Genomic DNA, 72,089 nt, shown 5'->3' with positions numbered 1-72,089 from the left:
CCGAAGCCAGAAAAACAGGCGAAGGGTTACAAAAATAGCTCTAGTTACAGATTGGTAGACCCGATTTGAAATCCGACTTGTTGCTTGAAAAGCTGAAGATTAGGGGTAGATTTTATATAGAAAACATTTTTTTCTGTAAAATGTTGGGAAAGGGGTCAAAACGGCAGATTTTGTGAAAGTTGTTTTGAATTTAATGAATCTGCTAACTTCTGACATTTTTTACCGAAGCCAGAAAAAACAGGCGAAGGGTTACAAAAATAGATCTAGTTACAGTTTGGTAGACCCGATTTGAAATCCGACTTGTTGCTTGAAAAGCTGAAGAGTAGGGGTAGATTTTATATAGAAAACATTGTTTTCTGTAAAATGTTGGGAAAGGGGTCAAAACGGCAGTTTTTTTGAAAGTTGTTTTGAATTTAATGAATCTGCTAACTTCTGACATTTTTTACCGAAGCCAGAAAGACAAGCGAAGGGTTACAAAAATAGCTCTAGTTACAGATTGGTAGACCCGATTTGAAATCCGACTTGTTGCTTGAAAAGCTGAAGACTAGGGGTAGATTATATATAGAAAACATTGTTTTCTGTAAAATGTTGGGAAAGGGGTCAAAACGGCAGTTTTTGTGAAAGTTGTTTTGAATTTAATGAATCTGCTAACTTCTGACATTTTTTACCGAAGCCAGAAAAACAGGCGAAGGGTTACAAAAATAGATCTAGTTACAGTTTGGTAGACCCGATTTGAAATCCGACTTGTTGCTTGAAAAGCTGAAGAGTAGGGGTAGATTTTATATAGAAAACATTGTTTTCTGTAAAATGTTGGGAAAGGGGTCAAAACGGCAGTTTTTGTGAAAGTTGTTTTGAATTTAATGAATCTGCTAACTTCTGACATTTTTTACCGAAGCCAGAAAAACAGGCGAAGGGTTACAAAAATAGCTCTAGTTACAGATTGGTAGACCCGATTTGAAATCCGACTTGTTGCTTGAAAAGCAAAAGATTAGGGGTAGATTTTATATAGAAAACATTGTTTTCTGTAAAATGTTGGGAAAGGGGTCAAAACGGCAGTTTTTGTGAAAGTTGTTTTGAATTTAATGAATCTGCTAACTTCTGACATTTTTTACCGAAGCCAGAAAAACAGGCGAAGGGTTACAAAAATAGCTCTAGTTACAGATTGGTAGACCCGATTTGAAATCCGACTTGTTGCTTGAAAAGCTGAAGATTAGGGGTAGATTTTATATAGAAAACATTGTTTTCTGTAAAATGTTGGGAAAGGGGTCAAAACGGCAGTTTTTGTGAAAGTTGTTTTGAATTTAATGAATCTGCTAACTTCTGACATTTTTTTCTGAAGCCAGAAAAACAGGAGAAGGGTTACAAAAATAGCTCTAGTTACACATTGGTAGACCCGATTTGAAATCCAACTTGTTTCTTGAAAAGCTGAAGATTAGGGGTAGATTTTATATAGAAAACATTGTTTTCTGTAAAATGTTGGGAAAGGGGTCAAAACGGCAGTTTTTGTGAAAGTTGTTTTGAATTTAATGAATCTGCTAACTTCTGACATTTTTTACCGAAGCCAGAAAAACAGGCGAAGGGTTACAAAAATAGCTCTAGTTACAGATTGGTAGACCCGATTTGAAATCCGACTTGTTGCTTGAAAAGCTGAAGATTAGGGGTAGATTTTATATAGAAAACATTGTTTTCTGTAAAATGTTGGGAAAGGGGTCAAAACGGCAGTTTTTGTGAAAGTTGTTTTGAATTTAATGAATCTGCTAACTTCTGACATTTTTTTCCGAAGCCAGAAAAACAGGAGAAGGGTTACAAAAATAGCTCTAGTTACACATTGGTAGACCCGATTTGAAATCCGACTTGTTTCTTGAAAAGCTGAAGATTAGGGGTAGATTTTATATAGAAAACATTGTTTTCTGTAAAATGTTGGGAAAGGGGTCAAAACGGCAGTTTTTGTGAAAGTTGTTTTGAATTTAATGAATCTGCTAACTTCTGACATTTTTTACCGAAGCCAGAAAAACAGGCGAAGGGTTACAAAAATAGCTCTAGTTACAGATTGGTAGACCCGATTTGAAATCCGACTTGTTGCTTGAAAAGCTGAAGATTAGGGGTAGATTTTATATAGAAAACATTGTTTTCTGTAAAATGTTGGGAAAGGGGTCAAAACGGCAGTTTTTGTGAAAGTTGTTTTGAATTTAATGAATCTGCTAACTTCTGACATTTTTTTCCGAAGCCAGAAAAATAGGAGAAGGGTTACAAAAATAGCTCTAGTTACACATTGGTAGACCCGATTTGAAATCCGACTTGTTGCTTGAAAAGCTGAAGATTAGGGGTAGATTTTATATAGAAAACATTGTTTTCTGTAAAATGTTGGGAAAGGGGTCAAAACGGCAGTTTTTGTGAAAGTTGTTTTGAATTTAATGAATCTGCTAACTTCTGACATTTTTTACCGAAGCCAGAAAAACAGGCGAAGGGTTACAAAAATAGCTCTAGTTACAGATTGGTAGACCCGATTTGAAATCCGACTTGTTGCTTGAAAAGCTGAAGATTAGGGGTAGATTTTATATAGAAAACATTGTTTTCTGTAAAATGTTGGGAAAGGGGTCAAAACGGCAGTTTTTGTGAAAGTTGTTTTGAATTTAATGAATCTGCTAACTTCTGACATTTTTTTCCGAAGCCAGAAAAACAGGCGAAGGGTTACAAAAATAGATCTAGTTACAGTTTGGTAGACCCGATTTGAAATCCGACTTGTTGCTTGAAAAGCTGAAGAGTAGGGGTAAATTTTATATAGAAAACATTGTTTTCTGTAAAATGTTGGGAAAGGGGTCAAAACGGCAGTTTTTTTGAAAGTTGTTTTGAATTTAATGAATCTGCTAACTTCTGACATTTTTTACCGAAGCCAGAAAAACAAGCGAAGGGTTACAAAAATAGCTCTAGTTACAGATTGGTAGACCCGATTTGAAATCCGACTTGTTGCTTGAAAAGCAAAAGATTAGGGGTAGATTTTATATAGAAAACATTGTTTTCTGTAAAATGTTGGGAAAGGGGTCAAAACGACAGTTTTTGTGAAAGTTGTTTTGAATTTAATGAATCTGCTAACTTCTGACATTTTTTACCGAAGCCAGAAAGACAAGCGAAGGGTTACAAAAATAGCTCTAGTTACAGATTGGTAGACCCGATTTGAAATCCGACTTGTTGCTTGAAAAGCTGAAGACTAGGGGTAGATTATATATAGAAAACATTGTTTTCTGTAAAATGTTGGGAAAGGGGTCAAAACGGCAGTTTTTGTGAAAGTTGTTTTGAATTTAATGAATCTGCTAACTTCTGACATTTTTTATCGAAGCCAGAAAAACAGGCGAAGGGTTACAAAAATAGATCTAGTTACAGTTTGGTAGACCCGATTTGAAATCCGACTTGTTGCTTGAAAAGCTGAAGAGTTAGGGGTAGATTTTATATAGAAAACATTGTTTTCTGTAAAATGTTGGGAAAGGGGTCAAAACGGCAGTTTTTGTGAAAGTTGTTTTGAATTTAATGAATCTGCTAACTTCTGACATTTTTTACCGAAGCCAGAAAAACAAGCGAAGGGTTACAAAAATAGCTCTAGTTACAGATTGGTAGACCCGATTTGAAATCCGACTTGTTGCTTGAAAAGCAAAAGATTAGGGGTAGATTTTATATAGAAAACATTGTTTTCTGTAAAATGTTGGGAAAGGGGTCAAAACGACAGTTTTTGTGAAAGTTGTTTTGAATTTAATGAATCTGCTAACTTCTGACATTTTTTACCGAAGCCAGAAAAACAGGCGAAGGGTTACAAAAATAGCGCTAGTTATAGATTGGTAGACCCGATTTGAAATCCGACTTGTTGCTTGAAAAGCTGAAGAGTAGGGGTAGATTTTATATAGAAAACATTGTTTTCTGTAAAATGTTGGGAAAGGGGTCAAAACGGCAGTTTTTGTGAAAGTTGTTTTGAATTTAATGAATCTGCTAACTTCTGACATTTTTTACCGAAGCCAGAAAAACAAGCGAAGGGTTACAAAAATAGCTCTAGTTACAGATTGGTAGACCCGATTTGAAATCCGACTTGTTGCTTGAAAAGCTGAAGATTAGGGGTAGATTTTATATAGAGTGTAAAATGTTGGGAAAGGGGTCAAAACGGCAGTTTTTGTGAAAGTTGTTTTGAATTTAAAGAATCTGCTAACTTCTGATATTTTTTACCGAAGCCAGAAAAACAGGCGAAGGGTTACAAAAATAGCTCTAGTTACAGTTTGGTAGACCCGATTTGAAATCCGACTTGTTGCTTGAAAAGCTGAAGATTAGGGGTAGATTTTATATAGAAAACATTGTTTTCTGTAAAATGTTGGGAAAGGGGTCAAAACGGCAGTTTTTGTGAAAGTTGTTTTGAATTTAATGAATCGGCTAACTTCTGATATTTTTTACCGAAGCCAGAAAAACAAGCGAAGGGTTACAAAAATAGCTCTAGTTACAGATTGGTAGACCCGATTTGAAATCCGACTTGTTGCTTGAAAAGCTGAAGATTAGGGGTAGATTTTATATAGAGTGTAAAATGTTGGGAAAGGGGTCAAAACGGCAGTTTTTGTGAAAGTTGTTTTGAATTTAAAGAATCTGCTAACTTCTGATATTTTTTACCGAAGCCAGAAAAACAGGCGAAGGGTTACAAAAATAGCTCTAGTTACAGATTGGTAGACCCGATTTGAAATCCGACTTGTTGCTTGAAAAGCTGAAGATTAGGGGTAGATTTTATATAGAAAACATTGTTTTCTGTAAAATGTTGGGAAAGGGGTCAAAACGGCAGTTTTTGTGAAAGTTGTTTTGAATTTAATGAATCTGATAACTTCTGACATTTTTTTCCGAAGCCAGAAAAATAGGAGAAGGGTTACAAAAATAGCTCTAGTTACACATTGGTAGACCCGATTTGAAATCCGACTTGTTGCTTGAAAAGCTGAAGATTAGGGGTAGATTTTATATAGAAAACATTGTTTTCTGTAAAATGTTGGGAAAGGGGTCAAAACGGCAGTTTTTGTGAAAGTTGTTTTGAATTTAATGAATCTGCTAACTTCTGACATTTTTTACCGAAGCCAGAAAAACAGGCGAAGGGTTACAAAAATAGTTCTAGTTACAGATTGGTAGACCCGATTTGAAATCCGACTTGTTGCTTGAAAAGCTGAAGATTAGGGGTAGATTTTATATAGAAAACATTTTTTTCTGTAAAATGTTGGGAAAGGGGTCAAAACGGCAGATTTTGTGAAAGTTGTTTTGAATTTAATGAATCTGCTAACTTCTGACATTTTTTACCGAAGCCAGAAAAACAGGCGAAGGGTTACAAAAATAGCGCTAGTTACAGTTTGGTAGACCCGATTTGAAATCCGACTTGTTGCTTGAAAAGCTGAAGTGTAGGGGTAGATTTTATATAGAAAACATTGTTTTCTGTAAAATGTTGGGAAAGGGGTCAAAACGGCAGTTTTTGTGAAAGTTGTTTTGAATTTAATGAATCTGCTAACTTCTGACATTTTTTACCGAAGCCAGAAAAACAAGCGAAGGGTTACAAAAATAGCTCTAGTTACAGATTGGTAGACCCGATTTGAAATCCGACTTGTTGCTTGAAAAGCAAAAGATTAGGGGTAGATTTTATATAGAAAACATTGTTTTCTGTAAAATGTTGGGAAAGGGGTCAAAACGACAGTTTTTGTGAAAGTTGTTTTGAATTTAATGAATCTGCTAACTTCTGACATTTTTTACCGAAGCCAGAAAGACAAGCGAAGGGTTACAAAAATAGCTCTAGTTACAGATTGGTAGACCCGATTTGAAATCCGACTTGTTGCTTGAAAAGCTGAAGACTAGGGGTAGATTATATATAGAAAACATTGTTTTCTGTAAAATGTTGGGAAAGGGGTCAAAACGGCAGTTTTTGTGAAAGTTGTTTTGAATTTAATGAATCTGCTAACTTCTGACATTTTTTATCGAAGCCAGAAAAACAGGCGAAGGGTTACAAAAATAGATCTAGTTACAGTTTGGTAGACCCGATTTGAAATCCGACTTGTTGCTTGAAAAGCTGAAGAGTTAGGGGTAGATTTTATATAGAAAACATTGTTTTCTGTAAAATGTTGGGAAAGGGGTCAAAACGGCAGTTTTTGTGAAAGTTGTTTTGAATTTAATGAATCTGCTAACTTCTGACATTTTTTACCGAAGCCAGAAAAACAAGCGAAGGGTTACAAAAATAGCTCTAGTTACAGATTGGTAGACCCGATTTGAAATCCGACTTGTTGCTTGAAAAGCAAAAGATTAGGGGTAGATTTTATATAGAAAACATTGTTTTCTGTAAAATGTTGGGAAAGGGGTCAAAACGACAGTTTTTGTGAAAGTTGTTTTGAATTTAATGAATCTGCTAACTTCTGACATTTTTTACCGAAGCCAGAAAAACAGGCGAAGGGTTACAAAAATAGCGCTAGTTATAGATTGGTAGACCCGATTTGAAATCCGACTTGTTGCTTGAAAAGCTGAAGAGTAGGGGTAGATTTTATATAGAAAACATTGTTTTCTGTAAAATGTTGGGAAAGGGGTCAAAACGGCAGTTTTTGTGAAAGTTGTTTTGAATTTAATGAATCTGCTAACTTCTGACATTTTTTACCGAAGCCAGAAAAACAAGCGAAGGGTTACAAAAATAGCTCTAGTTACAGATTGGTAGACCCGATTTGAAATCCGACTTGTTGCTTGAAAAGCTGAAGATTAGGGGTAGATTTTATATAGAGTGTAAAATGTTGGGAAAGGGGTCAAAACGGCAGTTTTTGTGAAAGTTGTTTTGAATTTAAAGAATCTGCTAACTTCTGATATTTTTTACCGAAGCCAGAAAAACAGGCGAAGGGTTACAAAAATAGCTCTAGTTACAGTTTGGTAGACCCGATTTGAAATCCGACTTGTTGCTTGAAAAGCTGAAGATTAGGGGTAGATTTTATATAGAAAACATTGTTTTCTGTAAAATGTTGGGAAAGGGGTCAAAACGGCAGTTTTTGTGAAAGTTGTTTTGAATTTAATGAATCGGCTAACTTCTGATATTTTTTACCGAAGCCAGAAAAACAAGCGAAGGGTTACAAAAATAGCTCTAGTTACAGATTGGTAGACCCGATTTGAAATCCGACTTGTTGCTTGAAAAGCTGAAGATTAGGGGTAGATTTTATATAGAGTGTAAAATGTTGGGAAAGGGGTCAAAACGGCAGTTTTTGTGAAAGTTGTTTTGAATTTAATGAATCTGATAACTTCTGACATTTTTTTCCGAAGCCAGAAAAATAGGAGAAGGGTTACAAAAATAGCTCTAGTTACACATTGGTAGACCCGATTTGAAATCCGACTTGTTGCTTGAAAAGCTGAAGATTAGGGGTAGATTTTATATAGAAAACATTGTTTTCTGTAAAATGTTGGGAAAGGGGTCAAAACGGCAGTTTTTGTGAAAGTTGTTTTGAATTTAATGAATCTGCTAACTTCTGACATTTTTTACCGAAGCCAGAAAAACAGGCGAAGGGTTACAAAAATAGTTCTAGTTACAGATTGGTAGACCCGATTTGAAATCCGACTTGTTGCTTGAAAAGCTGAAGATTAGGGGTAGATTTTATATAGAAAACATTTTTTTCTGTAAAATGTTGGGAAAGGGGTCAAAACGGCAGATTTTGTGAAAGTTGTTTTGAATTTAATGAATCTGCTAACTTCTGACATTTTTTACCGAAGCCAGAAAAACAGGCGAAGGGTTACAAAAATAGCGCTAGTTACAGTTTGGTAGACCCGATTTGAAATCCGACTTGTTGCTTGAAAAGCTGAAGTGTAGGGGTAGATTTTATATAGAAAACATTGTTTTCTGTAAAATGTTGGGAAAGGGGTCAAAACGGCAGTTTTTGTGAAAGTTGTTTTGAATTTAATGAATCTGCTAACTTCTGACATTTTTTACCGAAGCCAGAAAAACAAGCGAAGGGTTACAAAAATAGCTCTAGTTACAGATTGGTAGACCCGATTTGAAATCTGACTTGTTGCTTGAAAAGCAAAAGATTAGGGGTAGATTTTATATAGAAAACATTGTTTTCTGTAAAATGTTGGGAAAGGGGTCAAAACGGCAGTTTTTGTGAAAGTTGTTTTGAATTTAATGAGTCTGCTAACTTCTGACATTTTTTACCGAAGCCAGAAAAACAGGCGAAGGGTTACAAAAATAGCGCTAGTTATAGATTGGTAGACCCGATTTGAAATCCGACTTGTTGCTTGAAAAGCTGAAGAGTAGGGGTAGATTTTATATAGAAAACATTGTTTTCTGTAAAATGTTGGGAAAGGGGTCAAAACGGCAGTTTTTGTGAAAGTTGTTTTGAATTTAATGAATCTGCTAACTTCTGACATTTTTTACCGAAGCCAGAAAAACAAGCGAAGGGTTACAAAAATAGCTCTAGTTACAGATTGGTAGACCCGATTTGAAATCCGACTTGTTGCTTGAAAAGCAAAAGATTAGGGGTAGATTTTATATAGAAAACATTGTTTTCTGTAAAATGTTGGGAAAGGGGTCAAAACGGCAGTTTTTGTGAAAGTTGTTTTGAATTTAATGAATCTGCTAACTTCTGACATTTTTTACCGAAGCCAGAAAAACAGGCGAAGGGTTACAAAAATAGCGCTAGTTATAGATTGGTAGACCCGATTTGAAATCCGACTTGTTGCTTGAAAAGCTGAAGAGTAGGGGTAGATTTTATATAGAAAACATTGTTTTCTGTAAAATGTTGGGAAAGGGGTCAAAACGGCAGTTTTTGTGAAAGTTGTTTTGAATTTAATGAATCTGCTAACTTCTGACATTTTTTACCGAAGCCAGAAAAACAAGCGAAGGGTTACAAAAATAGCTCTAGTTACAGATTGGTAGACCCGATTTGAAATCCGACTTGTTGCTTGAAAAGCTGAAGATTAGGGGTAGATTTTATATAGAGTGTAAAATGTTGGGAAAGGGGTCAAAACGGCAGTTTTTGTGAAAGTTGTTTTGAATTTAAAGAATCTGCTAACTTCTGACATTTTTTACCGAAGCCAGAAAAACAGGCGAAGGGTTACAAAAATAGCTCTAGTTACAGTTTGGTAGACCCGATTTGAAATCCGACTTGTTGCTTGAAAAGCTGAAGATTAGGGGTAGATTTTATATAGAAAACATTGTTTTCTGTAAAATGTTGGGAAAGGGGTCAAAACGGCAGTTTTTGTGAAAGTTGTTTTGAATTTAATGAATCTGCTAACTTCTGACATTTTTTACCGAAGCCAGAAAAACAAGCGAAGGGTTACAAAAATAGCTCTAGTTACAGATTGGTAGACCCGATTTGAAATCCGACTTGTTGCTTGAAAAGCTGAAGATTAGGGGTAGATTTTATATAGAGTGTAAAATGTTGGGAAAGGGGTCAAAACGGCAGTTTTTGTGAAAGTTGTTTTGAATTTAAAGAATCTGCTAACTTCTGACATTTTTTACCGAAGCCAGAAAAACAGGCGAAGGGTTACAAAAATAGCTCTAGTTACAGTTTTGTAGACCCGATTTGAAATCCGACTTGTTGCTTGAAAAGCTGAAGATTAGGGGTAGATTTTATATAAAAAACATTATTTTCTGTAAAATGTTGGGAAAGGGGTCAAAACGGCAGTTTTTGTGAAAGTTGTTTTGAATTTAATGCTATCTTCTGACATTTTTTAACGAAGCCAGAAAAACAAGCGAAGGGTTACAAAAATAGCTCCAGTTACAGATTACTAGACCCGATTTGAAATCCGACTTGTTGCTTGAAAAGCTGAAGAATAGGGGTAGATTTTATATAGAAAACATTGTTTTCTGTAAAATGTTGGGAAAGGGGTCAAAACTGCAGTTTTTGTGAAAGTTGTTTTGAATTTAATGAATCTGCTAACTTCTGACATTTTTTACCGAAGCCAGAAAAACAGGCGAAGGGTTACAAAAATAGCTCTAGTTACAGATTGGTAGACCCGATTTGAAATCCGACTTGTTGCTTGAAAAGCTGAAGATTAGGGGTAGATTTTATATAGAAAACATTGTTTTCTGTAAAATATTGGGAAAGGGGTCAAAACGGCAGTTTTTGTGAAAGTTGTTTTGAATTTAATGAATCTGCTAACTTCTGACATTTTTTACCGAAGCCAGAAAAACAGGCGAAGGGTTACAAAAATAGCTCTAGTTACAGATTGGTAGACCCGATTTGAAATCCGACTTGTTGCTTGAAAAGCTGAAGATTAGGGGTAGATTTTATATAGAAAACATTTTTTTCTGTAAAATGTTGGGAAAGGGGTCAAAACGGCAGATTTTGTGAAAGTTGTTTTGAATTTAATGAATCTGCTAACTTCTGACATTTTTTACCGAAGCCAGAAAAACAGGCGAAGGGTTACAAAAATAGATCTAGTTACAGTTTGGTAGACCCGATTTGAAATCCGACTTGTTGCTTGAAAAGCTGAAGAGTAGGGGTAGATTTTATATAGAAAACATTGTTTTCTGTAAAATGTTGGGAAAGGGGTCAAACGGCAGTTTTTTTGAAAGTTGTTTTGAATTTAATGAATCTGCTAACTTCTGACATTTTTTACCGAAGCCAGAAATACAAGCGAAGGGTTACAAAAATAGCTCTAGTTACAGATTGGTAGACCCGATTTGAAATCCGACTTGTTGCTTGAAAAGCTGAAGAGTAGGGGTAGATTTTATATAGAAAACATTGTTTTCTGTAAAATGTTGGGAAAGGGGTCAAAACGGCAGTTTTTTTGAAAGTTGTTTTGAATTTAATGAATCTGCTAACTTCTGACATTTTTTACCGAAGCCAGAAAAACAAGCGAAGGGTTACAAAAATAGCTCTAGTTACAGATTGGTAGACCCGATTTGAAATCCGACTTGTTGCTTGAAAAGCTGAAGATTAGGGGTAGATTTTATATAGAGTGTAAAATGTTGGGAAAGGGGTCAAAACGGCAGTTTTTGTGAAAGTTGTTTTGAATTTAAAGAATCTGCTAACTTCTGACATTTTTTACCGAAGCCAGAAAAACAGGCGAAGGGTTACAAAAATAGCTCTAGTTACAGTTTGGTAGACCCGATTTGAAATCCGACTTGTTGCTTGAAAAGCTGAAGATTAGGGGTAGATTTTATATAGAAAACATTGTTTTCTGTAAAATGTTGGGAAAGGGGTCAAAACGGCAGTTTTTGTGAAAGTTGTTTTGAATTTAATGAATCTGCTAACTTCTGACATTTTTTACCGAAGCCAGAAAAACAAGCGAAGGGTTACAAAAATAGCTCTAGTTACAGATTGGTAGACCCGATTTGAAATCCGACTTGTTGCTTGAAAAGCTGAAGATTAGGGGTAGATTTTATATAGAGTGTAAAATGTTGGGAAAGGGGTCAAAACGGCAGTTTTTGTGAAAGTTGTTTTGAATTTAAAGAATCTGCTAACTTCTGACATTTTTTACCGAAGCCAGAAAAACAGGCGAAGGGTTACAAAAATAGCTCTAGTTACAGTTTTGTAGACCCGATTTGAAATCCGACTTGTTGCTTGTAAAGCTGAAGATTAGGGGTAGATTTTATATAAAAAACATTGTTTTCTGTAAAATGTTGGGAAAGGGGTCAAAACGGCAGTTTTTGTGAAAGTTGTTTTGAATTTAATGCTATCTTCTGACATTTTTTAACGAAGCCAGAAAAACCAGCGAAGGGTTACAAAAATAGCTCTAGTTACAGATTACTAGACCCGATTTGAAATCCGACTTGTTGCTTGAAAAGCTGAAGAATAGGGGTAGATTTTATATAGAAAACATTGTTTTCTGTAAAATGTTGGGAAAGGGGTCAAAACTGCAGTTTTTGTGAAAGTTGTTTTGAATTTAATGAATCTGCTAACTTCTGACATTTTTTACCGAAGCCAGAAAAACAGGCGAAGGGTTACAAAAATAGCTCTAGTTACAGATTGGTAGACCCGATTTGAAATCCGACTTGTTGCTTGAAAAGCTGAAGATTAGGGGTAGATTTTATATAGAAAACATTGTTTTCTGTAAAATGTTGGGAAAGGGGTCAAAACGGCAGTTTTTGTGAAAGTTGTTTTGAATTTAATGAATCTGCTAACTTCTGACATTTTTTTCCGAAGCCAGAAAAATAGGAGAAGGGTTACAAAAATAGCTCTAGTTACACATTGGTAGACCCGATTTGAAATCCGACTTGTTGCTTGAAAAGCTGAAGATTAGGGGTAGATTTTATATAGAAAACATTGTTTTCTGTAAAATATTGGGAAAGGGGTCAAAACGGCAGTTTTTGTGAAAGTTGTTTTGAATTTAATGAATCTGCTAACTTCTGACATTTTTTACCGAAGCCAGAAAAACAGGCGAAGGGTTACAAAAATAGCTCTAGTTACAGATTGGTAGACCCGATTTGAAATCCGACTTGTTGCTTGAAAAGCTGAAGATTAGGGGTAGATTTTATATAGAAAACATTTTTTTCTGTAAAATGTTGGGAAAGGGGTCAAAACGGCAGATTTTGTGAAAGTTGTTTTGAATTTAATGAATCTGCTAACTTCTGACATTTTTTACCGAAGCCAGAAAAACAGGCGAAGGGTTACAAAAATAGATCTAGTTACAGTTTGGTAGACCCGATTTGAAATCCGACTTGTTGCTTGAAAAGCTGAAGAGTAGGGGTAGATTTTATATAGAAAACATTGTTTTCTGTAAAATGTTGGGAAAGGGGTCAAAACGGCAGTTTTTTTGAAAGTTGTTTTGAATTTAATGAATCTGCTAACTTCTGACATTTTTTACCGAAGCCAGAAATACAAGCGAAGGGTTACAAAAATAGCTCTAGTTACAGATTGGTAGACCCGATTTGAAATCCGACTTGTTGCTTGAAAAGCTGAAGACTAGGGGTAGATTATATATAGAAAACATTGTTTTCTGTAAAATGTTGGGAAAGGGGTCAAAACGGCAGTTTTTTTGAAAGTTGTTTTGAATTTAATGAATCTGCTAACTTCTGACATTTTTTACCGAAGCCAGAAAAACAGGCGAAGGGTTACAAAAATAGATCTAGTTACAGTTTGGTAGACCCGATTTGAAATCCGACTTGTTGCTTGAAAAGCTGAAGAGTAGGGGTAGATTTTATATAGAAAACATTGTTTTCTGTAAAATGTTGGGAAAGGGGTCAAAACGGCAGTTTTTGTGAAAGTTGTTTTGAATTTAATGAATCTGCTAACTTCTGACATTTTTTACCGAAGCCAGAAAAACAGGCGAAGGGTTACAAAAATAGCTCTAGTTACAGATTGGTAGACCCGATTTGAAATCCGACTTGTTGCTTGAAAAGCAAAAGATTAGGGGTAGATTTTATATAGAAAACATTGTTTTCTGTAAAATGTTGGGAAAGGGGTCAAAACGGCAGTTGTTGTGAAAGTTGTTTTGAATTTAATGAATCTGCTAACTTCTGACATTTTTTACCGAAGCCAGAAAAACAGGCGAAGGGTTACAAAAATAAATCTAGTTACAGATTGGTAGACCCGATTTGAAATCCGACTTGTTGCTTGAAAAGCTGAAGATTAGGGGTAGATTTTATATAGAAAACATTGTTTTCTGTAAAATGTTGGGAAAGGGGTCAAAACGGCAGTTTTTGTGAAAGTTGTTTTGAATTTAATGAATCTGCTAACTTCTGACATTTTTTTCCGAAGCCAGAAAAACAGGAGAAGGGTTACAAAAATAGCTCTAGTTACACATTGGTAGACCCGATTTGAAATCCGACTTGTTTCTTGAAAAGCTGAAGATTAGGGGTAGATTTTATATAGAAAACATTGTTTTCTGTAAAATGTTGGGAAAGGGGTCAAAACGGCAGTTTTTGTGAAAGTTGTTTTGAATTTAATGAATCTGCTAACTTCTGACATTTTTTACCGAAGCCAGAAAAACAGGCGAAGGGTTACAAAAATAGATCTAGTTACAGTTTGGTAGACCCGATTTGAAATCCGACTTGTTGCTTGAAAAGCTGAAGAGTAGGGGTAGATTTTATATAGAAAACATTGTTTTCTGTAAAATGTTGGGAAAGGGGTCAAAACGGCAGTTTTTTTGAAAGTTGTTTTGAATTTAATGAATCTGCTAACTTCTGACATTTTTTACCGAAGCCAGAAATACAAGCGAAGGGTTACAAAAATAGCTCTAGTTACAGATTGGTAGACCCGATTTGAAATCCGACTTGTTGCTTGAAAAGCTGAAGACTAGGGGTAGATTATATATAGAAAACATTGTTTTCTGTAAAATGTTGGGAAAGGGGTCAAAACGGCAGTTTTTTTGAAAGTTGTTTTGAATTTAATGAATCTGCTAACTTCTGACATTTTTTACCGAAGCCAGAAAAACAGGCGAAGGGTTACAAAAATAGATCTAGTTACAGTTTGGTAGACCCGATTTGAAATCCGACTTGTTGCTTGAAAAGCTGAAGAGTAGGGGTAGATTTTATATAGAAAACATTGTTTTCTGTAAAATGTTGGGAAAGGGGTCAAAACGGCAGTTTTTGTGAAAGTTGTTTTGAATTTAATGAATCTGCTAACTTCTGACATTTTTTACCGAAGCCAGAAAAACAGGCGAAGGGTTACAAAAATAGCTCTAGTTACAGATTGGTAGACCCGATTTGAAATCCGACTTGTTGCTTGAAAAGCAAAAGATTAGGGGTAGATTTTATATAGAAAACATTGTTTTCTGTAAAATGTTGGGAAAGGGGTCAAAACGGCAGTTGTTGTGAAAGTTGTTTTGAATTTAATGAATCTGCTAACTTCTGACATTTTTTACCGAAGCCAGAAAAACAGGCGAAGGGTTACAAAAATAAATCTAGTTACAGATTGGTAGACCCGATTTGAAATCCGACTTGTTGCTTGAAAAGCTGAAGATTAGGGGTAGATTTTATATAGAAAACATTGTTTTCTGTAAAATGTTGGGAAAGGGGTCAAAACGGCAGTTTTTGTGAAAGTTGTTTTGAATTTAATGAATCTGCTAACTTCTGACATTTTTTTCCGAAGCCAGAAAAACAGGAGAAGGGTTACAAAAATAGCTCTAGTTACACATTGGTAGACCCGATTTGAAATCCGACTTGTTTCTTGAAAAGCTGAAGATTAGGGGTAGATTTTATATAGAAAACATTGTTTTCTGTAAAATGTTGGGAAAGGGGTCAAAACGGCAGTTTTTGTGAAAGTTGTTTTGAATTTAATGAATCTGCTAACTTCTGACATTTTTTACCGAAGCCAGAAATACAAGCGAAGGGTTACAAAAATAGCTCTAGTTACAGATTGGTAGACCCGATTTGAAATCCGACTTGTTGCTTGAAAAGCTGAAGACTAGGGGTAGATTATATATAGAAAACATTGTTTTCTGTAAAATGTTGGGAAAGGGGTCAAAACGGCAGTTTTTTTGAAAGTTGTTTTGAATTTAATGAATCTGCTAACTTCTGACATTTTTTACCGAAGCCAGAAAAACAGGCGAAGGGTTACAAAAATAGATCTAGTTACAGTTTGGTAGACCCGATTTGAAATCCGACTTGTTGCTTGAAAAGCTGAAGAGTAGGGGTAGATTTTATATAGAAAACATTGTTTTCTGTAAAATGTTGGGAAAGGGGTCAAAACGGCAGTTTTTGTGAAAGTTGTTTTGAATTTAATGAATCTGCTAACTTCTGACATTTTTTACCGAAGCCAGAAAAACAGGCGAAGGGTTACAAAAATAGCTCTAGTTACAGATTGGTAGACCCGATTTGAAATCCGACTTGTTGCTTGAAAAGCAAAAGATTAGGGGTAGATTTTATATAGAAAACATTGTTTTCTGTAAAATGTTGGGAAAGGGGTCAAAACGGCAGTTGTTGTGAAAGTTGTTTTGAATTTAATGAATCTGCTAACTTCTGACATTTTTTACCGAAGCCAGAAAAACAGGCGAAGGGTTACAAAAATAAATCTAGTTACAGATTGGTAGACCCGATTTGAAATCCGACTTGTTGCTTGAAAAGCTGAAGATTAGGGGTAGATTTTATATAGAAAACATTGTTTTCTGTAAAATGTTGGGAAAGGGGTCAAAACGGCAGTTTTTGTGAAAGTTGTTTTGAATTTAATGAATCTGCTAACTTCTGACATTTTTTTCCGAAGCCAGAAAAACAGGAGAAGGGTTACAAAAATAGCTCTAGTTACACATTGGTAGACCCGATTTGAAATCCGACTTGTTTCTTGAAAAGCTGAAGATTAGGGGTAGATTTTATATAGAAAACATTGTTTTCTGTAAAATGTTGGGAAAGGGGTCAAAACGGCAGTTTTTGTGAAAGTTGTTTTGAATTTAATGAATCTGCTAACTTCTGACATTTTTTACCGAAGCCAGAAAAACAGGCGAAGGGTTACAAAAATAGCTCTAGTTACAGATTGGTAGACCCGATTTGAAATCCGACTTGTTGCTTGAAAAGCAAAAGATTAGGGGTAGATTTTATATAGAAAACATTGTTTTCTGTAAAATGTTGGGAAAGGGGTCAAAACGGCAGTTTTTGTGAAAGTTGTTTTGAATTTAATGAATCTGCTAACTTCTGACATTTTTTTCCGAAGCCAGAAAAACAGGAGAAGGGTTACAAAAATAGCTCTAGTTACAGTTTGGTAGACCCGATTTGAAATCCGACTTGTTGCTTGAAAAGCTGAAGATTAGGGGTAGATTTTATATAGAAAACATTGTTTTCTGTAAAATGTTGGGAAAGGGGTCAAAACGGCAGTTTTTGTGAAAGTTGTTTTGAATTTAATGAATCTGCTAACTTCTGACATTTTTTACCGAAGCCAGAAAAACAAGCGAAGGGTTACAAAAATAGCTCTAGTTACAGATTGGTAGACCCGATTTGAAATCCGACTTGTTTCTTGAAAAGCTGAAGATTAGGGGTAGATTTTATATAGAGTGTAAAATGTTGGGAAAGGGGTCAAAACGGCAGTTTTTGTGAAAGTTGTTTTGAATTTAAAGAATCTGCTAACTTCTGACATTTTTTACCGAAGCCAGAAAAACAGGTGAAGGGTTACAAAAATAGCTCTAGTTACAGTTTTGTAGACCCGATTTGAAATCCGACTTGTTGCTTGAAAAGCTGAAGATTAGGGGTAGATTTTATATAGAAAACATTGTTTTCTGTAAAATGTTGGGAAAGGGGTCAAAACGGCAGTTTTTGTGAAAGTTGTTTTGAATTTAATGAATCTGCTATCTTCTGACATTTTTTAACGAAGCCAGAAAAACAAGCGAAGGGTTACAAAAATAGCTCTAGTTACAGATTACTAGACCCGATTTGAAATCCGACTTGTTGCTTGAAAAGCTGAAGATTAGGGGTAGATTTTATATAGAAAACATTGTTTTCTGTAAAATGTTGGGAAAGGGGTCAAAACTGCAGTTTTTGTGAAAGTTGTTTTGAATTTAATGAATCTGCTAACTTCTGACATTTTTTACCGAAGCCAGAAAAACAGGCGAAGGGTTACAAAAATAGCTCTAGTTACAGATTGGTAGACCCGATTTGAAATCCGACTTGTTGCTTGAAAAGCTGAAGATTAGGGGTAGATTTTATATAGAAAACATTGTTTTCTGTAAAATGTTGGGAAAGGGGTCAAAACGGCAGTTTTTGTGAAAGTTGTTTTGAATTTAATGAATCTGCTAACTTCTGACATTTTTTTCCGAAGCCAGAAAAATAGGAGAAGGGTTACAAAAATAGCTCTAGTTACACATTGGTAGACCCGATTTGAAATCCGACTTGTTGCTTGAAAAGCTGAAGATTAGGGGTAGATTTTATATAGAAAACATTGTTTTCTGTAAAATATTGGGAAAGGGGTCAAAACGGCAGTTTTTGTGAAAGTTGTTTTGAATTTAATGAATCTGCTAACTTCTGACATTTTTTACCGAAGCCAGAAAAACAGGCGAAGGGTTACAAAAATAGATCTAGTTACAGTTTGGTAGACCCGATTTGAAATCCGACTTGTTGCTTGAAAAGCTGAAGAGTAGGGGTAGATTTTATATAGAAAACATTGTTTTCTGTAAAATGTTGGGAAAGGGGTCAAAACGGCAGTTTTTGTGAAAGTTGTTTTGAATTTAATGAATCTGCTAACTTCTGACATTTTTTACCGAAGCCAGAAAAACAGGCGAAGGGTTACAAAAATAGCTCTAGTTACAGATTGGTAGACCCGATTTGAAATCCGACTTGTTGCTTGAAAAGCAAAAGATTAGGGGTAGATTTTATATAGAAAACATTGTTTTCTGTAAAATGTTGGGAAAGGGGTCAAAACGGCAGTTTTTGTGAAAGTTGTTTTGAATTTAATGAATCTGCTAACTTCTGACATTTTTTTCCGAAGCCAGAAAAACAGGAGAAGGGTTACAAAAATAGCTCTAGTTACAGTTTGGTAGACCCGATTTGAAATCCGACTTGTTGCTTGAAAAGCTGAAGATTAGGGGTAGATTTTATATAGAAAACATTGTTTTCTGTAAAATGTTGGGAAAGGGGTCAAAACGGCAGTTTTTGTGAAAGTTGTTTTGAATTTAATGAATCTGCTAACTTCTGACATTTTTTACCGAAGCCAGAAAAACAAGCGAAGGGTTACAAAAATAGCTCTAGTTACAGATTGGTAGACCCGATTTGAAATCCGACTTGTTTCTTGAAAAGCTGAAGATTAGGGGTAGATTTTATATAGAGTGTAAAATGTTGGGAAAGGGGTCAAAACGGCAGTTTTTGTGAAAGTTGTTTTGAATTTAAAGAATCTGCTAACTTCTGACATTTTTTACCGAAGCCAGAAAAACAGGTGAAGGGTTACAAAAATAGCTCTAGTTACAGTTTTGTAGACCCGATTTGAAATCCGACTTGTTGCTTGAAAAGCTGAAGATTAGGGGTAGATTTTATATAGAAAACATTGTTTTCTGTAAAATGTTGGGAAAGGGGTCAAAACGGCAGTTTTTGTGAAAGTTGTTTTGAATTTAATGAATCTGCTATCTTCTGACATTTTTTAACGAAGCCAGAAAAACAAGCGAAGGGTTACAAAAATAGCTCTAGTTACAGATTACTAGACCCGATTTGAAATCCGACTTGTTGCTTGAAAAGCTGAAGATTAGGGGTAGATTTTATATAGAAAACATTGTTTTCTGTAAAATGTTGGGAAAGGGGTCAAAACTGCAGTTTTTGTGAAAGTTGTTTTGAATTTAATGAATCTGCTAACTTCTGACATTTTTTACCGAAGCCAGAAAAACAGGCGAAGGGTTACAAAAATAGCTCTAGTTACAGATTGGTAGACCCGATTTGAAATCCGACTTGTTGCTTGAAAAGCTGAAGATTAGGGGTAGATTTTATATAGAAAACATTGTTTTCTGTAAAATGTTGGGAAAGGGGTCAAAACGGCAGTTTTTGTGAAAGTTGTTTTGAATTTAATGAATCTGCTAACTTCTGACATTTTTTTCCGAAGCCAGAAAAATAGGAGAAGGGTTACAAAAATAGCTCTAGTTACACATTGGTAGACCCGATTTGAAATCCGACTTGTTGCTTGAAAAGCTGAAGATTAGGGGTAGATTTTATATAGAAAACATTGTTTTCTGTAAAATATTGGGAAAGGGGTCAAAACGGCAGTTTTTGTGAAAGTTGTTTTGAATTTAATGAATCTGCTAACTTCTGACATTTTTTACCGAAGCCAGAAAAACAGGCGAAGGGTTACAAAAATAGATCTAGTTACAGTTTGGTAGACCCGATTTGAAATCCGACTTGTTGCTTGAAAAGCTGAAGAGTAGGGGTAGATTTTATATAGAAAACATTGTTTTCTGTAAAATGTTGGGAAAGGGGTCAAAACGGCAGTTTTTTTGAAAGTTGTTTTGAATTTAATGAATCTGCTAACTTCTGACATTTTTTACCGAAGCCAGAAAGACAAGCGAAGGGTTACAAAAATAGCTCTAGTTACAGATTGGTAGACCCGATTTGAAATCCGACTTGTTGCTTGAAAAGCTGAAGACTAGGGGTAGATTATATATAGAAAACATTGTTTTCTGTAAAATGTTGGGAAAGGGGTCAAAACGGCATTTTTTTTGAAAGTTGTTTTGAATTTAATGAATCTGCTAACTTCTGACATTTTTTACCGAAGCCAGAAAAACAGGCGAAGGGTTACAAAAATAGATCTAGTTACAGTTTGGTAGACCCGATTTGAAATCCGACTTGTTGCTTGAAAAGCTGAAGAGTAGGGGCAGATTTTATATAGAAAACATTGTTTTCTGTAAAATGTTGGGAAAGGGGTCAAAACGGCAGTTTTTGTGAAAGTTGTTTTGAATTTAATGAATCTGCTAACTTCTGACATTTTTTACCGAAGCCAGAAAAACAGGCGAAGGGTTACAAAAATAGCTCTAGTTACAGATTGGTAGACCCGATTTGAAATCCGACTTGTTGCTTGAAAAGCAAAAGATTAGGGGTAGATTTTATATAGAAAACATTGTTTTCTGTAAAATGTTGGGAAAGGGGTCAAAACGGCAGTTTTTGTGAAAGTTGTTTTGAATTTAATGAATCTGCTAACTTCTGACATTTTTTACCGAAGCCAGAAAAACAGGCGAAGGGTTACAAAAATAAATCTAGTTACAGATTGGTAGACCCGATTTGAAATCCGACTTGTTGCTTGAAAAGCTGAAGATTAGGGGTAGATTTTATATAGAAAACATTGTTTTCTGTAAAATGTTGGGAAAGGGGTCAAAACGGCAGTTTTTGTGAAAGTTGTTTTGAATTTAATGAATCTGCTAACTTCTGACATTTTTTTCCGAAGCCAGAAAAACAGGAGAAGGGTTACAAAAATAGCTCTAGTTACACATTGGTAGACCCGATTTGAAATCCGACTTGTTTCTTGAAAAGCTGAAGATTAGGGGTAGATTTTATATAGAAAACATTGTTTTCTGTAAAATGTTGGGAAAGGGGTCAAAACGGCAGTTTTTGTGAAAGTTGTTTTGAATTTAATGAATCTGCTAACTTCTGACATTTTTTACCGAAGCCAGAAAAACAGGCGAAGGGTTACAAAAATAGCTCTAGTTACAGATTGGTAGACCCGATTTGAAATCCGACTTGTTGCTTGAAAAGCTGAAGAGTAGGGGTAGATTTTATATAGAAAACATTGTTTTCTGTAAAATGTTGGGAAAGGGGTCAAAACGGCAGTTTTTGTGAAAGTTGTTTTGAATTTAATGAATCTGCTAACTTCTGACATTTTTTTCCGAAGCCAGAAAAACAGGAGAAGGGTTACAAAAATAGCTCTAGTTACACATTGGTAGACCCGATTTGAAATCCGACTTGTTTCTTGAAAAGCTGAAGATTAGGGGTAGATTTTATATAGAAAACATTGTTTTCTGTAAAATGTTGGGAAAGGGGTCAAAACGGCAGTTTTTGTGAAAGTTGTTTTGAATTTAATGAATCTGCTAACTTCTGACATTTTTTACCGAAGCCAGAAAAACAGGCGAAGGGTTACAAAAATAGCTCTAGTTACAGATTGGTAGACCCGATTTGAAATCCGACTTGTTGCTTGAAAAGCAAAAGATTAGGGGTAGATTTTATATAGAAAACATTGTTTTCTGTAAAATGTTGGGAAAGGGGTCAAAACGGCAGTTTTTGTGAAAGTTGTTTTGAATTTAATGAATCTGCTAACTTCTGACATTTTTTACCGAAGCCAGAAAAACAGGCGAAGGGTTACAAAAATAAATCTAGTTACAGATTGGTAGACCCGATTTGAAATCCGACTTGTTGCTTGAAAAGCTGAAGATTAGGGGTAGATTTTATATAGAAAACATTGTTTTCTGTAAAATTTTGGGAAAGGGGTCAAAACGGCAGTTTTTGTGAAAGTTGTTTTGAATTTAATGAATCTGCTAACTTCTGACATTTTTTTCAGAAGCCAGAAAAACAGGAGAAGGGTTACAAAAATAGCTCTAGTTACACATTGGTAGACCCGATTTGAAATCCGACTTGTTTCTTGAAAAGCTGAAGATTAGGGGTAGATTTTATATAGAAAACATTGTTTTCTGTAAAATGTTGGGAAAGGGGTCAAAACGGCAGTTTTTGTGAAAGTTGTTTTGAATTTAATGAATCTGCTAACTTCTGACATTTTTTACCGAAGCCAGAAAAACAGGCGAAGGGTTACAAAAATAGCTCTAGTTACAGATTGGTAGACCCGATTTGAAATCCGACTTGTTGCTTGAAAAGCTGAAGAGTAGGGGTAGATTTTATATAGAAAACATTGTTTTCTGTAAAATGTTGGGAAAGGGGTCAAAACGGCAGTTTTTGTGAAAGTTGTTTTGAATTTAATGAATCTGCTAACTTCTGACATTTTTTTCCGAAGCCAGAAAAACAGGAGAAGGGTTACAAAAATAGCTCTAGTTACACATTGGTAGACCCGATTTGAAATCCGACTTGTTTCTTGAAAAGCTGAAGATTAGGGGTAGATTTTATATAGAAAACATTGTTTTCTGTAAAATGTTGGGAAAGGGGTCAAAACGGCAGTTTTTGTGAAAGTTGTTTTGAATTTAATGAATCTGCTAACTTCTGACATTTTTTACCAAAGCCAGAAAAACAGGCGAAGGGTTACAAAAATAAATCTAGTTACAGATTGGTAGACCCGATTTGAAATCCGACTTGTTGCTTGAAAAGCTGAAGATTAGGGGTAGATTTTATATAGAAAACATTGATTTCTGTAAAATGTTGGGAAAGGGGTCAAAAACGGCAGTTTTTGTGAAAGTTGTTTTGAATTTAATGAATCTGCTAACTTCTGACATTTTTTTCCGAAGCCAGAAAAACAGGAGAAGGGTTACAAAAATAGCTCTAGTTACACATTGGTAGACCCGATTTGAAATCCGACTTGTTTCTTGAAAAGCTGAAGATTAGGGGTAGATTTTATATAGAAAACATTGTTTTCTGTAAAATGTTGGGAAAGGGGTCAAAACGGCAGTTTTTGTGAAAGTTGTTTTGAATTTAATGAATCTGCTAACTTCTGACATTTTTTACCGAAGCCAGAAAAACAGGCGAAGGGTTACAAAAATAGCTCTAGTTACAGATTGGTAGACCCGATTTGAAATCCGACTTGTTGCTTGAAAAGCTGAAGATTAGGGGTAGATTTTATATAGAAAACATTGTTTTCTGTAAAATGTTGGGAAAGGGGTCAAAACGGCAGTTTTTGTGAAAGTTGTTTTGAATTTAATGAATCTGCTAACTTCTGACATTTTTTTCCGAAGCCAGAAAAATAGGAGAAGGGTTACAAAAATAGCCCTAGTTACACATTGGTAGACCCGATTTGAAATCCGACTTGTTGCTTGAAAAGCTGAAGATTAGGGGTAGATTTTATATAGAAAACATTGTTTTCTGTAAAATGTTGGGAAAGGGGTCAAAACGGCAGTTTTTGTGAAAGTTGTTTTGAATTTAATGAATCTGCTAACTTCTGACATTTTTTTCCGAAGCCAGAAAAATAGGAGAAGGGTTACAAAAATAGCCCTAGTTACACATTGGTAGACCCGATTTGAAATCCGACTTGTTGCTTGAAAAGCTGAAGATTAGGGGTAGATTTTATATAGAAAACATTGTTTTCTGTAAAATGTTGGGAAAGGGGTCAAAACGGCAGTTTTTGTGAAAGTTGTTTTGAATTTAATGAATCTGCTAACTTCTGACATTTTTTTCCGAAGCCAGAAAAATAGGAGAAGGGTTACAAAAATAGCTCTAGTTACACATTGGTAGACCCGATTTGAAATCCGACTTGTTGCTTGAAAATCTGAAGATTCGGGGTAGATTTTATATAGAAAACATTGTTTTCTGTAAAATGTTGGGAAAGGGGTCAAAACGGCAGTTTTTGTGAAAGTTGTTTTGAATTTAATGAATCTGCTAACTTCTGACATTTTTTTCCGAAGCCAGAAAAACAGGAGAAGGGTTACAAAAATAGCTCTAGTTACACATTGGTAGACCCGATTTGAAATCCGACTTGTTTCTTGAAAAGCTGAAGATTAGGGGTAGATTTTATATAGAAAACATTGTTTTCTGTAAAATGTTGGGAAAGGGGTCAAAACGGCAGTTTTTGTGAAAGTTGTTTTGAATTTAATGAATCTGCTAACTTCTGACATTTTTTACCGAAGCCAGAAAAACAGGCGAAGGGTTACAAAAATAGCTCTAGTTACAGATTGGTAGACCCGATTTGAAATCCGACTTGTTGCTTGAAAAGCTGAAGAGTAGGGGTAGATTTTATATAGAAAACATTGTTTTCTGTAAAATGTTGGGAAAGGGGTCAAAACGGCAGTTTTTGTGAAAGTTGTTTTGAATTTAATGAATCTGCTAACTTCTGACATTTTTTTCCGAAGCCAGAAAAACAGGAGAAGGGTTACAAAAATAGCTCTAGTTACACATTGGTAGACCCGATTTGAAATCCGACTTGTTTCTTGAAAAGCTGAAGATTAGGGGTAGATTTTATATAGAAAACATTGTTTTCTGTAAAATGTTGGGAAAGGGGTCAAAACGGCAGTTTTTGTGAAAGTTGTTTTGAATTTAATGAATCTGCTAACTTCTGACATTTTTTACCGAAGCCAGAAAAACAGGCGAAGGGTTACAAAAATAGCTCTAGTTACAGATTGGTAGACCCGATTTGAAATCCGACTTGTTGCTTGAAAAGCAAAAGATTAGGGGTAGATTTTATATAGAAAACATTGTTTTCTGTAAAATGTTGGGAAAGGGGTCAAAACGGCAGTTTTTGTGAAAGTTGTTTTGAATTTAATGAATCTGCTAACTTCTGACATTTTTTACCGAAGCCAGAAAAACAGGCGAAGGGTTACAAAAATAAATCTAGTTACAGATTGGTAGACCCGATTTGAAATCCGACTTGTTGCTTGAAAAGCTGAAGATTAGGGGTAGATTTTATATAGAAAACATTGTTTTCTGTAAAATGTTGGGAAAGGGGTCAAAACGGCAGTTTTTGTGAAAGTTGTTTTGAATTTAATGAATCTGCTAACTTCTGACATTTTTTTCCGAAGCCAGAAAAACAGGAGAAGGGTTACAAAAATAGCTCTAGTTACACATTGGTAGACCCGATTTGAAATCCGACTTGTTTCTTGAAAAGCTGAAGATTAGGGGTAGATTTTATATAGAAAACATTGTTTTCTGTAAAATGTTGGGAAAGGGGTCAAAACGGCAGTTTTTGTGAAAGTTGTTTTGAATTTAATGAATCTGCTAACTTCTGACATTTTTTACCGAAGCCAGAAAAACAGGCGAAGGGTTACAAAAATAGCTCTAGTTACAGATTGGTAGACCCGATTTGAAATCCGACTTGTTGCTTGAAAAGCTGAAGATTAGGGGTAGATTTTATATAGAAAACATTGTTTTCTGTAAAATGTTGGGAAAGGGGTCAAAACGGCAGTTTTTGTGAAAGTTGTTTTGAATTTAATGAATCTGCTAACTTCTGACATTTTTTTCCGAAGCCAGAAAAATAGGAGAAGGGTTACAAAAATAGCCCTAGTTACACATTGGTAGACCCGATTTGAAATCCGACTTGTTGCTTGAAAAGCTGAAGATTAGGGGTAGATTTTATATAGAAAACATTGTTTTCTGTAAAATGTTGGGAAAGGGGTCAAAACGGCAGTTTTTGTGAAAGTTGTTTTGAATTTAATGAATCTGCTAACTTCTGACATTTTTTTCCGAAGCCAGAAAAATAGGAGAAGGGTTACAAAAATAGCTCTAGTTACACATTGGTAGACCCGATTTGAAATCCGACTTGTTGCTTGAAAAGCTGAAGATTAGGGGTAGATTTTATATAGAAAACATTGTTTTCTGTAAAATGTTGGGAAAGGGGTCAAAACGGCAGTTTTTGTGAAAGTTGTTTTGAATTTAATGAATCTGCTAACTTCTGACATTTTTTACCGAAGCCAGAAAAACAGGCGAAGGGTTACAAAAATAGCTCTAGTTACAGATTGGTAGACCCGATTTGAAATCCGACTTGTTGCTTGAAAAGCTGAAGATTAGGGGTAGATTTTATATAGAAAACATTGTTTTCTGTAAAATGTTGGGAAAGGGGTCAAAACGGCAGTTTTTGTGAAAGTTGTTTTGAATTTAATGAATCTGCTAACTTCTGACATTTTTTACCGAAGCCAGAAAAACAGGCGAAGGGTTACAAAAATAGATCTAGTTACAGTTTGGTAGACCCGATTTGAAATCCGACCTGTTGCTTGAAAAGCTGAAGAGTAGGGGTAGATTTTATATAGAAAACATTGTTTTCTGTAAAATGTTGGGAAAGGGGTCAAAACGGCAGTTTTTTTGAAAGTTGTTTTGAATTTAATGAATCTGCTAACTTCTGACATTTTTTACCGAAGCCAGAAAGACAAGCGAAGGGTTACAAAAATAGCTCTAGTTACAGATTGGTAGACCCGATTTGAAATCCGACTTGTTGCTTGAAAAGCTGAAGACTAGGGGTAGATTATATATAGATCTGTAAAATGTTGGGAAAGGGGTCAAAACGGCAGTTTTTGTGAAAGTTGTTTTGAATTTAATGAATCTGCTAACTTCTGACATTTTTTATCGAAGCCAGAAAAACAGGCGAAGGGTTACAAAAATAGATCTAGTTACAGTTTGGTAGACCCGATTTGAAATCCGACTTGTTGCTTGAAAAGCTGAAGAGTAGGGGTAGATTTTATATAGAAAACATTGTTTTCTGTAAAATGTTGGGAAAGGGGTCAAAACGGCAGTTTTTGTGAAAGTTGTTTTGAATTTAATGAATCTGCTAACTTCTGACATTTTTTACCGAAGCCAGAAAAACAAGCGAAGGGTTACAAAAATAGCTCTAGTTACAGATTGGTAGACCCGATTTGAAATCCGACTTGTTGCTTGAAAAGCAAAAGATTAGGGGTAGATTTTATATAGAAAACATTGTTTTCTGTAAAATGTTGGGAAAGGGGTCAAAACGGCAGTTTTTGTGAAAGTTGTTTTGAATTTAATGAATCTGCTAACTTCTGACATTTTTTTCCGAAGCCAGAAAAACAGGAGAAGGGTTACAAAAATAGCTCTAGTTACACATTGGTAGACCCGATTTGAAATCCGACTTGTTTCTTGAAAAGCTGAAGATTAGGGGTAGATTTTATATAGAAAACATTGTTTTCTGTAAAATGTTGGGAAAGGGGTCAAAACGGCAGTTTTTGTGAAAGTTGTTTTGAATTTAATGAATCTGCTAACTTCTGACATTTTTTACCGAAGCCAGAAAAACAGGCGAAGGGTTACAAAAATAGCTCTAGTTACAGATTGGTAGACCCGATTTGAAATCCGACTTGTTGCTTGAAAAGCTGAAGAGTAGGGGTAGATTTTATATAGAAAACATTGTTTTCTGTAAAATGTTGGGAAAGGGGTCAAAACGGCAGTTTTTGTGAAAGTTGTTTTGAATTTAATGAATCTGCTAACTTCTGACATTTTTTTCCAAAGCCAGAAAAACAGGAGAAGGGTTACAAAAATAGCTCTAGTTACACATTGGTAGACCCGATTTGAAATCCGACTTGTTTCTTGAAAAGCTGAAGATTAGGGGTAGATTTTATATAGAAAACATTGTTTTCTGTAAAATGTTGGGAAAGGGGTCAAAACGGCAGTTTTTGTGAAAGTTGTTTTGAATTTAATGAATCTGCTAACTTCTGACATTTTTTACCGAAGCCAGAAAAACAGGCGAAGGGTTACAAAAATAGCTCTAGTTACAGATTGGTAGACCCGATTTGAAATCCGACTTGTTGCTTGAAAAGCAAAAGATTAGGGGTAGATTTTATATAGAAAACATTGTCTTCTGTAAAATGTTGGGAAAGGGGTCAAAACGGCAGTTTTTGTGAAAGTTGTTTTGAATTTAATGAATCTGCTAACTTCTGACATTTTTTACCGAAGCCAGAAAAACAGGCGAAGGGTTACAAAAATAAATCTAGTTACAGATTGGTAGACCCGATTTGAAATCCGACTTGTTGCTTGAAAAGCTGAAGATTAGGGGTAGATTTTATATAGAAAACATTGTTTTCTGTAAAATGTTGGGAAAGGGGTCAAAACGGCAGTTTTTGTGAAAGTTGTTTTGAATTTAATGAATCTGCTAACTTCTGACATTTTTTTCCGAAGCCAGAAAAACAGGAGAAGGGTTACAAAAATAGCTCTAGTTACACATTGGTAGACCCGATTTGAAATCCGACTTGTTTCTTGAAAAGCTGAAGATTAGGGGTAGATTTTATATAGAAAACATTGTTTTCTGTAAAATGTTGGGAAAGGGGTCAAAACGGCAGTTTTTGTGAAAGTTGTTTTGAATTTAATGAATCTGCTAACTTCTGACATTTTTTACCGAAGCCAGAAAAACAGGCGAAGGGTTACAAAAATAGCTCTAGTTACAGATTGGTAGACCCGATTTGAAATCCGACTTGTTGCTTGAAAAGCTGAAGAGTAGGGGTAGATTTTATATAGAAAACATTGTTTTCTGTAAAATGTTGGGAAAGGGGTCAAAACGGCAGTTTTTGTGAAAGTTGTTTTGAATTTAATGAATCTGCTAACTTCTGACATTTTTTTCCGAAGCCAGAAAAATAGGAGAAGGGTTACAAAAATAGCCCTAGTTACACATTGGTAGACCCGATTTGAAATCCGACTTGTTGCTTGAAAAGCTGAAGATTAGGGGTAGATTTTATATAGAAAACATTGTTTTCTGTAAAATGTTGGGAAAGGGGTCAAAACGGCAGTTTTTGTGAAAGTTGTTTTGAATTTAATGAATCTGCTAACTTCTGACATTTTTTTCCGAAGCCAGAAAAATAGGAGAAGGGTTACAAAAATAGCTCTAGTTACACATTGGTAGACCCGATTTGAAATCCGACTTGTTGCTTGAAAAGCTGAAGATTAGGGGTAGATTTTATATAGAAAACATTGTTTTCTGTAAAATGTTGGGAAAGGGGTCAAAACGGCAGTTTTTGTGAAAGTTGTTTTGAATTTAATGAATCTGCTAACTTCTGACATTTTTTACCGAAGCCAGAAAAACAGGCGAAGGGTTACAAAAATAAATCTAGTTACAGATTGGTAGACCCGATTTGAAATCCGACTTGTTGCTTGAAAAGCTGAAGATTAGGGGTAGATTTTATATAGAAAACATTGTTTTCTGTAAAATGTTGGGAAAGGGGTCAAAACGGCAGTTTTTGTGAAAGTTGTTTTGAATTTAACCTGTTGGGGATGGGGGCGCTGTTTAGACTATTTATGCTAATGTGGCTAATTTTTTAAACGGCTTCCCACAAAATCCTTGATCGTACAATATGCATATTATTATTATTATTGGATAGAAAACAGTCTATAGTTTCTATAGGAGTTGAAATTTTGTCTCTAAGTGGAACAGAGCCCATTCTACAGCAATTTCCCTGACATGGAGTCAGATTTGAGAAACGTTGGCCACTTTTCTGAAGTCATTTAAAAGGGCTCTGTCGTTGCTATGACTATACGGACACTTCTTACGTCTTCCCCTGGATGCCTTTACGTGATGACGATTCCAACGGGCTCGATTGCTCGTTCACAGGCCCTACAAATGAAAAAAACCTTTAGCTAGCAAGTCTTTTCTTGCTGCGTAACGCGCGTGGAAGACACCGACCCTCTACTGTTCCAAGCGTTAGTTTAGCCTGTTATATTTCTCCGGTCATCTTTTCACTCGTTATAGGAGTTACAAACATCACAAAGTAGTTAATTTAAAGCGTTTTATAGCAATTTATATCCGTTTAGTGCGATTTTGGGACATTTATTTTTGCAACGATGTGAAAAGTTGGGCACGCTTTTCAGTTCATCCCGAACGTAGTTGACATTTCCACATGGCAAGAGGACAGCTTTCCACCAAAAGACGATTTCTCCCAAGAAAGGATCCTTTGCCCAAGATACTGATGGAAGAACAGCTCAAGGTAGGACATTTTTATTATGATAAATCGTGTTTCTGTCGAAACATTTTAGTGGCTTAGGACGCCATGTTTTTTGACGTAGCTTCGCTTGGCGCAAACTGTATTGAAAAGTAAGGATAAATTAAAAAATGTAATAACGCAATTGTATTAAGAATTAAATTGTCTATCAATCCCTGTCCACCCTATATTTTTTAGTCACGTTTATGAGTATTTATGTATAAGAGTAGATCACTGTCTAAGTGGCGCAAGGACGTTTTCTTTACCAGCTTGTCTACATTTCACATTGTCTAACCATGATTTTGGTGGCTAAATATAAACATTTTCGATCAAACTGTATATGCATGTTGTAATGTGATGTTACAGGAGTGTCATCGGAAGAATTCTGAGAAGGTTAGTGAAAAAATTAATATCTTTTGGCGATGTTGACTTTTATCGCTCACTTTGGCTAGAATCAATGCTGGGCTGCTAATTGCTATGTGCTAAGCTAATATAACGATTTATTGTGTTTTCGCTGTAAGACACTTAGAAAATCTGAAATATTGTCTGTATTCACAGGATCTGTGTCTTTCGATTCGTGTATGCTGTGTATTTTTACGAAATGTTTGATGATTAGTAGTTAGGTAAACACGTTGCTCATTGTAATTATTCTAGTCCATTTGTGATGGTGGGTGCAATTGTAAACTATGCCATATACCTGAAATATGCACTTTTTTCTAACAAAACCTATCCCATACCATAAATATGTTATCAGACTGTCATCTAATGAGTTTTTTTGTTGGTTAGGGGCTATAAATATCTTAGTTTAGCCGAATTGGTGATGGCTACTGGTGTTGGTGGACAAATAAAAGATGGTGGATTATGCTAATGTGTTTTTAGGTAATAGATGTACATCTTTACATATTGTGTCTTCCCTGTAAAACATTTTAAAAATCGGAAATGTTGACTGGATTCATAAGATCTGTGTCTTTCATTAGCTGTATTGGACTTTAATGTGTGAAAGTTAAATATTTTAAAAAAATATTTTTTTTGAATTTCGCGGCACTGGTTTTTCAGTGGGGGGGGGGGGGGGTGCCGCTAGCGCCACGCTGATCCTAGACAGGTTAATGAATCTGCTAACTTCTGACATTTTTTTCCGAAGCCAGAAAAACAGGAGAAGGGTTACAAAAATAGCTCTAGTTACACATTGGTAGACCCGATTTGAAATCCGACTTGTTTCTTGAAAAGCTGAAGATTAGGGGTAGATTTTATATAGAAAACATTGTTTTCTGTAAAATGTTGGGAAAGGGGTCAAAACGGCAGTTTTTGTGAAAGTTGTTTTGAATTTAATGAATCTGCTAACTTCTGACATTTTTTACCGAAGCCAGAAAAACAGGCGAAGGGTTACAAAAATAGCTCTAGTTACAGATTGGTAGACCCGATTTGAAATCCGACTTGTTGCTTGAAAAGCTGAAGATTAGGGGTAGATTTTATATAGAAAACATTGTTTTCTGTAAAATGTTGGGAAAGGGGTCAAAACGGCAGTTTTTGTGAAAGTTGTTTTGAATTTAATGAATCTGCTAACTTCTGACATTTTTTTCCAAAGCCAGAAAAACAGGAGAAGGGTTACAAAAATAGCTCTAGTTACACATTGGTAGACCCGATTTGAAATCCGACTTGTTTCTTGAAAAGCTGAAGATTAGGGGTAGATTTTATATAGAAAACATTGTTTTCTGTAAAATGTTGGGAAAGGGGTCAAAACGGCAGTTTTTGTGAAAGTTGTTTTGAATTTAATGAATCTGCTAACTTCTGACATTTTTTACCGAAGCCAGAAAAACAGGCGAAGGGTTACAAAAATAGCTCTAGTTACAGATTGGTAGACCCGATTTGAAATCCGACTTGTTGCTTGAAAAGCAAAAGATTAGGGGTAGATTTTATATAGAAAAAATTGTTTTCTGTAAAATGTTGGGAAAGGGGTCAAAACGGCAGTTTTTGTGAAAGTTGTTTTGAATTTAATGAATCTGCTAACTTCTGACATTTTTTACCGAAGCCAGAAAAACAGGCGAAGGGTTACAAAAATAAATCTAGTTACAGATTGGTAGACCCGATTTGAAATCCGACTTGTTGCTTGAAAAGCTGAAGATTAGGGGTAGATTTTATATAGAAAACATTGTTTTCTGTAAAATGTTGGGAAAGGGGTCAAAACGGCAGTTTTTGTGAAAGTTGTTTTGAATTTAATGAATCTGCTAACTTCTGACATTTTTTTCCGAAGCCAGAAAAACAGGAGAAGGGTTACAAAAATAGCTCTAGTTACACATTGGTAGACCCGATTTGAAATCCGACTTGTTTCTTGAAAAGCTGAAGATTAGGGGTAGATTTTATATAGAAAACATTGTTTTCTGTAAAATGTTGGGAAAGGGGTCAAAACGGCAGTTTTTGTGAAAGTTGTTTTGAATTTAATGAATCTGCTAACTTCTGACATTTTTTACCGAAGCCAGAAAAACAGGCGAAGGGTTACAAAAATAGCTCTAGTTACAGATTGGTAGACCCGATTTGAAATCCGACTTGTTGCTTGAAAAGCAAAAGATTAGGGGTAGATTTTATATAGAAAAAATTGTTTTCTGTAAAATGTTGGGAAAGGGGTCAAAACGGCAGTTTTTGTGAAAGTTGTTTTGAATTTAATGAATCTGCTAACTTCTGACATTTTTTACCGAAGCCAGAAAAACAGGCGAAGGGTTACAAAAATAAATCTAGTTACAGATTGGTAGACCCGATTTGAAATCCGACTTGTTGCTTGAAAAGCTGAAGATTAGGGGTAGATTTTATATAGAAAACATTGTTTTCTGTAAAATGTTGGGAAAGGGGTCAAAACGGCAGTTTTTGTGAAAGTTGTTTTGAATTTAATGAATCTGCTAACTTCTGACATTTTTTTCCGAAGCCAGAAAAACAGGAGAAGGGTTACAAAAATAGCTCTAGTTACACATTGGTAGACCCGATTTGAAATCCGACTTGTTGCTTGAAAAGCTGAAGATTAGGGGTAGATTTTATATAGAAAACATTGTTTTCTGTAAAATGTTGGGAAAGGGGTCAAAACGGCAGTTTTTGTGAAAGTTGTTTTGAATTTAATGAATCTGCTAACTTCTGACATTTTTTTCCGAAGCCAGAAAAACAGGAGAAGGGTTACAAAAATAGCTCTAGTTACACATTGGTAGACCCGATTTGAAATCCGACTTGTTGCTTGAAAAGCTGAAGATTAGGGGTAGATTTTATATAGAAAACATTGTTTTCTGTAAAATGTTGGGAAAGGGGTCAAAACGGCAGTTTTTGTGAAAGTTGTTTTGAATTTAATGAATCTGCTAACTTCTGACATTTTTTTCCGAAGCCAGAAAAATAGGAGAAGGGTTACAAAAATAGCCCTAGTTACACATTGGTAGACCCGATTTGAAATCCGACTTGTTGCTTGAAAAGCTGAAGATTAGGGGTAGATTTTATATAGAAAACATTGTTTTCTGTAAAATGTTGGGAAAGGGGTCAAAACGGCAGTTTTTGTGAAAGTTGTTTTGAATTTAATGAATCTGCTAACTTCTGACATTTTTTACCGAAGCCAGAAAAACAGGCGAAGGGTTACAAAAATAGCTCTAGTTACACATTGGTAGACCCGATTTGAAATCCGACTTGTTTCTTGAAAAGCTGAAGATTAGGGGTAGATTTTATATAGAAAACATTGTTTTCTGTAAAATGTTGGGAAAGGGGTCAAAACGGCAGTTTTTGTGAAAGTTGTTTTGAATTTAATGAATCTGCTAACTTCTGACATTTTTTTCCAAAGCCAGAAAAACAGGAGAAGGGTTACAAAAATAGCTCTAGTTACACATTGGTAGACCCGATTTGAAATCCGACTTGTTTCTTGAAAAGCTGAAGATTAGGGGTAGATTTTATATAGAAAACATTGTTTTCTGTAAAATGTTGGGAAAGGGGTCAAAACGGCAGTTTTTGTGAAAGTTGTTTTGAATTTAATGAATCTGCTAACTTCTGACATTTTTTACCGAAGCCAGAAAAACAGGCGAAGGGTTACAAAAATAGCTCTAGTTACAGATTGGTAGACCCGATTTGAAATCCGACTTGTTGCTTGAAAAGCAAAAGATTAGGGGTAGATTTTATATAGAAAAAATTGTTTTCTGTAAAATGTTGGGAAAGGGGTCAAAACGGCAGTTTTTGTGAAAGTTGTTTTGAATTTAATGAATCTGCTAACTTCTGACATTTTTTACCGAAGCCAGAAAAACAGGCGAAGGGTTACAAAAATAAATCTAGTTACAGATTGGTAGACCCGATTTGAAATCCGACTTGTTGCTTGAAAAGCTGAAGATTAGGGGTAGATTTTATATAGAAAACATTGTTTTCTGTAAAATGTTGGGAAAGGGGTCAAAACGGCAGTTTTTGTGAAAGTTGTTTTGAATTTAATGAATCTGCTAACTTCTGACATTTTTTTCCGAAGCCAGAAAAACAGGAGAAGGGTTACAAAAATAGCTCTAGTTACACATTGGTAGACCCGATTTGAAATCCGACTTGTTTCTTGAAAAGCTGAAGATTAGGGGTAGATTTTATATAGAAAACATTGTTTTCTGTAAAATGTTGGGAAAGGGGTCAAAACGGCAGTTTTTGTGAAAGTTGTTTTGAATTTAATGAATCTGCTAACTTCTGACATTTTTTACCGAAGCCAGAAAAACAGGCGAAGGGTTACAAAAATAGCTCTAGTTACAGATTGGTAGACCCGATTTGAAATCCGACTTGTTGCTTGAAAAGCTGAAGATTAGGGGTAGATTTTATATAGAAAACATTGTTTTCTGTAAAATGTTGGGAAAGGGGTCAAAACGGCAGTTTTTGTGAAAGTTGTTTTGAATTTAATGAATCTGCTAACTTCTGACATTTTTTTCCGAAGCCAGAAAAATAGGAGAAGGGTTACAAAAATAGCCCTAGTTACACATTGGTAGACCCGATTTGAAATCCGACTTGTTGCTTGAAAAGCTGAAGATTAGGGGTAGATTTTATATAGAAAACATTGTTTTCTGTAAAATGTTGGGAAAGGGGTCAAAACGGCAGTTTTTGTGAAAGTTGTTTTGAATTTAATGAATCTGCTAACTTCTGACATTTTTTACCGAAGCCAGAAAAACAGGCGAAGGGTTACAAAAATAGCTCTAGTTACACATTGGTAGACCCGATTTGAAATCCGACTTGTTTCTTGAAAAGCTGAAGATTAGGGGTAGATTTTATATAGAAAACATTGTTTTCTGTAAAATGTTGGGAAAGGGGTCAAAACGGCAGTTTTTGTGAAAGTTGTTTTGAATTTAATGAATCTGCTAACTTCTGACATTTTTTACCGAAGCCAGAAAAACAGGCGAAGGGTTACAAAAATAGCTCTAGTTACAGATTGGTAGACCCGATTTGAAATCCGACTTGTTGCTTGAAAAGCTGAAGAGTAGGGGTAGATTTTATATAGAAAACATTGTTTTCTGTAAAATGTTGGGAAAGGGGTCAAAACGGCAGTTTTTGTGAAAGTTGTTTTGAATTTAATGAATCTGCTAACTTCTGACATTTTTTTCCAAAGCCAGAAAAACAGGAGAAGGGTTACAAAAATAGCTCTAGTTACACATTGGTAGACCCGATTTGAAATCCGACTTGTTTCTTGAAAAGCTGAAGATTAGGGGTAGATTTTATATAGAAAACATTGTTTTCTGTAAAATGTTGGGAAAGGGGTCAAAACGGCAGTTTTTGTGAAAGTTGTTTTGAATTTAATGAATCTGCTAACTTCTGACATTTTTTACCGAAGCCAGAAAAACAGGCGAAGGGTTACAAAAATAGCTCTAGTTACAGATTGGTAGACCCGATTTGAAATCCGACTTGTTGCTTGAAAAGCAAAAGATTAGGGGTAGATTTTATATAGAAAAAATTGTTTTCTGTAAAATGTTGGGAAAGGGGTCAAAACGGCAGTTTTTGTGAAAGTTGTTTTGAATTTAATGAATCTGCTAACTTCTGACATTTTTTACCGAAGCCAGAAAAACAGGCGAAGGGTTACAAAAATAAATCTAGTTACAGATTGGTAGACCCGATTTGAAATCCGACTTGTTGCTTGAAAAGCTGAAGATTAGGGGTAGATTTTATATAGAAAACATTGTTTTCTGTAAAATGTTGGGAAAGGGGTCAAAACGGCAGTTTTTGTGAAAGTGGTTTTGAATTTAATGAATCTGCTAACTTCTGACATTTTTTTCCGAAGCCAGAAAAACAGGAGAAGGGTTACTAAAATAGCTCTAGTTACACATTGGTAGACCCGATTTGAAATCCGACTTGTTTCTTGAAAAGCTGAAGATTAGGGGTAGATTTTATATAGAAAACATTGTTTTCTGTAAAATGTTGGGAAAGGGGTCAAAACGGCAGTTTTTGTGAAAGTTGTTTTGAATTTAATGAATCTGCTAACTTCTGACATTTTTTACCGAAGCCAGAAAAACAGGCGAAGGGTTACAAAAATAGCTCTAGTTACAGATTGGTAGACCCGATTTGAAATCCGACTTGTTGCTTGAAAAGCTGAAGATTAGGGGTAGATTTTATATAGAAAACATTGTTTTCTGTAAAATGTTGGGAAAGGGGTCAAAACGGCAGTTTTTGTGAAAGTTGTTTTGAATTTAATGAATCTGCTAACTTCTGACATTTTTTTCCGAAGCCAGAAAAATAGGAGAAGGGTTACAAAAATAGCCCTAGTTACACATTGGTAGACCCGATTTGAAATCCGACTTGTTGCTTGAAAAGCTGAAGATTAGGGGTAGATTTTATATAGAAAACATTGTTTTCTGTAAAATGTTGGGAAAGGGGTCAAAACGGCAGTTTTTGTGAAAGTTGTTTTGAATTTAATGAATCTGCTAACTTCTGACATTTTTTACCGAAGCCAGAAAAACAGGCGAAGGGTTACAAAAATAGCTCTAGTTACAGATTGGTAGACCCGATTTGAAATCCGACTTGTTGCTTGAAAAGCTGAAGAGTAGGGGTAGATTTTATATAGAAAACATTGTTTTCTGTAAAATGTTGGGAAAGGGGTCAAAACGGCAGTTTTTGTGAAAGTTGTTTTGAATTTAATGAATCTGCTAACTTCTGACATTTTTTACCGAAGCCAGAAAAACAGGCGAAGGGTTACAAAAATAGCTCTAGTTACAGATTGGTAGACCCGATTTGAAATCCGACTTGTTGCTTGAAAAGCTGAAGATTAGGGGTAGATTTTATATAGAAAACATTGTTTTCTGTAAAATGTTGGGAAAGGGGTCAAAACGGCAGTTTTTGTGAAAGTTGTTTTGAATTTAATGAATCTGCTAACTTCTGACATTTTTTTCCGAAGCCAGAAAAATAGGAGAAGGGTTACAAAAATAGCCCTAGTTACACATTGGTAGACCCGATTTGAAATCCGACTTGTTGCTTGAAAAGCTGAAGATTAGGGGTAGATTTTATATAGAAAACATTGTTTTCTGTAAAATGTTGGGAAAGGGGTCAAAACGGCAGTTTTTGTGAAAGTTGTTTTGAATTTAATGAATCTGCTAACTTCTGACATTTTTTACCGAAGCCAGAAAAACAGGCGAAGGGTTACAAAAATAGCTCTAGTTACACATTGGTAGACCCGATTTGAAATCCGACTTGTTTCTTGAAAAGCTGAAGATTAGGGGTAGATTTTATATAGAAAACATTGTTTTCTGTAAAATGTTGGGAAAGGGGTCAAAACGGCAGTTTTTGTGAAAGTTGTTTTGAATTTAATGAATCTGCTAACTTCTGACATTTTTTACCGAAGCCAGAAAAACAGGCGAAGGGTTACAAAAATAGCTCTAGTTACAGATTGGTAGACCCGATTTGAAATCCGACTTGTTGCTTGAAAAGCTGAAGAGTAGGGGTAGATTTTATATAGAAAACATTGTTTTCTGTAAAATGTTGGGAAAGGGGTCAAAACGGCAGTTTTTGTGAAAGTTGTTTTGAATTTAATGAATCTGCTAACTTCTGACATTTTTTTCCAAAGCCAGAAAAACAGGAGAAGGGTTACAAAAATAGCTCTAGTTACACATTGGTAGACCCGATTTGAAATCCGACTTGTTTCTTGAAAAGCTGAAGATTAGGGGTAGATTTTATATAGAAAACATTGTTTTCTGTAAAATGTTGGGAAAGGGGTCAAAACGGCAGTTTTTGTGAAAGTTGTTTTGAATTTAATGAATCTGCTAACTTCTGACATTTTTTACCGAAGCCAGAAAAACAGGCGAAGGGTTACAAAAATAGCTCTAGTTACAGATTGGTAGACCCGATTTGAAATCCGACTTGTTGCTTGAAAAGCAAAAGATTAGGGGTAGATTTTATATAGAAAAAATTGTTTTCTGTAAAATGTTGGGAAAGGGGTCAAAACGGCAGTTTTTGTGAAAGTTGTTTTGAATTTAATGAATCTGCTAACTTCTGACATTTTTTACCGAAGCCAGAAAAACAGGCGAAGGGTTACAAAAATAAATCTAGTTACAGATTGGTAGACCCGATTTGAAATCCGACTTGTTGCTTGAAAAGCTGAAGATTAGGGGTAGATTTTATATAGAAAACATTGTTTTCTGTAAAATGTTGGGAAAGGGGTCAAAACGGCAGTTTTTGTGAAAGTGGTTTTGAATTTAATGAATCTGCTAACTTCTGACATTTTTTTCCGAAGCCAGAAAAACAGGAGAAGGGTTACTAAAATAGCTCTAGTTACACATTGGTAGACCCGATTTGAAATCCGACTTGTTTCTTGAAAAGCTGAAGATTAGGGGTAGATTTTATATAGAAAACATTGTTTTCTGTAAAATGTTGGGAAAGGGGTCAAAACGGCAGTTTTTGTGAAAGTTGTTTTGAATTTAATGAATCTGCTAACTTCTGACATTTTTTACCGAAGCCAGAAAAACAGGCGAAGGGTTACAAAAATAGCTCTAGTTACAGATTGGTAGACCCGATTTGAAATCCGACTTGTTGCTTGAAAAGCTGAAGATTAGGGGTAGATTTTATATAGAAAACATTGTTTTCTGTAAAATGTTGGGAAAGGGGTCAAAACGGCAGTTTTTGTGAAAGTTGTTTTGAATTTAATGAATCTGCTAACTTCTGACATTTTTTTCCGAAGCCAGAAAAATAGGAGAAGGGTTACAAAAATAGCCCTAGTTACACATTGGTAGACCCGATTTGAAATCCGACTTGTTGCTTGAAAAGCTGAAGATTAGGGGTAGATTTTATATAGAAAACATTGTTTTCTGTAAAATGTTGGGAAAGGGGTCAAAACGGCAGTTTTTGTGAAAGTTGTTTTGAATTTAATGAATCTGCTAACTTCTGACATTTTTTACCGAAGCCAGAAAAACAGGCGAAGGGTTACAAAAATAGCTCTAGTTACAGATTGGTAGACCCGATTTGAAATCCGACTTGTTGCTTGAAAAGCTGAAGAGTAGGGGTAGATTTTATATAGAAAACATTGTTTTCTGTAAAATGTTGGGAAAGGGGTCAAAACGGCAGTTTTTGTGAAAGTTGTTTTGAATTTAATGAATCTGCTAACTTCTGACATTTTTTTCCAAAGCCAGAAAAACAGGAGAAGGGTTACAAAAATAGCTCTAGTTACACATTGGTAGACCCGATTTGAAATCCGACTTGTTTCTTGAAAAGCTGAAGATTAGGGGTAGATTTTATATAGAAAACATTGTTTTCTGTAAAATGTTGGGAAAGGGGTCAAAACGGCAGTTTTTGTGAAAGTTGTTTTGAATTTAATGAATCTGCTAACTTCTGACATTTTTTACCGAAGCCAGAAAAACAGGCGAAGGGTTACAAAAATAGCTCTAGTTACAGATTGGTAGACCCGATTTGAAATCCGACTTGTTGCTTGAAAAGCAAAAGATTAGGGGTAGATTTTATATAGAAAACATTGTTTTCTGTAAAATGTTGGGAAAGGGGTCAAAACGGCAGTTTTTGTGAAAGTTGTTTTGAATTTAATGAATCTGCTAACTTCTGACATTTTTTACCGAAGCCAGAAAAACAGGCGAAGGGTTACAAAAATAAATCTAGTTACAGATTGGTAGACCCGATTTGAAATCCGACTTGTTGCTTGAAAAGCTGAAGATTAGGGGTAGATTTTATATAGAAAACATTGTTTTCTGTAAAATGTTGGGAAAGGGGTCAAAACGGCAGTTTTTGTGAAAGTTGTTTTGAATTTAATGAATCTGCTAACTTCTGACATTTTTTTCCGAAGCCAGAAAAACAGGAGAAGGGTTACAAAAATAGCTCTAGTTACACATTGGTAGACCCGATTTGAAATCCGACTTGTTTCTTGAAAAGCTGAAGATTAGGGGTAGATTTTATATAGAAAACATTGTTTTCTGTAAAATGTTGGGAAAGGGGTCAAAACGGCAGTTTTTGTGAAAGTTGTTTTGAATTTAATGAATCTGCTAACTTCTGACATTTTTTACCGAAGCCAGAAAAACAGGCGAAGGGTTACAAAAATAGCTCTAGTTACAGATTGGTAGACCCGATTTGAAATCCGACTTGTTGCTTGAAAAGCAAAAGATTAGGGGTAGATTTTATATAGAAAAAATTGTTTTCTGTAAAATGTTGGGAAAGGGGTCAAAACGGCAGTTTTTGTGAAAGTTGTTTTGAATTTAATGAATCTGCTAACTTCTGACATTTTTTACCGAAGCCAGAAAAACAGGCGAAGGGTTACAAAAATAAATCTAGTTACAGATTGGTAGACCCGATTTGAAATCCGACTTGTTGCTTGAAAAGCTGAAGATTAGGGGTAGATTTTATATAGAAAACATTGTTTTCTGTAAAATGTTGGGAAAGGGGTCAAAACGGCAGTTTTTGTGAAAGTTGTTTTGAATTTAATGAATCTGCTAACTTCTGACATTTTTTTCCGAAGCCAGAAAAATAGGAGAAGGGTTACAAAAATAGCCCTAGTTACACATTGGTAGACCCGATTTGAAATCCGACTTGTTGCTTGAAAAGCTGAAGATTAGGGGTAGATTTTATATAGAAAACATTGTTTTCTGTAAAATGTTGGGAAAGGGGTCAAAACGGCAGTTTTTGTGAAAGTTGTTTTGAATTTAATGAATCTGCTAACTTCTGACATTTTTTACCGAAGCCAGAAAAACAGGCGAAGGGTTACAAAAATAGCTCTAGTTACAGATTGGTAGACCCGATTTGAAATCCGACTTGTTGCTTGAAAAGCTGAAGAGTAGGGGTAGATTTTATATAGAAAACATTGTTTTCTGTAAAATGTTGGGAAAGGGGTCAAAACGGCAGTTTTTGTGAAAGTTGTTTTGAATTTAATGAATCTGCTAACTTCTGACATTTTTTTCCAAAGCCAGAAAAACAGGAGAAGGGTTACAAAAATAGCTCTAGTTACACATTGGTAGACCCGATTTGAAATCCGACTTGTTTCTTGAAAAGCTGAAGATTAGGGGTAGATTTTATATAGAAAACATTGTTTTCTGTAAAATGTTGGGAAAGGGGTCAAAACGGCAGTTTTTGTGAAAGTTGTTTTGAATTTAATGAATCTGCTAACTTCTGACATTTTTTACCGAAGCCAGAAAAACAGGCGAAGGGTTACAAAAATAGCTCTAGTTACAGATTGGTAGACCCGATTTGAAATCCGACTTGTTGCTTGAAAAGCAAAAGATTAGGGGTAGATTTTATATAGAAAAAATTGTTTTCTGTAAAATGTTGGGAAAGGGGTCAAAACGGCAGTTTTTGTGAAAGTTGTTTTGAATTTAATGAATCTGCTAACTTCTGACATTTTTTACCGAAGCCAGAAAAACAGGCGAAGGGTTACAAAAATAAATCTAGTTACAGATTGGTAGACCCGATTTGAAATCCGACTTGTTGCTTGAAAAGCTGAAGATTAGGGGTAGATTTTATATAGAAAACATTGTTTTCTGTAAAATGTTGGGAAAGGGGTCAAAACGGCAGTTTTTGTGAAAGTTGTTTTGAATTTAATGAATCTGCTAACTTCTGACATTTTTTTCCGAAGCCAGAAAAACAGGAGAAGGGTTACTAAAATAGCTCTAGTTACACATTGGTAGACCCGATTTGAAATCCGACTTGTTTCTTGAAAAGCTGAAGATTAGGGGTAGATTTTATATAGAAAACATTGTTTTCTGTAAAATGTTGGGAAAGGGGTCAAAACGGCAGTTTTTGTGAAAGTTGTTTTGAATTTAATGAATCTGCTAACTTCTGACATTTTTTACCGAAGCCAGAAAAACAGGCGAAGGGTTACAAAAATAGCTCTAGTTACAGATTGGTAGACCCGATTTGAAATCCGACTTGTTGCTTGAAAAGCTGAAGATTAGGGGTAGATTTTATATAGAAAACATTGTTTTCTGTAAAATGTTGGGAAAGGGGTCAAAACGGCAGTTTTTGTGAAAGTTGTTTTGAATTTAATGAATCTGCTAACTTCTGACATTTTTTTCCGAAGCCAGAAAAATAGGAGAAGGGTTACAAAAATAGCCCTAGTTACACATTGGTAGACCCGATTTGAAATCCGACTTGTTGCTTGAAAAGCTGAAGATTAGGGGTAGATTTTATATAGAAAACATTGTTTTCTGTAAAATGTTGGGAAAGGGGTCAAAACGGCAGTTTTTGTGAAAGTTGTTTTGAATTTAATGAATCTGCTAACTTCTGACATTTTTTACCGAAGCCAGAAAAACAGGCGAAGGGTTACAAAAATAGCTCTAGTTACAGATTGGTAGACCCGATTTGAAATCCGACTTGTTGCTTGAAAAGCTGAAGAGTAGGGGTAGATTTTATATAGAAAACATTGTTTTCTGTAAAATGTTGGGAAAGGGGTCAAAACGGCAGTTTTTGTGAAAGTTGTTTTGAATTTAATGAATCTGCTAACTTCTGACATTTTTTTCCAAAGCCAGAAAAACAGGAGAAGGGTTACAAAAATAGCTCTAGTTACACATTGGTAGACCCGATTTGAAATCCGACTTGTTTCTTGAAAAGCTGAAGATTAGGGGTAGATTTTATATAGAAAACATTGTTTTCTGTAAAATGTTGGGAAAGGGGTCAAAACGGCAGTTTTTGTGAAAGTTGTTTTGAATTTAATGAATCTGCTAACTTCTGACATTTTTTACCGAAGCCAGAAAAACAGGCGAAGGGTTACAAAAATAGCTCTAGTTACAGATTGGTAGACCCGATTTGAAATCCGACTTGTTGCTTGAAAAGCAAAAGATTAGGGGTAGATTTTATATAGAAAACATTGTTTTCTGTAAAATGTTGGGAAAGGGGTCAAAACGGCAGTTTTTGTGAAAGTTGTTTTGAATTTAATGAATCTGCTAACTTCTGACATTTTTTACCGAAGCCAGAAAAACAGGCGAAGGGTTACAAAAATAAATCTAGTTACAGATTGGTAGACCCGATTTGAAATCCGACTTGTTGCTTGAAAAGCTGAAGATTAGGGGTAGATTTTATATAGAAAACATTGTTTTCTGTAAAATGTTGGGAAAGGGGTCAAAACGGCAGTTTTTGTGAAAGTTGTTTTGAATTTAATGAATCTGCTAACTTCTGACATTTTTTTCCGAAGCCAGAAAAACAGGAGAAGGGTTACAAAAATAGCTCTAGTTACACATTGGTAGACCCGATTTGAAATCCGACTTGTTTCTTGAAAAGCTGAAGATTAGGGGTAGATTTTATATAGAAAACATTGTTTTCTGTAAAATGTTGGGAAAGGGGTCAAAACGGCAGTTTTTGTGAAAGTTGTTTTGAATTTAATGAATCTGCTAACTTCTGACATTTTTTACCGAAGCCAGAAAAACAGGCGAAGGGTTACAAAAATAGCTCTAGTTACAGATTGGTAGACCCGATTTGAAATCCGACTTGTTGCTTGAAAAGCTGAAGATTAGGGGTAGATTTTATATAGAAAACATTGTTTTCTGTAAAATGTTGGGAAAGGGGTCAAAACGGCAGTTTTTGTGAAAGTTGTTTTGAATTTAATGAATCTGCTAACTTCTGACATTTTTTTCCGAAGCCAGAAAAATAGGAGAAGGGTTACAAAAATAGCCCTAGTTACACATTGGTAGACCCGATTTGAAATCCGACTTGTTGCTTGAAAAGCTGAAGATTAGGGGTAGATTTTATATAGAAAACATTGTTTTCTGTAAAATGTTGGGAAAGGGGTCAAAACGGCAGTTTTTGTGAAAGTTGTTTTGAATTTAATGAATCTGCTAACTTCTGACATTTTTTACCGAAGCCAGAAAAACAGGCGAAGGGTTACAAAAATAGCTCTAGTTACAGATTGGTAGACCCGATTTGAAATCCGACTTGTTGCTTGAAAAGCTGAAGAGTAGGGGTAGATTTTATATAGAAAACATTGTTTTCTGTAAAATGTTGGGAAAGGGGTCAAAACGGCAGTTTTTGTGAAAGTTGTTTTGAATTTAATGAATCTGCTAACTTCTGACATTTTTTTCCAAAGCCAGAAAAACAGGAGAAGGGTTACAAAAATAGCTCTAGTTACACATTGGTAGACCCGATTTGAAATCCGACTTGTTTCTTGAAAAGCTGAAGATTAGGGGTAGATTTTATATAGAAAACATTGTTTTCTGTAAAATGTTGGGAAAGGGGTCAAAACGGCAGTTTTTGTGAAAGTTGTTTTGAATTTAATGAATCTGCTAACTTCTGACATTTTTTACCGAAGCCAGAAAAACAGGCGAAGGGTTACAAAAATAGCTCTAGTTACAGATTGGTAGACCCGATTTGAAATCCGACTTGTTGCTTGAAAAGCAAAAGATTAGGGGTAGATTTTATATAGAAAACATTGTTTTCTGTAAAATGTTGGGAAAGGGGTCAAAACGGCAGTTTTTGTGAAAGTTGTTTTGAATTTAATGAATCTGCTAACTTCTGACATTTTTTACCGAAGCCAGAAAAACAGGCGAAGGGTTACAAAAATAAATCTAGTTACAGATTGGTAGACCCGATTTGAAATCCGACTTGTTGCTTGAAAAGCTGAAGATTAGGGGTAGATTTTATATAGAAAACATTGTTTTCTGTAAAATGTTGGGAAAGGGGTCAAAACGGCAGTTTTTGTGAAAGTTGTTTTGAATTTAATGAATCTGCTAACTTCTGACATTTTTTTCCGAAGCCAGAAAAACAGGAGAAGGGTTACAAAAATAGCTCTAGTTACACATTGGTAGACCCGATTTGAAATCCGACTTGTTTCTTGAAAAGCTGAAGATTAGGGGTAGATTTTATATAGAAAACATTGTTTTCTGTAAAATGTTGGGAAAGGGGTCAAAACGGCAGTTTTTGTGAAAGTTGTTTTGAATTTAATGAATCTGCTAACTTCTGACATTTTTTACCGAAGCCAGAAAAACAGGCGAAGGGTTACAAAAATAGCTCTAGTTACAGATTGGTAGACCCGATTTGAAATCCGACTTGTTGCTTGAAAAGCTGAAGATTAGGGGTAGATTTTATATAGAAAACATTGTTTTCTGTAAAATGTTGGGAAAGGGGTCAAAACGGCAGTTTTTGTGAAAGTTGTTTTGAATTTAATGAATCTGCTAACTTCTGACATTTTTTTCCGAAGCCAGAAAAATAGGAGAAGGGTTACAAAAATAGCCCTAGTTACACATTGGTAGACCCGATTTGAAATCCGACTTGTTGCTTGAAAAGCTGAAGATTAGGGGTAGATTTTATATAGAAAACATTGTTTTCTGTAAAATGTTGGGAAAGGGGTCAAAACGGCAGTTTTTGTGAAAGTTGTTTTGAATTGAATGAATCTGCTAACTTCTGACATTTTTTTCCGAAGCCAGAAAAATAGGAGAAGGGTTACAAAAATAGCTCTAGTTACACATTGGTAGACCCGATTTGAAATCCGACTTGTTGCTTGAAAAGCTGAAGATTAGGGGTAGATTTGATATAGAAAACATTGTTTTCTGTAAAATGTTGGGAAAGGGGTCAAAACGGCAGTTTTTGTGAAAGTTGTTTTGAATTTAATGAATCTGCTAACTTCTGACATTTTTTACCGAAGCCAGAAAAACAGGCGAAGGGTTACAAAAATAGCTCTAGTTACAGATTGGTAGACCCGATTTGAAATCCGACTTGTTGCTTGAAAAGCTGAAGATTAGGGGTAGATTTTATATAGAAAACATTGTTTTCTGTAAAATGTTGGGAAAGGGGTCAAAACGGCAGTTTTTGTGAAAGTTGTTTTGAATTTAATGAATCTGCTAACTTCTGACATTTTTTACCGAAGCCAGAAAAACAGGCGAAGGGTTACAAAAATAGCTCTAGTTACAGATTGGTAGACCCGATTTGAAATCCGACTTGTTGCTTGAAAAGCTGAAGATTAGGGGTAGATTTTATATAGAAAACATTGTTTTCTGTAAAATGTTGGGAAAGGGGTCAAAACGGCAGTTTTTGTGAAAGTTGTTTTGAATTTAATGAATCTGCTAACTTCTGACATTTTTTACCGAAGCCAGAAAAACAGGCGAAGGGTTACAAAAATAGATCTAGTTACAGTTTGGTAGACCCGATTTGAAATCCGACTTGTTGCTTGAAAAGCTGAAGAGTAGGGGTAGATTTTATATAGAAAACATTGTTTTCTGTAAAATGTTGGGAAAGGGGTCAAAACGGCAGTTTTTTTGAAAGTTGTTTTGAATTTAATGAATCTGCTAACTTCTGACATTTTTTACCGAAGCCAGAAAGACAAGCGAAGGGTTACAAAAATAGCTCTAGTTACAGATTGGTAGACCCGATTTGAAATCCGACTTGTTGCTTGAAAAGCTGAAGACTAGGGGTAGATTATATATAGAAAACATTGTTTTCTGTAAAATGTTGGGAAAGGGGTCAAAACGGCAGTTTTTGTGAAAGTTGTTTTGAATTTAATGAATCTGCTAACTTCTGACATTTTTTATCGAAGCCAGAAAAACAGGCGAAGGGTTACAAAAATAGATCTAGTTACAGTTTGGTAGACCCGATTTGAAATCCGACTTGTTGCTTGAAAAGCTGAAGAGTAGGGGTAGATTTTATATAGAAAACATTGTTTTCTGTAAAATGTTGGGAAAGGGGTCAAAACGGCAGTTTTTGTGAAAGTTGTTTTGAATTTAATGAATCTGCTAACTTCTGACATTTTTTACCGAAGCCAGAAAAACAAGCGAAGGGTTACAAAAATAGCTCTAGTTACAGATTGGTAGACCCGATTTGAAATCCGACTTGTTGCTTGAAAAGCAAAAGATTAGGGGTAGATTTTATATAGAAAACATTGTTTTCTGTAAAATGTTGGGAAAGGGGTCAAAACGGCAGTTTTTGTGAAAGTGTTTTTGAATTTAATGAATCTGCTAACTTCTGACATTTTTTACCGAAGCCAGAAAAACAAGCGAAGGGTTACAAAAATAGCTCTAGTTACAGATTGGTAGACCCGATTTGAAATCCGACTTGTTGCTTGAAAAGCTGAAGATTAGGGGTAGATTTTATATAGAAAACATTGTTTTCTGTAAAATGTTGGGAAAGGGGTCAAAACGGCAGTTTTTGTGAAAGTTGTTTTGAATTTAATGAATCTGCTAACTTCTGACATTTTTTTCCGAAGCCAGAAAAATAGGAGAAGGGTTACAAAAATAGCCCTAGTTACACATTGGTAGACCCGATTTGAAATCCGACTTGTTGCTTGAAAAGCTGAAGATTAGGGGTAGATTTTATATAGAAAACATTGTTTTCTGTAAAATGTTGGGAAAGGGGTCAAAACGGCAGTTTTTGTGAAAGTTGTTTTGAATTTAATGAATCTGCTAACTTCTGACATTTTTTTCCGAAGCCAGAAAAATAGGAGAAGGGTTACAAAAATAGCTCTAGTTACACATTGGTAGACCCGATTTGAAATCCGACTTGTTGCTTGAAAAGCTGAAGATTAGGGGTAGATTTTATATAGAAAACATTGTTTTCTGTAAAATGTTGGGAAAGGGGTCAAAACGGCAGTTTTTGTGAAAGTTGTTTTGAATTTAATGAATCTGCTAACTTCTGACATTTTTTACCGAAGCCAGAAAAACAGGCGAAGGGTTACAAAAATAGCTCTAGTTACAGATTGGTAGACCCGATTTGAAATCCGACTTGTTGCTTGAAAAGCTGAAGATTAGGGGTAGATTTTATATAGAAAACATTGTTTTCTGTAAAATGTTGGGAAAGGGGTCAAAACGGCAGTTTTTGTGAAAGTTGTTTTGAATTTAATGAATCTGCTAACTTCTGACATTTTTTACCGAAGCCAGAAAAACAGGCGAAGGGTTACAAAAATAGATCTAGTTACAGTTTGGTAGACCCGATTTGAAATCCGACTTGTTGCTTGAAAAGGTGAAGAGTAGGGGTAGATTTTATATAGAAAACATTGTTTTCTGTAAAATGTTGGGAAAGGGGTCAAAACGGCAGTTTTTTTGAAAGTTGTTTTGAATTTAATGAATCTGCTAACTTCTGACATTTTTTACCGAAGCCAGAAAGACAAGCGAAGGGTTACAAAAATAGCTCTAGTTACAGATTGGTAGACCCGATTTGAAATCCGACTTGTTGCTTGAAAAGCTGAAGACTAGGGGTAGATTATATATAGAAAACATTGTTTTCTGTAAAATGTTGGGAAAGGGGTCAAAACGGCAGTTTTTGTGAAAGTTGTTTTGAATTTAATGAATCTGCTAACTTCTGACATTTTTTATCGAAGCCAGAAAAACAGGCGAAGGGTTACAAAAATAGATCTAGTTACAGTTTGGTAGACCCGATTTGAAATCCGACTTGTTGCTTGAAAAGCTGAAGAGTAGGGGTAGATTTTATATAGAAAACATTGTTTTCTGTAAAATGTTGGGAAAGGGGTCAAAACGGCAGTTTTTGTGAAAGTTGTTTTGAATTTAATGAATCTGCTAACTTCTGACATTTTTTACCGAAGCCAGAAAAACAAGCGAAGGGTTACAAAAATAGCTCTAGTTACAGATTGGTAGACCCGATTTGAAATCCGACTTGTTGCTTGAAAAGCAAAAGATTAGGGGTAGATTTTATATAGAAAACATTGTTTTCTGTAAAATGTTGGGAAAGGGGTCAAAACGGCAGTTTTTGTGAAAGTGTTTTTGAATTTAATGAATCTGCTAACTTCTGACATTTTTTATCGAAGCCAGAAAAACAGGCGAAGGGTTACAAAAATAGATCTAGTTACAGTTTGGTAGACCCGATTTGAAATCCGACTTGTTGCTTGAAAAGCTGAAGAGTAGGGGTAGATTTTATATAGAAAACATTGTTTTCTGTAAAATGTTGGGAAAGGGGTCAAAACGGCAGTTTTTGTGAAAGTTGTTTTGAATTTAATGAATCTGCTAACTTCTGACATTTTTTATCGAAGCCAGAAAAACAGGCGAAGGGTTACAAAAATAGATCTAGTTACAGTTTGGTAGACCCGATTTGAAATCCGACTTGTTGCTTGAAAAGCTGAAGAGTAGGGGTAGATTTTATATAGAAAACATTGTTTTCTGTAAAATGTTGGGAAAGGGGTCAAAACGGCAGTTTTTGTGAAAGTTGTTTTGAATTTAATGAATCTGCTAACTTCTGACATTTTTTACCGAAGCCAGAAAAACAAGCGAAGGGTTACAAAAATAGCTCTAGTTACAGATTGGTAGACCCGATTTGAAATCCGACTTGTTGCTTGAAAAGCAAAAGATTAGGGGTAGATTTTATATAGAAAACATTGTTTTCTGTAAAATGTTGGGAAAGGGGTCAAAACGGCAGTTTTTGTGAAAGTTGTTTTGAATTTAATGAATCTGCTAACTTCTGACATTTTTTACCGAAGCCAGAAAAACAGGAGAAGGGTTACAAAAATAGCTCTAGTTACACATTGGTAGACCCGATTTGAAATCCGACTTGTTTCTTGAAAAGCTGAAGATTAGGGGTAGATTTTATATAGAAAACATTGTTTTCTGTAAAATGTTGGGAAAGGGGTCAAAACGGCAGTTTTTGTGAAAGTTGTTTTGAATTTAATGAATCTGCTAACTTCTGACATTTTTTACCGAAGCCAGAAAAACAGGCGAAGGGTTACAAAAATAGCGCTAGTTATAGATTGGTAGACCCGATTTGAAATCCGACTTGTTGCTTGAAAAGCTGAAGAGTAGGGGTAGATTTTATATAGAAAACATTGTTTTCTGTAAAATGTTGGGAAAGGGGTCAAAACGGCAGTTTTTGTGAAAGTTGTTTTGAATTTAATGAATCTGCTAACTTCTGACATTTTTTACCGAAGCCAGAAAAACAAGCGAAGGGTTACAAAAATAGCTCTAGTTACAGATTGGTAGACCCGATTTGAAATCCGACTTGTTGCTTGAAAAGCAAAAGATTAGGGGTAGATTTTATATAGAAAACATTGTTTTCTGTAAAATGTTGGGAAAGGGGTCAAAACGGCAGTTTTTGTGAAAGTTGTTTTGAATTTAATGAATCTGCTAACTTCTGACATTTTTTACCGAAGCCAGAAAAACAGGCGAAGGGTTACAAAAATAGCTCTAGTTACAGATAGGTAGACCCGATTTGAAATCCGACTTGTTGCTTGAAAAGCTGAAGAGTAGGGGTAGATTTTATATAGAAAACATTGTTTTCTGTAAAATGTTGGGAAAGGGGTCAAAACGGCAGTTTTTGTGAAAGTGTTTTTGAATTTAATGAATCTGCTAACTTCTGACATTTTTTACCGAAGCCAGAAAAACAAGCGAAGGGTTACAAAAATAGCTCTAGTTACAGATTGGTAGACCCGATTTGAAATCCGACTTGTTGCTTGAAAAGCAAAAGATTAGGGGTAGATTTTATATAGAAAACATTGTTTTCTGTAAAATGTTGGGAAAGGGGTCAAAACGGCAGTTTTTGTGAAAGTTGTTTTGAATTTAATGAATCTGCTAACTTCTGACATTTTTTACCGAAGCCAGAAAAACAGGCGAAGGGTTACAAAAATAGTTCTAGTTACAGATTGGTAGACCCGATTTGAAATCCGACTTGTTGCTTGAAAAGCTGAAGATTAGGGGTAGATTTTATATAGAAAACATTGTTTTCTGTAAAATGTTGGGAAAGGGGTCAAAACTGCAGTTTTTGTGAAAGTTGTTTTGAATTTAATGAATCTGCTAACTTCTGACATTTTTTACCGAAGCCAGAAAAACAGGCGAAGGGTTACAAAAATAGCTCTAGTTACAGATTGGTAGACCCGATTTGAAATCCGACTTGTTGCTTGAAAAGCTGAAGAGTAGGGGTAGATTTTATATAGAAAACATTGTTTTCTGTAAAATGTTGGGAAAGGGGTCAAAACGGCAGTTTTTGTGAAAGCGTTTTTGAATTTAATGAATCTGCTAACTTCTGACATTTTTTACCGAAGCCAGAAAAACAAGCGAAGGGTTACAAAAATAGCTCTAGTTACAGATTGGTAGACCCGATTTGAAATCCGACTTGTTGCTTGAAAAGCAAAAGATTAGGGGTAGATTTTACGTAGAAAACATTGTTTTCTGTAAAATGTTGGGAAAGGGGTCAAAACGGCAGTTTTTGTGAAAGTTGTTTTGAATTTAATGAATCTGCTAACTTCTGACATTTTTTACCGAAGCCAGAAAAACAGGCGAAGGGTTACAAAAATAGCTCTAGTTACAGATTGGTAGACCCGATTTGAAATCCGACTTGTTGCTTGAAAAGCTGAAGATTAGGGGTAGATTTTATATAGAAAACATTGTTTTCTGTAAAATGTTGGGAAAGGGGTCAAAACGGCAGTTTTTGTGAAAGTTGTTTTGAATTTAATGAATCTGCTAACTTCTGACATTTTTTACCGAAGCCAGAAAAACAGGCGAAGGGTTACAAAAATAGCTCTAGTTACAGATTGGTAGACCCGATTTGAAATCCGACTTGTTGCTTGAAAAGCAAAAGATTAGGGGTAGATTTTATATAGAAAACATTGTTTTCTGTAAAATGTTGGGAAAGGGGTCAAAACGGCAGTTTTTGTGAAAGTTGTTTTGAATTTAATGAATCTGCTAACTTCTGACATTTTTTACCGAAGCCAGAAAAACAGGCGAAGGGTTACAAAAATAGCTCTAGTTACAGATTGGTAGACCCGATTTGAAATCCGACTTGTTGCTTGAAAAGCTGAAGATTAGGGGTAGATTTTATATAGAAAACATTGTTTTCTGTAAAATGTTGGGAAAGGGGTCAAAACGGCAGTTTTTGTGAAAGTTGTTTTGAATTTAATGAATCTGCTAACTTCTGACATTTTTTTCCGAAGCCAGAAAAACAGGAGAAGGGTTACAAAAATAGCTCTAGTTACAGATTGGTAGACCCGATTTGAAATCCGACTTGTTGCTTGAAAAGCAAAAGATTAGGGGTAGATTTTATATAGAAAACATTGTTTTCTGTAAAATGTTGGGAAAGGGGTCAAAACGGCAGTTTTTGTGAAAGTTGTTTTGAATTTAATGAATCTGCTAACTTCTGACATTTTTTACCGAAGCCAGAAAAACAGGCGAAGGGTTACAAAAATAGCTCTAGTTACAGATTGGTAGACCCGATTTGAAATCCGACTTGTTGCTTGAAAAGCTGAAGATTAGGGGTAGATTTTATATAGAAAACATTGTTTTCTGTAAAATGTTGGGAAAGGGGTCAAAACGGCAGTTTTTGTGAAAGTTGTTTTGAATTTAATGAATCTGCTAACTTCTGACATTTTTTTCCGAAGCCAGAAAAACAGGAGAAGGGTTACAAAAATAGCTCTAGTTACACATTGGTAGACCCGATTTGAAATCCGACTTGTTTCTTGAAAAGCTGAAGATTAGGGGTAGATTTTATATAGAAAACATTGTTTTCTGTAAAATGTTGGGAAAGGGGTCAAAACGGCAGTTTTTGTGAAAGTTGTTTTGAATTTAATGAATCTGCTAACTTCTGACATTTTTTACCGAAGCCAGAAAAACAGGCGAAGGGTTACAAAAATAGCTCTAGTTACAGATTGGTAGACCCGATTTGAAATCCGACTTGTTGCTTGAAAAGCTGAAGATTAGGGGTAGATTTTATATAGTAAACATTGTTTTCTGTAAAATGTTGGGAAAGGGGTCAAAACGGCAGTTTTTGTGAAAGTTGTTTTGAATTTAATGAATCTGCTAACTTCTGACATTTTTTACCGAAGCCAGAAAAACAGGCGAAGGGTTACAAAAATAGCTCTAGTTACAGATTGGTAGACCCGATTTGAAATCCGACTTGTTGCTTGAAAAGCAAAAGATTAGGGGTAGATTTTATATAGAAAACATTGTTTTCTGTAAAATGTTGGGAAAGGGGTCAAAACGGCAGTTTTTGTGAAAGTTGTTTTGAATTTAATGAATCTGCTAACTTCTGACATTTTTTACCGAAGCCAGAAAAACAGGCGAAGGGTTACAAAAATAGCGCTAGTTATAGATTGGTAGACCCGATTTGAAATCCGACTTGTTGCTTGAAAAGCTGAAGAGTAGGGGTAGATTTTATATAGAAAACATTGTTTTCTGTAAAATGTTGGGAAAGGGGTCAAAACGGCAGTTTTTGTGAAAGTTGTTTTGAATTTAATGAATCTGCTAACTTCTGACATTTTTTACCGAAGCCAGAAAAACAAGCGAAGGGTTACAAAAATAGCTCTAGTTACAGATTGGTAGACCCGATTTGAAATCCGACTTGTTGCTTGAAAAGCAAAAGATTAGGGGTAGATTTTATATAGAAAACATTGTTTTCTGTAAAATGTTGGGAAAGGGGTCAAAACGGCAGTTTTTGTGAAAGTTGTTTTGAATTTAATGAATCTGCTAACTTCTGACATTTTTTACCGAAGCCAGAAAAACAGGCGAAGGGTTACAAAAATAGCTCTAGTTACAGATAGGTAGACCCGATTTGAAATCCGACTTCTTGCTTGAAAAGCTGAAGAGTAGGGGTAGATTTTATATAGAAAACATTGTTTTCTGTAAAATGTTGGGAAAGGGGTCAAAACGGCAGTTTTTGTGAAAGTGTTTTTGAATTTAATGAATCTGCTAACTTCTGACATTTTTTACCGAAGCCAGAAAAACAAGCGAAGGGTTACAAAAATAGCTCTAGTTACAGATTGGTAGACCCGATTTGAAATCCGACTTGTTGCTTGAAAAGCAAAAGATTAGGGGTAGATTTTATATAGAAAACATTGTTTTCTGTAAAATGTTGGGAAAGGGGTCAAAACGGCAGTTTTTGTGAAAGTTGTTTTGAATTTAATGAATCTGCTAACTTCTGACATTTTTTACCGAAGCCAGAAAAACAGGCGAAGGGTTACAAAAATAGCTCTAGTTACAGATTGGTAGACCCGATTTGAAATCCGACTTGTTGCTTGAAAAGCTGAAGATTAGGGGTAGATTTTATATAGAAAACATTGTTTTCTGTAAAATGTTGGGAAAGGGGTCAAAACGGCAGTTTTTGTGAAAGTTGTTTTGAATTTAATGAATCTGCTAACTTCTGACATTTTTTACCGAAGCCAGAAAAACAGGCGAAGGGTTACAAAAATAGCTCTAGTTACAGATTGGTAGACCCGATTTGAAATCCGACTTGTTGCTTGAAAAGCTGAAGAGTAGGGGTAGATTTTATATAGAAAACATTGTTTTCTGTAAAATGTTGGGAAAGGGGTCAAAACGGCAGTTTTTGTGAAAGTGTTTTTGAATTTAATGAATCTGCTAACTTCTGACATTTTTTACCGAAGCCAGAAAAACAGGCGAAGGGTTACAAAAATAGCTCTAGTTACAGATTGGTAGACCCGATTTGAAATCCGACTTGTTGCTTGAAAAGCTGAAGACTAGGGGTAGATTATATATAGAAAACATTGTTTTCTGTAAAATGTTGGGAAAGGGGTCAAAACGGCAGTTTTTGTGAAAGTTGTTTTGAATTTAATGAATCTGCTAACTTCTGACATTTTTTACCGAAGCCAGAAAAACAGGCGAAGGGTTACAAAAATAGATCTAGTTACAGTTTGGTAGACCCGATTTGAAATCCGACTTGTTGCTTGAAAAGCTGAAGAGTAGGGGTAGATTTTATATAGAAAACATTGTTTTCTGTAAAATGTTGGGAAAGGGGTCAAAACGGCAGTTTTTGTGAAAGTTGTTTTGAATTTAATGAATCTGCTAACTTCTGACATTTTTTACCGAAGCCAGAAAAACAAGCGAAGGGTTACAAAAATAGCTCTAGTTACAGATTGGTAGACCCGATTTGAAATCCGACTTGTTGCTTGAAAAGCAAAAGATTAGGGGTAGATTTTATATAGAAAACATTGTTTTCTGTAAAATGTTGGGAAAGGGGTCAAAACGGCAGTTTTTGTGAAAGTTGTTTTGAATTTAATGAATCTGCTAACTTCTGACATTTTTTACCGAAGCCAGAAAAACAGGCGAAGGGTTACAAAAATAGCTCTAGTTACAGATTGGTAGACCCGATTTGAAATCCGACTTGTTGCTTGAAAAGCTGAAGATTAGGGGTAGATTTTATATAGAAAACATTGTTTTCTGTAAAATGTTGGGAAAGGGGTCAAAACGGCAGTTTTTGTGAAAGTTGTTTTGAATTTAATGAATCTGCTAACTTCTGACATTTTTTTCCGAAGCCAGAAAAACAGGAGAAGGGTTACAAAAATAGCTCTAGTTACACATTGGTAGACCCGATTTGAAATCCGACTTGTTTCTTGAAAAGCTGAAGATTAGGGGTAGATTTTATATAGAAAACATTGTTTTCTGTAAAATGTTGGGAAAGGGGTCAAAACGGCAGTTTTTGTGAAAGTTGTTTTGAATTTAATGAATCTGCTAACTTCTGACATTTTTTTCCGAAGCCAGAAAAACAGGAGAAGGGTTACAAAAATAGCTCTAGTTACACATTGGTAGACCCGATTTGAAATCCGACTTGTTGCTTGAAAAGCTGAAGATTAGGGGTAGATTTTATATAGAAAACATTGTTTTCTGTAAAATGTTGGGAAAGGGGTCAAAACGGCAGTTTTTGTGAAAGTTGTTTTGAATTTAATGAATCTGCTAACTTCTGACATTTTTTACCGAAGCCAGAAAAACAGGCGAAGGGTTACAAAAATAGCTCTAGTTACAGATTGGTAGACCCGATTTGAAATCCGACTTGTTGCTTGAAAAGCTGAAGATTAGGGGTAGATTTTATATAGAAACATTGTTTTCTGTAAAATGTTGGGAAAGGGGTCAAAACGGCAGTTTTTGTGAAAGTTGTTTTGAATTTAATGAATCTGCTAACTTCTGACATTTTTTACCGAAGCCAGAAAAACAGGCGAAGGGTTACAAAAATAGATCTAGTTACAGTTTGGTAGACCCGATTTGAAATCCGACTTGTTGCTTGAAAAGCTGAAGAGTAGGGGTAGATTTTATATAGAAAACATTGTTTTCTGTAAAATGTTGGGAAAGGGGTCAAAACGGCAGTTTTTTTGAAAGTTGTTTTGAATTTAATGAATCTGCTAACTTCTGACATTTTTTACCGAAGCCAGAAAGACAAGCGAAGGGTTACAAAAATAGCTCTAGTTACAGATTGGTAGACCCGATTTGAAATCCGACTTGTTGCTTGAAAAGCTGAAGACTAGGGGTAGATTATATATAGAAAACATTGTTTTCTGTAAAATGTTGGGAAAGGGGTCAAAACGGCAGTTTTTGTGAAAGTTGTTTTGAATTTAATGAATCTGCTAACTTCTGACATTTTTTACCGAAGCCAGAAAAACAGGCGAAGGGTTACAAAAATAGATCTAGTTACAGTTTGGTAGACCCGATTTGAAATCCGACTTGTTGCTTGAAAAGCTGAAGAGTAGGGGTAGATTTTATATAGAAAACATTGTTTTCTGTAAAATGTTGGGAAAGGGGTCAAAACGGCAGTTTTTGTGAAAGTTGTTTTGAATTTAATGAATCTGCTAACTTCTGACATTTTTTACCGAAGCCAGAAAAACAAGCGAAGGGTTACAAAAATAGCTCTAGTTACAGATTGGTAGACCCGATTTGAAATCCGACTTGTTGCTTGAAAAGCAAAAGATTAGGGGTAGATTTTATATAGAAAACATTGTTTTCTGTAAAATGTTGGGAAAGGGGTCAAAACGGCAGTTTTTGTGAAAGTTGTTTTGAATTTAATGAATCTGCTAACTTCTGACATTTTTTACCGAAGCCAGAAAAACAGGCGAAGGGTTACAAAAATAGCTCTAGTTACAGATTGGTAGACCCGATTTGAAATCCGACTTGTTGCTTGAAAAGCTGAAGATTAGGGGTAGATTTTCTATAGAAAACATTGTTTTCTGTAAAATGTTGGGAAAGGGGTCAAAACGGCAGTTTTTGTGAAAGTTGTTTTGAATTTAATGAATCTGCTAACTTCTGACATTTTTTTCCGAAGCCAGAAAAACAGGAGGAGGGTTACAAATATAGCTCTAGTTACACATTGGTAGACCCGATTTGAAATCCGACATGTTGCTTGAAAAGCTGAAGATTAGGGGTAGATTTTATATAGAAAACATTGTTTTCTGTAAAATGTTGGGAAAGGGGTCAAAACGGCAGTTTTTGTGAAAGTTGTTTTGAATTTAATGAATCTGCTAACTTCTGACATTTTTTACCGAAGCCAGAAAAACAGGCGAAGGGTTACAAAAATAGCTCTAGTTACAGATTGGTAGACCCGATTTGAAATCCGACTTGTTGCTTGAAAAGCTGAAGATTAGGGGTAGATTTTATATAGAAAACATTGTTTTCTGTAAAATGTTGGGAAAGGGGTCAAAACGGCAGTTTTTGTGAAAGTTGTTTTGAATTTAATGAATCTGCTAACTTCTGACATTTTTTACCGAAGCCAGAAAAACAGGAGAAGGGTTACAAAAATAGCTCTAGTTACACATTGGTAGACCCGATTTGAAATCCGACTTGTTGCTTGAAAAGCTGAAGATTAGGGGTAGATTTTATATAGAAAACATTGTTTTCTGTAAAATGTTGGGAAAGGGGTCAAAACGGCAGTTTTTGTGAAAGTTGTTTTGAATTTAATGAATCTGCTAACTTCTGACATTTTTTACCGAAGCCAGAAAAACAGGCGAAGGGTTACAAAAATAGATCTAGTTACAGTTTGGTAGACCCGATTTGAAATCCGACTTGTTGCTTGAAAAGCTGAAGAGTAGGGGTAGATTTTATATAGAAAACATTGTTTTCTGTAAAATGTTGGGAAAGGGGTCAAAACGGCAGTTTTTTTGAAAGTTGTTTTGAATTTAATGAATCTGCTAACTTCTGACATTTTTTACCGAAGCCAGAAAGACAAGCGAAGGGTTACAAAAATAGCTCTAGTTACAGATTGGTAGACCCGATTTGAAATCCGACTTGTTGCTTGAAAAGCTGAAGACTAGGGGTAGATTATATATAGAAAACATTGTTTTCTGTAAAATGTTGGGAAAGGGGTCAAAACGGCAGTTTTTGTGAAAGTTGTTTTGAATTTAATGAATCTGCTAACTTCTGACATTTTTTACCGAAGCCAGAAAAACAGGCGAAGGGTTACAAAAATAGATCTAGTTACAGTTTGGTAGACCCGATTTGAAATCCGACTTGTTGCTTGAAAAGCTGAAGAGTAGGGGTAGATTTTATATAGAAAACATTGTTTTCTGTAAAATGTTGGGAAAGGGGTCAAAACGGCAGTTTTTGTGAAAGTTGTTTTGAATTTAATGAATCTGCTAACTTCTGACATTTTTTACCGAAGCCAGAAAAACAGGCGAAGGGTTACAAAAATAGCTCTAGTTACAGATTGGTAGACCCGATTTGAAATCCGACTTGTTGCTTGAAAAGCTGAAGATTAGGGGTAGATTTTATATAGAAAACATTGTTTTCTGTAAAATGTTGGGAAAGGGGTCAAAACGGCAGTTTTTGTGAAAGTTGTTTTGAATTTAAAGAATCTGCTAACTTCTGACATTTTTTACCGAAGCCAGAAAAACAGGCGAAGGGTTACAAAAATAGCTCTAGTTACAGTTTGGTAGACCCGATTTGAAATCCGACTTGTTGCTTGAAAAGCTGAAGATTAGGGGTAGATTTTATATAGAAAACATTGTTTTCTGTAAAATGTTGGGAAAGGGGTCAAAACGGCAGTTTTTGTGAAAGTTGTTTTGAATTTAATGAATCTGCTAACTTCTGACATTTTTTACCGAGGCCAGAAAAACAGGCGAAGGGTTACAAAAATAGCTCTAGTTACAGTTTGGTAGACCCGATTTGAAATCCGACTTGTTGCTTGAAAAGCTGAAGATTAGGGGTAGATTTTATATAGAGTGTAAAATGTTGGGAAAGGGGTCAAAACGGCAGTTTTTGTGAAAGTTGTTTTGAATTTAAAGAATCTGCTAACTTCTGACATTTTTTACCGAAGCCAGAAAAACAGGCGAAGGGTTACAAAAATAGCTCTAGTTACAGTTTTGTAGACCCGATTTGAAATCCGACTTGTTGCTTGAAAGCTGAAGATTAGGGGTAGATTTTATATAGAAAACATTGTTTTCTGTAAAATGTTGGGAAAGGGGTCAAAACGGCAGTTTTTGTGAAAGTTGTTTTGAATTTAATGAATCTGCTAACTTCTGACATTTTTTAACGAAGCCAGAAAAACAAGCGAAGGGTTACAAAAATAGCTCTAGTTACAGATTGGTAGACCCGATTTGAAATCCGACTTGTTGCTTGAAAAGCTGAAGATTAGGGGTAGATTTTATATAGAAAACATTGTTTTCTGTAAAATTTTGGGAAAGGGGTCAAAACGGCAGTTTTTGTGAAAGTTGTTTTGAATTTAATGAATCTGCTAACTTCTGACATTTTTTTCCGAAGCCAGAAAAACAGGAGAAGGGTTACAAAAATAGCTCTAGTTACACATTGGTAGACCTGATTTGAAATCCGACTTGTTGCTTGAAAAGCTGAAGATTAGGGGTAGATTTTATATAGAAAACATTGTTTTCTGTAAAATGTTGGGAAAGGGGTCAAAACGGCAGTTTTTGTGAAAGTTGTTTTGAATTTAATGAATCTGCTAACTTCTGACATTTTTTACCGAATCCAGAAAAACAGGCGAAGGGTTACAAAAATAGCTCTAGTTACAGATTGGTAGACCCGATTTGAAATCCGACTTGTTGCTTGAAAAGCTGAAGATTAGGGGTAGATTTTATATATTAAAAACATTGTTTTCTGTAAAATGTTGGGAAAGGGGTCAAAACGGCAGTTTTTGTGAAAGTTGTTTTGAATTTAATGAATCTGCTAACTTCTGACATTTTTTTCCGAAGCCAGAAAAACAGGAGAAGGGTTACAAAAATAGCTCTAGTTACACATTGGTAGACCCGATTTGAAATCCGACTTGTTGCTTGAAAAGCTGAAGATTAGGGGTAGATTTTATATAGAAAACATTGTTTTCTGTAAAATGTTGGGAAAGGGGTCAAAACGGCAGTTTTTGTGAAAGTTGTTTTGAATTTAATGAATCTGCTAACTTCTGACATTTTTTACCGAAGCCAGAAAAACAGGCGAAGGGTTACAAAAATAGCTCTAGTTACAGATTGGTAGACCCGATTTGAAATCCGACTTGTTGCTTGAAAAGCTGAAGATTAGGGGTAGATTTTATATAGAAAACATTGTTTTCTGTAAAATGTTGGGAAAGGGGTCAAAACGGCAGTTTTTGTGAAAGTTGTTTTGAATTTAATGAATCTGCTAACTTCTGACATTTTTTACCGAGGCCAGAAAAACAGGCGAAGGGTTACAAAAATAGCTCTAGTTACAGTTTGGTAGACCCGATTTGAAATCCGACTTGTTGCTTGAAAAGCTGAAGATTAGGGGTAGATTTTATATAGAGTGTAAAATGTTGGGAAAGGGGTCAAAACGGCAGTTTTTGTGAAAGTTGTTTTGAATTTAAAGAATCTGCTAACTTCTGACATTTTTTACCGAAGCCAGAAAAACAGGCGAAGGGTTACAAAAATAGCTCTAGTTACAGTTTTGTAGACCCGATTTGAAATCCGACTTGTTGCTTGAAAAGCTGAAGATTAGGGGTAGATTTTATATAGAAAACATTGTTTTCTGTAAAATGTTGGGAAAGGGGTCAAAACGGCAGTTTTTGTGAAAGTTGTTTTGAATTTAATGAATCTGCTAACTTCTGACATTTTTTAACGAAGCCAGAAAAACAAGCGAAGGGTTACAAAAATAGCTCTAGTTACAGATTACTAGACCCGATTTGAAATCCGACTTGTTGCTTGAAAAGCAAAAGATTAGGGGTAGATTTTATATAGAAAACATTGTTTTCTGTAAAATGTTGGGAAAGGGGTCAAAACGGAAGTTTTTGTGAAAGTTGTTTTGAATTTAATGAATCTGCTAACTTCTGACATTTTTTACCGAAGCCAGAAAAACAGGCGAAGGGTTACAAAAATAGCTCTAGTTACAGATTGGTAGACCCGATTTGAAATCCGACTTGTTGCTTGAAAAGCTGAAGAGTAGGGGTAGATTTTATATAGAAAACACTGTTTTCTGTAAAATGTTGGGAAAGGGGTCAAAACGGCAGTTTTTGTGAAAGTTGTTTTGAATTTAATGAATCTGCTAACTTCTGACATTTTTTACCGAAGCCAGAAAAACAGGCGAAGGGTTACAAAAATAGCTCTAGTTACAGATTGGTAGACCCGATTTGAAATCCGACTTGTTGCTTGAAAAGCTGAAGATTAGGGGTAGATTTTATATAGAAAACATTGTTTTCTGTAAAATGTTGGGAAAGGGGTCAAAACGGCAGTTTTTGTGAAAGTTGTTTTGAATTTAATGAATCTGCTAATTTCTGACATTTTTTTCCGAAGCCAGAAAGACAAGCGAAGGGTTACAAAAATAGCTCTAGTTACAGATTGGTAGACCCGATTTGAAATCCGACTTGTTGCTTGAAAAGCTGAAGACTAGGGGTAGATTATATATAGAAAACATTGTTTTCTGTAAAATGTTGGGAAAGGGGTCAAAACGGCAGTTTTTGTGAAAGTTGTTTTGAATTTAATGAATCTGCTAACTTCTGACATTTTTTACCGAAGCCAGAAAAACAGGCGAAGGGTTACAAAAATAGATCTAGTTACAGTTTGGTAGACCCGATTTGAAATCCGACTTGTTGCTTGAAAAGCTGAAGAGTAGGGGTAGATTTTATATAGAAAACATTGTTTTCTGTAAAATGTTGGGAAAGGGGTCAAAACGGCAGTTTTTGTGAAAGTTGTTTTGAATTTAATGAATCTGCTAACTTCTGACATTTTTTACCGAAGCCAGAAAAACAAGCGAAGGGTTACAAAAATAGCTCTAGTTACAGATTGGTAGACCCGATTTGAAATCCGACTTGTTGCTTGAAAAGCAAAAGATTAGGGGTAGATTTTATATAGAAAACATTGTTTTCTGTAAAATGTTGGGAAAGGGGTCAAAACGGCAGTTTTTGTGAAAGTTGTTTTGAATTTAATGAATCTGCTAACTTCTGACATTTTTTACCGAAGCCAGAAAAACAGGCGAAGGGTTACAAAAATAGCTCTAGTTACAGATTGGTAGACCCGATTTGAAATCCGACTTGTTGCTTGAAAAGCTGAAGATTAGGGGTAGATTTTATATAGAAAACATTGTTTTCTGTAAAATGTTGGGAAAGGGGTCAAAACGGCAGTTTTTGTGAAAGTTGTTTTGAATTTAATGAATCTGCTAACTTCTGACATTTTTTTCCGAAGCCAGAAAAACAGGAGGAGGGTTACAAATATAGCTCTAGTTACACATTGGTAGACCCGATTTGAAATCCGACATGTTGCTTGAAAAGCTGAAGATTAGGGGTAGATTTTATATAGAAAACATTGTTTTCTGTAAAATGTTGGGAAAGGGGTCAAAACGGCAGTTTTTGTGAAAGTTGTTTTGAATTTAATGAATCTGCTAACTTCTGACATTTTTTACCGAAGCCAGAAAAACAGGCGAAGGGTTACAAAAATAGCTCTAGTTACAGATTGGTAGACCCGATTTGAAATCCGACTTGTTGCTTGAAAAGCTGAAGATTAGGGGTAGATTTTATATAGAAAACATTGTTTTCTGTAAAATGTTGGGAAAGGGGTCAAAACGGCAGTTTTTGTGAAAGTTGTTTTGAATTTAATGAATCTGCTAACTTCTGACATTTTTTACCGAGGCCAGAAAAACAGGCGAAGGGTTACAAAAATAGCTCTAGTTACAGTTTGGTAGACCCGATTTGAAATCCGACTTGTTGCTTGAAAAGCTGAAGATTAGGGGTAGATTTTATATAGAGTGTAAAATGTTGGGAAAGGGGTCAAAACGGCAGTTTTTGTGAAAGTTGTTTTGAATTTAAAGAATCTGCTAACTTCTGACATTTTTTACCGAAGCCAGAAAAACAGGCGAAGGGTTACAAAAATAGCTCTAGTTACAGTTTGGTAGACCCGATTTGAAATCCGACTTGTTGCTTGAAAAGCTGAAGATTAGGGGTAGATTTTATATAGAAAACATTGTTTTCTGTAAAATGTTGGGAAAGGGGTCAAAACGGCAGTTTTTGTGAAAGTTGTTTTGAATTTAATGAATCTGCTAACTTCTGACATTTTTTACCGAAGCCAGAAAAACAGGAGAAGGGTTACAAAAATAGCTCTAGTTACACATTGGTAGACCCGATTTGAAATCCGACTTGTTGCTTGAAAAGCTGAAGATTAGGGGTAGATTTTATATAGAAAACATTGTTTTCTGTAAAATGTTGGGAAAGGGGTCAAAACGGCAGTTTTTGTGAAAGTTGTTTTGAATTTAATGAATCTGCTAACTTCTGACATTTTTTACCGAAGCCAGAAAAACAGGCGAAGGGTTACAAAAATAGCTCTAGTTACAGATTGGTAGACCCGATTTGAAATCCGACTTGTTGCTTGAAAAGCTGAAGATTAGGGGTAGATTTTATATAGAAAACATTGTTTTCTGTAAAATGTTGGGAAAGGGGTCAAAACGGCAGTTTTTGTGAAAGTTGTTTTGAATTTAATGAATCTGCTAACTTCTGACATTTTTTACCGAAGCCAGAAAAACAGGCGAAGGGTTACAAAAATAGCTCTAGTTACAGATTGGTAGACCCGATTTGAAATCCGACTTGTTGCTTGAAAAGCTGAAGATTAGGGGTAGATTTTATATAGAAAACATTGTTTTCTGTAAAATGTTGGGAAAGGGGTCAAAACGGCAGTTTTTGTGAAAGTTGTTTTGAATTTAATGAATCTGCTAACTTCTGACATTTTTTACCGAGGCCAGAAAAACAGGCGAAGGGTTACAAAAATGGCTCTAGTTACAGTTTGGTAGACCCGATTTGAAATCCGACTTGTTTCTTTAAAAGCTGAAGATTAGGGGTAGATTTTATATAGAGTGTAAAATGTTGGGAAAGGGGTCAAAACGGCAGTTTTTGTGAAAGTTGTTTTGAATTTAAAGAATCTGCTAACTTCTGACATTTTTTACCGAAGCCAGAAAAACAGGCGAAGGGTTACAAAAATAGCTCTAGTTACAGTTTGGTAGACCCGATTTGAAATCCGACTTGTTGCTTGAAAAGCTGAAGATTAGGGGTAGATTTTATATAGAAAACATTGTTTTCTGTAAAATGTTGGGAAAGGGGTCAAAACGGCAGTTTTTGAGAAAGTTGTTTTGAATTTAATGAATCTGCTAACTTCTGACATTTTTTACCGAAGCCAGAAAAACAGGAGAAGGGTTACAAAAATAGCTCTAGTTACACATTGGTAGACCCGATTTGAAATCCGACTTGTTGCTTGAAAAGCTGAAGATTAGGGGTAGATTTTATATAGAAAACATTGTTTTCTGTAAAATGTTGGGAAAGGGGTCAAAACGGCAGTTTTTTTGAAAGTTGTTTTGAATTTAATGAATCTGCTAACTTCTGACATTTTTTACCGAGGCCAGAAAAACAGGCGAAGGGTTACAAAAATAGCTCTAGTTACAGTTTGGTAGACCCGATTTGAAATCCGACTTGTTGCTTGAAAAGCTGAAGATTAGGGGTAGATTTTATATAGAGTGTAAAATGTTGGGAAAGGGGTCAAAACGGCAGTTTTTGTGAAAGTTGTTTTGAATTTAATGAATCTGCTAACTTCTGACATTTTTTTCCGAAGCCAGAAAAACAGGAGAAGGGTTACAAAAATAGCTCTAGTTACACATTGGTAGACCTGATTTGAAATCCGACTTGTTGCTTGAAAAGCTGAAGATTAGGGGTAGATTTTATATAGAAAACATTGTTTTCTGTAAAATGTTGGGAAAGGGGTCAAAACGGCAGTTTTTGTGAAAGTTGTTTTGAATTTAATGAATCTGCTAACTTCTGACATTTTTTACCGAAGCCAGAAAAACAGGCGAAGGGTTACAAAAATAGCTCTAGTTACAGATTGGTAGACCCGATTTGAAATCTGACTTGTTGCTTGAAAAGCTGAAGATTAGGGGTAGATTTTATATAGAAAACATTGTTTTCTGTAAAATGTTGGGAAAGGGGTCAAAACGGCAGTTTTTGTGAAAGTTGTTTTGAATTTAATGAATCTGCTAACTTCTGACATTTTTTACCGAATCCAGAAAAACAGGCGAAGGGTTACAAAAATAGCTCTAGTTACAGATTGGTAGACCCGATTTGAAATCCGACTTGTTGCCTGAAAAGCTGAAGATTAGGGGTAGATTTTATATAGAAAACATTGTTTTCTGTAAAATGTTGGGAAAGGGGTCAAAACGGCAGTTTTTGTGAAAGTTGTTTTGAATTTAATGAATCTGCTAACTTCTGACATTTTTTTCCGAAGCCAGAAAAACAGGAGAAGGGTTACAAAAATAGCTCTAGTTACACATTGGTAGACCCGATTTGAAATCCGACTTGTTGCTTGAAAAGCTGAAGATTAGGGGTAGATTTTATATAGAAAACATTGTTTTCTGTAAAATGTTGGGAAAGGGGTCAAAACGGCAGTTTTTGTGAAAGTTGTTTTGAATTTAATGAATCTGCTAACTTCTGACATTTTTTACCGAAGCCAGAAAAACAGGCGAAGGGTTACAAAAATAGCTCTAGTTACAGATTGGTAGACCCGATTTGAAATCCGACTTGTTGCTTGAAAAGCTGAAGATTAGGGGTAGATTTTATATAGAAAACATTGTTTTCTGTAAAATGGTGGGAAAGGGGTCAAAACGGCAGTTTTTGTGAAAGTTGTTTTGAATTTAATGAATCTGCTAACTTCTGACATTTTTTACCGAGGCCAGAAAAACAGGCGAAGGGTTACAAAAATAGCTCTAGTTACAGTTTGGTAGACCCGATTTGAAATCCGACTTGTTGCTTGAAAAGCTGAAGATTAGGGGTAGATTTTATATAGAGTGTAAAATGTTGGGAAAGGGGTCAAAACGGCAGTTTTTGTGAAAGTTGTTTTGAATTTAAAGAATCTGCTAACTTCTGACATTTTTTACCGAAGCCAGAAAAACAGGCGAAGGGTTACAAAAATAGCTCTAGTTACAGATTGGTAGACCCGATTTGAAATCTGACTTGTTGCTTGAAAAGCTGAAGATTAGGGGTAGATTTTATATAGAAAACATTGTTTTCTGTAAAATGTTGGGAAAGGGGTCAAAACGGCAGTTTTTGTGAAAGTTGTTTTGAATTTAATGAATCTGCTAACTTCTGACATTTTTTACCGAAGCCAGAAAAACAGGCGAAGGGTTACAAAAATAGCTCTAGTTACAGATTGGTAGACCCGATTTGAAATCTGACTTGTTGCTTGAAAAGCTGAAGATTAGGGGTAGATTTTATATAGAAAACATTGTTTTCTGTAAAATGTTGGGAAAGGGGTCAAAACGGCAGTTTTTGTGAAAGTTGTTTTGAATTTAATGAATCTGCTAACTTCTGACATTTTTTACCGAATCCAGAAAAACAGGCGAAGGGTTACAAAAATAGCTCTAGTTACAGATTGGTAGACCCGATTTGAAATCCGACTTGTTGCCTGAAAAGCTGAAGATTAGGGGTAGATTTTATATAGAAAACATTGTTTTCTGTAAAATGTTGGGAAAGGGGTCAAAACGGCAGTTTTTGTGAAAGTTGTTTTGAATTTAATGAATCTGCTAACTTCTGACATTTTTTTCCGAAGCCAGAAAAACAGGAGAAGGGTTACAAAAATAGCTCTAGTTACACATTGGTAGACCCGATTTGAAATCCGACTTGTTGCTTGAAAAGCTGAAGATTAGGGGTAGATTTTATATAGAAAACATTGTTTTCTGTAAAATGTTGGGAAAGGGGTCAAAACGGCAGTTTTTGTGAAAGTTGTTTTGAATTTAATGAATCTGCTAACTTCTGACATTTTTTACCGAAGCCAGAAAAACAGGCGAAGGGTTACAAAAATAGCTCTAGTTACAGATTGGTAGACCCGATTTGAAATCCGACTTGTTGCTTGAAAAGCTGAAGATTAGGGGTAGATTTTATATAGAAAACATTGTTTTCTGTAAAATGGTGGGAAAGGGGTCAAAACGGCAGTTTTTGTGAAAGTTGTTTTGAATTTAATGAATCTGCTAACTTCTGACATTTTTTACCGAGGCCAGAAAAACAGGCGAAGGGTTACAAAAATAGCTCTAGTTACAGTTTGGTAGACCCGATTTGAAATCCGACTTGTTGCTTGAAAAGCTGAAGATTAGGGGTAGATTTTATATAGAGTGTAAAATGTTGGGAAAGGGGTCAAAACGGCAGTTTTTGTGAAAGTTGTTTTGAATTTAAAGAATCTGCTAACTTCTGACATTTTTTACCGAAGCCAGAAAAACAGGCGAAGGGTTACAAAAATAGCTCTAGTTACAGTTTGGTAGACCCGATTTGAAATCCGACTTGTTGCTTGAAAAGCTGAAGATTAGGGGTAGATTTTATATAGAAAACATTGTTTTCTGTAAAATGTTGGGAAAGGGGTCAAAACGGCAGTTTTTGTGAAAGTTGTTTTGAATTTAATGAATCTGCTAACTTCTGACATTTTTTACCGAAGCCAGAAAAACAGGAGAAGGGTTACAAAAATAGCTCTAGTTACACATTGGTAGACCCGATTTGAAATCCGACTTGTTGCTTGAAAAGCTGAAGATTAGGGGTAGATTTTATATAGAAAACATTGTTTTCTGTAAAGTGTTGGGAAAGGGGTCAAAACGGCAGTTTTTGTGAAAGTTGTTTTGAATTTAATGAATCTGCTAACTTCTGACATTTTTTACCGAAGCCAGAAAAACAGGCGAAGGGTTACAAAAATAGCTCTAGTTACAGATTGGTAGACCCGATTTGAAATCCGACTTGTTGCTTGAAAAGCTGAAGATTAGGGGTAGATTTTATATAGAAAACATTGTTTTCTGTAAAATGTTGGGAAAGGGGTCAAAACGGCAGTTTTTGTGAAAGTTGTTTTGAATTTAATGAATCTGCTAACTTCTGACATTTTTTACCGAAGCCAGAAAAACAGGCGAAGGGTTACAAAAATAGCTCTAGTTACAGATTGGTAGACCCGATTTGAAATCCGACTTGTTGCTTGAAAAGCTGAAGATTAGGGGTAGATTTTATATAGAAAACATTGTTTTCTGTAAAATGTTGGGAAAGGGGTCAAAACGGCAGTTTTTGTGAAAGTTGTTTTGAATTTAATGAATCTGCTAACTTCTGACATTTTTTACCGAGGCCAGAAAAACAGGCGAAGGGTTACAAAAATAGCTCTAGTTACAGTTTGGTAGACCCGATTTGAAATCCGACTTGTTTCTTTAAAAGCTGAAGATTAGGGGTAGATTTTATATAGAGTGTAAAATGTTGGGAAAGGGGTCAAAACGGCAGTTTTTGTGAAAGTTGTTTTGAATTTAAAGAATCTGCTAACTTCTGACATTTTTTACCGAAGCCAGAAAAACAGGCGAAGGGTTACAAAAATAGCTCTAGTTACAGTTTGGTAGACCCGATTTGAAATCCGACTTGTTGCTTGAAAAGCTGAAGATTAGGGGTAGATTTTATATAGAAAACATTGTTTTCTGTAAAATGTTGGGAAAGGGGTCAAAACGGCAGTTTTTGAGAAAGTTGTTTTGAATTTAATGAATCTGCTAACTTCTGACATTTTTTACCGAAGCCAGAAAAACAGGAGAAGGGTTACAAAAATAGCTCTAGTTACACATTGGTAGACCCGATTTGAAATCCGACTTGTTGCTTGAAAAGCTGAAGATTAGGGGTAGATTTTATATAGAAAACATTGTTTTCTGTAAAATGTTGGGAAAGGGGTCAAAACGGCAGTTTTTTTGAAAGTTGTTTTGAATTTAATGAATCTGCTAACTTCTGACATTTTTTACCGAGGCCAGAAAAACAGGCGAAGGGTTACAAAAATAGCTCTAGTTACAGTTTGGTAGACCCGATTTGAAATCCGACTTGTTGCTTGAAAAGCTGAAGATTAGGGGTAGATTTTATATAGAGTGTAAAATGTTGGGAAAGGGGTCAAAACGGCAGTTTTTGTGAAAGTTGTTTTGAATTTAATGAATCTGCTGACTTCTGACATTTTTTTCCGAAGCCAGAAAAACAGGAGAAGGGTTACAAAAATAGCTCTAGTTACACATTGGTAGACCTGATTTGAAATCCGACTTGTTGCTTGAAAAGCTGAAGATTAGGGGTAGATTTTATATAGAAAACATTGTTTTCTGTAAAATGTTGGGAAAGGGGTCAAAACGGCAGTTTTTGTGAAAGTTGTTTTGAATTTAATGAATCTGCTAACTTCTGACATTTTTTACCGAAGCCAGAAAAACAGGCGAAGGGTTACAAAAATAGCTCTAGTTACAGATTGGTAGACCCGATTTGAAATCTGACTTGTTGCTTGAAAAGCTGAAGATTAGGGGTAGATTTTATATAGAAAACATTGTTTTCTGTAAAATGTTGGGAAAGGGGTCAAAACGGCAGTTTTTGTGAAAGTTGTTTTGAATTTAATGAATCTGCTAACTTCTGACATTTTTTACCGAATCCAGAAAAACAGGCGAAGGGTTACAAAAATAGCTCTAGTTACAGATTGGTAGACCCGATTTGAAATCCGACTTGTTGCCTGAAAAGCTGAAGATTAGGGGTAGATTTTATATAGAAAACATTGTTTTCTGTAAAATGTTGGGAAAGGGGTCAAAACGGCAGTTTTTGTGAAAGTTGTTTTGAATTTAATGAATCTGCTAACTTCTGACATTTTTTTCCGAAGCCAGAAAAACAGGAGAAGGGTTACAAAAATAGCTCTAGTTACACATTGGTAGACCCGATTTGAAATCCGACTTGTTGCTTGAAAAGCTGAAGATTAGGGGTAGATTTTATATAGAAAACATTGTTTTCTGTAAAATGTTGGGAAAGGGGTCAAAACGGCAGTTTTTGTGAAAGTTGTTTTGAATTTAATGAATCTGCTAACTTCTGACATTTTTTACCGAAGCCAGAAAAACAGGCGAAGGGTTACAAAAATAGCTCTAGTTACAGATTGGTAGACCCGATTTGAAATCCGACTTGTTGCTTGAAAAGCTGAAGATTAGGGGTAGATTTTATATAGAAAACATTGTTTTCTGTAAAATGGTGGGAAAGGGGTCAAAACGGCAGTTTTTGTGAAAGTTGTTTTGAATTTAATGAATCTGCTAACTTCTGACATTTTTTACCGAGGCCAGAAAAACAGGCGAAGGGTTACAAAAATAGCTCTAGTTACAGTTTGGTAGACCCGATTTGAAATCCGACTTGTTGCTTGAAAAGCTGAAGATTAGGGGTAGATTTTATATAGAGTGTAAAATGTTGGGAAAGGGGTCAAAACGGCAGTTTTTGTGAAAGTTGTTTTGAATTTAAAGAATCTGCTAACTTCTGACATTTTTTACCGAAGCCAGAAAAACAGGCGAAGGGTTACAAAAATAGCTCTAGTTACAGTTTTGTAGACCCGATTTGAAATCCGACTTGTTGCTTGAAAAGCTGAAGATTAGGGGTAGATTTTATATAGAAAACATTGTTTTCTGTAAAATGTTGGGAAAGGGGTCAAAACGGCAGTTTTTGTGAAAGTTGTTTTGAATTTAATGAATCTGCTAACTTCTGACATTTTTTAACGAAGCCAGAAAAACAAGCGAAGGGTTACAAAAATAGCTCTAGTTACAGATTACTAGACCCGATTTGAAATCCGACTTGTTGCTTGAAAAGCAAAAGATTAGGGGTAGATTTTATATAGAAAACATTGTTTTCTGTAAAATGTTGGGAAAGGGGTCAAAACGGAAGTTTTAGTGAAAGTTGTTTTGAATTTAATGAATCTGCTAACTTCTGACATTTTTTAACGAAGCCAGAAAAACAGGCGAAGGGTTACAAAAATAGCTCTAGTTACAGATTGGTAGACCCGATTTGAAATCCGACTTGTTGCTTGAAAAGCTGAAGAGTAGGGGTAGATTTTATATAGAAAACACTGTTTTCTGTAAAATGTTGGGAAAGGGGTCAAAACGGCAGTTTTTGTGAAAGTTGTTTTGAATTTAATGAATCTGCTAACTTCTGACATTTTTTACCGAAGCCAGAAAAACAGGCGAAGGGTTACAAAATTAGCTCTAGTTACAGATTGGTAGACCCGATTTGAAATCCGACTTGTTGCTTGAAAAGCTGAAGATTAGGGGTAGATTTTATATAGAAAACATTGTTTTCTGTAAAATGTTGGGAAAGGGGTCAAAACGGCAGTTTTTGTGAAAGTTGTTTTGAATTTAATGAATCTGCTAACTTCTGACATTTTTTACCGAAGCCAGAAAAACAGGCGAAGGGTTACAAAAATAGCTCTAGTTACAGATTGGTAGACCCGATTTGAAATCCGACTTGTTGCTTGAAAAGCTGAAGATTAGGGGTAGATTTTATATAGAAAACATTGTTTTCTGTAAAATGTTGGGAAAGGGGTCAAAACGGCAGTTTTTGTGAAAGTTGTTTTGAATTTAATGAATCTGCTAACTTCTGACATTTTTTACCGAAGCCAGAAAAACAGGCGAAGGGTTACAAAAATAGCTCTAGTTACAGATTGGTAGACCCGATTTGAAATCCGACTTGTTGCTTGAAAAGCTGAAGATTAGGGGTAGATTTTATATAGAAAACATTGTTTTCTGTAAAATGTTGGGAAAGGGGTCAAAACGGCAGTTTTTGTGAAAGTTGTTTTGAATTTAATGAATCTGCTAACTTCTGACATTTTTTACCGAAGCCAGAAAAACAGGCGAAGGGTTACAAAAATAGCTCTAGTTACAGATTGGTAGACCCGATTTGAAATCCGACTTGTTGCTTGAAAAGCTGAAGATTAGGGGTAGATTTTATATAGAAAACATTGTTTTCTGTAAAATGTTGGGAAAGGG

Source organism: Salvelinus fontinalis, chromosome 28 (assembly GCF_029448725.1).
Source record: "Salvelinus fontinalis isolate EN_2023a chromosome 28, ASM2944872v1, whole genome shotgun sequence".
NCBI lineage: Eukaryota > Metazoa > Chordata > Actinopteri > Salmoniformes > Salmonidae > Salvelinus > Salvelinus fontinalis.
This window is presented reverse-complemented; position numbering follows the sequence as displayed.